The sequence below is a fragment of the Papaver somniferum genome, chromosome 11, assembly GCF_003573695.1.
Source record: "Papaver somniferum cultivar HN1 chromosome 11, ASM357369v1, whole genome shotgun sequence".
Taxonomy (NCBI): domain Eukaryota; kingdom Viridiplantae; phylum Streptophyta; class Magnoliopsida; order Ranunculales; family Papaveraceae; genus Papaver; species Papaver somniferum.
In genome coordinates, this window is record NC_039368.1 from 138207026 (window position 1) to 138279114 (window position 72089).

Below are 72089 nucleotides of genomic sequence, written 5' to 3' on the forward strand. Positions count from 1 at the left end.
CCATTTTCCCAAAACATCCAGGAGATGGAAAGTATATTTCTGGATAGAGTCGTCAGTTTTTATAATGAAATCAATGACGACCCTTGGTTAACAAAATATATCCAGGAGGTTTAAATTTATTTGGCTAGAGTCGTTAAATTTTTCATGTCAATGACGACTGTTTGTTGGATTTAAGAGTCGTTACTCTGCTATGGATACCTGTGACGACTCTCATTTTGAAACTAGAAAGGATTTTGATTTCATTAGGAAAATAACATTACATCTATCTCGTATTGCATAAGAGTTAACATGGGTATTCTTGAAGTTGATGCATCAAATGGTCGTCACTGAGGTATATTCTTTATGGTGAATGAAACTTAGTTTCCCCATTACCTATTGTCCATATCCCATCGAAACGTTCCAGCTGAAATTAAACGAGGAATGTTATAACTTTGAAGCATGACAGAAGTATAAATATTAACGGAATACTCACTTTTTCCTTAAGAGGAGCTCTTGGATGGCGAAGTAGATCCCAACGGTCTGTTATTTTGAAATTCAAAATAAGGGTCGTTAGTTTTGTTTTTACACAAGATGACGACTCTGGAGATAAACAGAGTCGTCACTGTTTACTAAAACTGATAACGATTCTTTATGAAAACATTACATGTTATTGTTCTTTCCGGTGCGAGATTTAACTACCATTGCGGTTTCGATGTGATGAAACTGCTCTCCTTTCCATTTGGTATATTCTTTTTGGGACGCACGTCTATCGCCTTTATGCCTCACGAGAAACTCGTTGTACTTGTTGCACAATCTCATAACGTGAATTGTCCTATCACGAATGTGGGACGGTTCATAATCATAGCGTAGATGCGCGTGGGAATTAAGGAAAGGACCGCAACCAACGTTTATCCAAAATTTCCATTCATCTTTTGCATCTTCGTCAAGATCTTTGACACTGTAATAGTTTTTAACCCATTCGGTATCTTCCTCGACTTGCTTGAATACTTCCCGGAGATGCGTTTGTTCTTTTCCCCGTTTTTCAGCCTCGTGCATCTCTAATTCTTCCTTTGTAGGATATGGCGTAACGACTCTTGGTTTTTTGTATCTTTTAAGTATGCTTTCAATTGATGAGGGAGTTGCCATTAAAAAAAAGCTTTCATGAGGTTGTTTTCAATTGATTTTGCACCTTGATATGTTACTCTACTTATAAAATAATTTGTAACGGCTATTTTTTATGGGAAAACGTGTATAGAAAAAGAGTTATTGGGGTTTTTTGCAAACAGTCGTCATTGTATACACTATCAATATGACGACTGTTGTATAATACACTACAGTCGTTTAGGTATCTGAAAATACCAATGACGACCCTATGTTGGGAAAACATCCAGGAGACAACCTAATTTAGGCCATTAGAGTCGTTAGGGTATCTGCAAATACCAATGATGACCCTATGTTAGGAAAACATCCAGGAGACAACCTAATTTGGGCCATTAGGGTATCTGAAAATACCAATGACGACCCTATGTTGGGAAAACATCCATAAGTTTAACTAATTCTTATGCCGCAAGATAAAACGCATTGTATTCATTAGGCATTCTTCAAAATACAAATATTAGGGTTTAGGATACAACTATTATCAAAAAGTATGCTTAAAAATGCAATGCATAGTTTTGAATGTACATCTTGTCTCACGATTCATCGCCCATGTCTACGTAAACCGGGGTTGGGTCCATAACATTCCAAAGGTTCATTCCATACTCGTACTGATTTGTCCACTCCTTGGTGTAGTCTCCCCAATCACCATAGGCCACCCGTGGTAAAGGACATTCTTCAGAAATCTTCAAACCTATGTAATGGTTATTGTTGACATGTGCCATTACAATTCTTCTTTTCTTTATCGCCGCGTCACACCGAGTTCTTGAGAGTACGTACATACAAGACGCTCCGGGGAATCCTTTGCTGAATACAATTACCATACAAGTGAATGTGTCCTCTAAGAGTTGACCATCAAAAGGCATTTGCATCCAAAACTTATAACCGGCTTTTTCGACCCCGTCCTCCATTTCACGTTACAAACCAACTTCCTAAACTTCATTTCCCTCTCTTTTGGATCTCTTTCCATGAGCATTGTCAAATACAGTTGTTTGTCCTGAACAAGCTTTTCTGCCATTTTTTCCTTGCATATTGGATTTGGTTGAAATGCCCTAATTGTTCTGTTGCAACATGCTAACCACAATTTTCATCGCCGTCAACGTCGTCGGTGGATATAAGGTGATCCAAGATGACGTGAGGAAGTTGATCGGTGTACTCTTTATACAAAGTATAAGTAAAACGATGTGGTCTTCCTTGAGAATCTCTAGGGGTGTGCGGATTTACCTTAATTCCGCTTATGGTCACCATTCCGCTAGTTTGGCTTTTCTGGGTACTGACCAAATGCTCTGCAACATCCATGTCTTCCATTCGTTTCACTTATGTTTCACTTTGGGTCAAATCATCCTTTTTTGGTCGACCCTTTGCCTTGGGGAGGAGAGACTTCTCATACTTTGTGACGGGTCACTTTTGCCACTCTTGGCCGCCTTCACGGTTTCTCTAAATGATTTTTTTGTTGTTGGTCTGCCCGGTGGTTTTTGTTTGATTGGCTCTTCTTCTACTCCCAAGCTCTTACGGGCAGCCGGCCACAATTTAGAAACCAATATCTGTCTTCCTGCACAATGCGCTTTTTGATATTTCTCACTGATATACTTTCCAATCTCAAGGTCTCCAAATTTTTCATCAGCGGCTCCTGTGGGATTAGGGGTGAATGAAAGTTGCTTCCAAAAAGGATCGATATCTTCAATAGGAATGAGCGACTTGTAACCACCAAGCTTATGTCTACACGGGAGGCCAAGCCACGTCTCAGTTGTACAATTACATTTTATCACTTTTCCACTTGAATCTTTTGCTCGAAATATGTGAAGTTCAGCCATCATATGCTTTATTTCCCACCATGACACTTGGTGCGAAACCCCGCGTAGTATTTGTTTGTCTTCCAGGTATTGCTTCAGAAAACGGTCCTTACTATACTCCATCTGAGTCACTATCTTGCTAAGATCATCCTGGGCGTGCTCATGAATAACTTCCTGTACAGTAACTACCCCACCAGTGTTTTCTCGAAGAATTTTCTTCAAACGTCCATGGGACTGCTCTGCGATACTGGTGGACTCATTTTGGTAGTGTTTGTACTTATTGGTCCATGCATGAACAAACTTCTCCTTCCAAGGATTCAACCAGGTATCTTGGCAATAGTCGACCACCTTCTTATAATCCGTACTCCAAACATCGATGAAGTTTTGAAAATTTGCATATTACTTTACTTCGGTCTTCGAATGGGCCAAAAGGTCCCAAAATTTGCAGAAATCCTCCCATACATCCCCCTCTTCATCAAATTTTTCCTTGGCTTTCTTTTTCTCTTCCGCTATCTCTTTTTTTGAAAGTTTACTAAGACGCTTGTCTTCCTCCTTGGAACGTTGATTACCCTTTGCAGGTTTGATCTTTTGGATTTGATTCTTGAAATTACTAAAAGATTCTTTTGGATGTGCCACGTACAGAGAAAATGTTGAGCAAGGGAAAAACTTGACGAATGGCACTCATGACTGCAAAATCCCTATCCGTAAATATAACCTGCGGTGTCTCTTCGCCACGGTAAATCAACCTAACTTGTTCCAAAGCCCAAACATAGTCTTCTATTTCTTCCTTTTCCATAAAGCACCATGCCACGGTGAATGATTGCTTATCCGAAGTATGACTAGCCACGTTCAACAACAAAATGTTATACTTGTTGGTTTTATAGGTGCAATCTATGAACAAGACCTGGTAAAAGCACTGTGCAAAATCCATCATCCTAGGATGGGCAAGAAAAATATGAGTCACTTTGTCGCCCGGACCGACCCTTGTTTGCATGGCATAGTTATGTTTTTCTGCCAACCACTCTGATTGTTGCATAATTAATCTACCATCCCATTCAGTTCTCTTGATCGTTGCTTTGGCAGCGTAGATTGTGGAAAGAATAGACAAGTTTGACTTATCTTCCGCCTTTATTGCATTTAGAATCTTAAGGGGCCTACATCGCTTCATCTGCCGAACCTTTTCCATTTGATGTGGTTTCAATCGGGCATATGCTGGGTGCCCTAAAAGAGTACTATGTGGAGGATGGTTGTGACGACCATACGGAATACTATACATCCACCATAGTAGAGTTTCGGGATGCCTTTTGAAAACAATCCTGAAGGGGCATTTTATCTTCTTCGACGAAGTTTTGTAGACCCTCGTCGTCTTCTTCACATACTTGTAGTTCTTCCCTTTGTGACTTTCTTCCTTATCCCCCGCTCTCTCGCATACCATCTCCATTTGCTTACAATCAACGTGTTTGCTTTGAACAATTACGCACATATTCTCTTTTGCCTTGGAAACAATCCATTCCTTGACCTCAGCCTTTGTTTTCCACGTCTACATTAAACAAATAACACGTTCATTATAAAACACTAATTAAACAATTTTCGTATGGATACACATTGACTCAAACAATAAAAACGTACCAAATCGGTCATATATGCTTGGGAGGTATCCGGGCCGACAGTGTCGAGGGGTTCAGGTTGAGAGCTCACCCGTTCAACCAACTACAAAAAAAAGAAAAACAAAATCAGTATAGGGTCGTCACTCTGTAAGATGTTAATATGACGACCAGACAGTCGTCAGCATAATTTACAGGTGAACAACTCTTTAAGTCGTCACCCAGATTTTCTGTAGACCAACAACCCTTTTCTCGATGTATGACGACTCTTTTTTATAAAGTGACGACTCTACATTGATAGATATAACCAACTATGCCCAGTTTTCACCTTGAATCGTCACCTTGTATACATATAAAATAACGACTCTACGAGTCGTTCTCTGGTACATGTGAAGAGTCGTTTTGTTTTAATCTTTACGGATTAACGATTCATGTTAGTGGTTGCATTTATTTTTGAATTTAACTCAACCAAATGTGGTTGAGGCAATTTGGTCGCTCCATTCTATATATAGAGGCCCATATCTCACCTATTCCATATCAAAACCCTAATTATCAACCTCCTCTTCTCTTTCTCATTTAATTACCATTTAAGAGCAAAAAAAGAGAAACATCATGACTCCATTCACTAATGAAGAGAATTGTGCCATTACAAGAGCTTAGAAAACAGTCACTAACCACTTTGAAAGTCTAGATAAATACATTGATGAAACATCGGATGCTCGGTGGAACCGCGTATTCATCGTTTTTGTGGCGTTGGACGGAAATTGCAACTCAAGGTCTTTGAAACAAGTCAAGGAACGCTTCCAGAAGATACAATTCGAGTGTGATGTTTTGAAAAGAGAACTTAAGGCTGTTAGGGAAGCCTTTCCGGATATGTTGAGTGTTGTAAGAGTAAGTATTTGAATAAGAGGTAAAACTTATAAAAAGCTTTGATCGATACTAACTAAGTATATTTGCATTTTCAGTTGGGGAAGGCGTATCGCTATTATGAGGAGCTTCGTGGGGAAAAGTTTGAGCTCCACGATTGCTACTTTATCTTGGAAGGCACTAGATATAACTACGCCATATATGATTAAGTGTATAAGTGCACCTTTATTATCTATTGTATTTCATTTCCTTCAATGCAACGCTATGCGAGATGTATGCCTTTTACGATTCAATGAAATGATTCTATGAAATCAAAAATTATGAGAATCTAGTGCAAGGTTCGTTATTTTATATAACTAATCAAACTAATGACTCTAAAAGAAATTAGTAATTGATAGCTAGGATCGTCATTTCATATGACTACATGTATAACGACCCTAAGTGTTACTTTTTACAGAGAGTTTTGGTTTTAGAGTCGTCAATGTGTAAACAAAACAACAAAACGACTCTAAGTGACCTAGTTAAAAAGGGTCGTCAATGTTTAGCACACTATCCTAACGATTTTTCATAACCTGGAAAAGTTGCAGGTTTGAGTCGTTATTGGTAGTGTCAATATACTGACGACCTTAGAGAGTCGTTTGAGTATACACCCCCCGACTATGACGACCCTTTCTCTGAGTTGTTCCATAGTGTGGATGATTCGACCACTTGGAGCACCATTCCGACAATTTGAAGAGTATAGGAAGTTTACCTGATTGTTTTGGCCTTGGGGTTCCTCATTTTGAGTGTTGGTTCCTTCATCTTGAGCAATGAGATCTTCATTCCAACCATTGTTCATGCCTTCCTCTATCAACATCTCCTCATCAAACATCCAACCCATATCATTAGTTGAGACAATCTTACCATCAACACAATCATTGTTATTATCTGAAGCTTCACCAATCTCATTCTCTCCACTTGAATCACCCATTTGTAAAAACCCTAGGTTTTCCTCTCAAAACTCCTCCTCTTCTTCTCAACACATAAAACACATAAAACACATTTTCCATAATTTTTTTCCTAAAATCAGATTTTAATCTAAATACACTTACCACACTAATCAAACTAATTAATTCCTAATACTAATCATATAAGGACAGTTTTACCATTTAGAAAATATTTTTTTAAGAAGTGATCCAAATTAGGATTGGATGACCTTTTTTGTCACGTAATGCATGGCCCCCAATTGGAAGTTATGGCCCCCAATTAAGCTAGGTAAATTTACATCATCAGTTTGGCAACGTAACCAATATGTGGCCAGTGACCTGAATCTGCACTTATGTTCGATATATCCAGATCTTTTATTTTTTTTTATCAGTAAAGATAATTTATATATTGTATACATGCCACGTACAATGTACACAGCCCTTATATAAGAAAAGCCCACACAAAGACACCCTGATACAAGCTTAGGAAATCCATCAGCTAGTCGATATATCCAGATTTGTGTTACCCAAAAGTTACACGTTTACCCAACGGTTAGGATAATTGCCTTCCAAGTAATGTACAATCACGGCACGGCACATGGATGTGACTGTTTAAGTAGATATGAAAAACGTACAAGTATAAAACAGACGAGTTACGACAGTGATTTTATTCGGCTCCGTACCTTTGGCCAATACAAGTAATGTGTACCGTGATGGAAATAAAATAAATGCCAGAACAACAATTTGCGAAGTTATGGCGAAAGACTTGAGCTTTTTACCGATATTTTCTGAAACAATACTCTGGGTATTTTGGAAGGTAGGACTAGTAACCATTTACTAGCCTTCGAAGCTAATTTATGATCTGTTGTGGCCTTTCAGTCGTTTATTTGGCATTTGTTTTCATAGCTTACCTGTTTAATGTTCGGCCGTGACTGAAAATCAGTTCTTGGTACCTAAATCTTGGTGTATGTAAAAAGCCCGATTATTTATGAGTTTAAAGCTTCCAAATGCCCATGACGGCAGTGAAAAACAGAATAAACTTCTGCAAAATACGCTTGAGTCTTTGATCAAGTATTATTGGTTGAGAAATATATAAAATCTGACAAGACATTTCTACTTTACTACAGGTATGCACTTCAATAAGTCTCATGTACAAATGAGTTTACACTTGATTTAAAGTACACTACTTTAATAACATCCAACTGAAAAAAAACTTACAGCTGATTTAATTTTATTTCCATATGTTTTACCCAATATTTAGTTCCCTTCAATGTCTTATTACGCATTGGTCTTAGGTCTGGAGAAAAACAAAACACAATTCCTTCAACGTGGTGATCTTGTTAGAAGAAAATGAAAATGAATTGGATTGAAAGAAACAAATTAATTTATATCAAAAATGAAAGAGCAAATAATTAAGCATCATGTTTATGGGGTTTACGAACTTATTTAACATGAATGTTAAAACCATTGGGAGGGGTTTTCATGTGATGTTTGAAACATTTTTTTTACTCCCTAGCCAGCCCTTGTCTGTGACCTTTTAACACAGAAAAACGACCATGAACACGAACATCAAATAGAACGTGAAATAGTACTTAATTGGAACATAGAAAGAGGCACTTTAATTTCTTGCACCTAGAACTTGTCATTGGAGTAATTGTTGAAGTATCACACGTGTATGTTATGGTGCAACTGAAACGAAGACTGTGGACTCGAATCAAGATAAGTGAAGTGAAATACAGTCAAGTCAAGTCACGTACTAGAAAATAGGATCAAGTCAGTTGTAAATTTTATATTCTAGATATCCTAGTTTTACCTAGGTTTAGTATCCTATCATCTATAAATAGGATTAACTAAGTCACGTACTAGAAAATAGGATCAAGTCAGTTATAAATTTTGTATTCTAGATATCCTAGTTTTACCTAGGTTTAGTATCCTATCATCTATAAATAGGATTAACTAAAGCAAATGTAATTATCCCAATATGATCAAACATCTGGAGATCAATAATAGTTCACTCCACGGGGTTTGTCAGTGGATGTAAGCGTTAGTGCCGAACCACTTTAATTTTGTGTTCTTTGATTTTATTTCCTTCTAATCGATGATCCGACTCAATGATACCCATGATTTATTAGTAATAGCAGCAATAGGGGACATGAAAGATCAACCAGCAGCAGCACCCACTGCCAGCGTGACCCCGGAGTATGCTAGCGTAGTTGAGTGAGATCAAGGGAGGCCGGAGGAGCCTAGATCCATTTGAGGTTCATAGTAGAAACGATGAGGATGAGCGTAGGATCTCTGTAGGTCAGGGAGTCTAGCTTCGGTTGGAGGTGGTTTCTTGATACCACGGCAATTGTGAAAATTGAGTAGATAGTATGCAGCTTTATTACACAAGTTAATCCTACTAGCCACTGCGTATTTGTAAGCAACTACAGCAGGGTCCATATCGATTTCCAACTCCGGCGCAGGGATTTGATTAGGATCAGACAGCGTCTTGTCTATAACGTCTAGAGTGAGCTCAGTCCCAGTTTGGGCAACAGCTACAAGTTTCAGTGCATTGAAGAAATCTTCCTTCTTAGAAATACAAGATAATTCATGCAAGATCCTGTGCTTCACCCACGGATCAATATCAAACCTACGAAAGAATATCAGAATCTCTGTATTTCCTAGTTTTCCATCTTGATCAATGTCGGCTAGCTTAAAGTACTCTTCATAACGAGGATCTGCTGAGTTCTCCATCGCCATTACCACCTGTAATATAGATCGATCGTCAAACCATTAATAATCATGGAGTAAAGTAATTACAACTTACAAGAAGATGAAGAGAAACAAAGAAAACCCTAAAATTACTCTTCTTTGACACCCTAGAAAACTTCATAAACAATAAGACACAACCTAGTTTCAAAATCCTAAAAATCCTTGCCAAGTAACAAAACCAAGTAATAGAGTAAAATAGTTACCGGCTCAGACTCGAGCTTTGTAGAAGGACCAACAGCTCCATCACCACCAGATATGAGTTGCCGCAGCCACGCTGGGAAAATTGACCTCAAGGAAGCCATTAGTAGATCCCAGTAGCACATACGACTCCGCGAGTATTAAGATGAATAAAGTGAAGCAGAAAAATTAGACGAAGAGAAAAATTTGTCTGTTTTATCGATGGAGAATCTTCACTCCTTTAAAACACTAAGTCATATAAGCTCCCACGTGACACGGTGAGTATGATCTCCTTCTTTAATTAAATTAGATAAAAGCTTTCACATAGAGCAATTCTGGAGGGAACAAGTGGCGGAATTCTATTGGTCGAGACATTAAAAACTAGATTACATTCTGTTTACACCATGTATTTAACTGACCGTTTATAACACCGTTAGTGAAAACGTGGTTATACAACACTTATGTGAATAATTGCAGTTAACTAATAACTTACACTTGGTATTAACATGGACGTTACTAACGCCCGTTAGGTGGACAAAACATCCGTGAGTTCTGTCCCAGCTATTTTCTGGCTCTCCTTATTCTCCCAAAATCTCTTTCTTTCTCATAAACCTTATGCCGCCGAGAAAAGTACTTCAATCTTTCTCATATTTTGTAGATTGATGGAGACGAAGCTAATCTTCTTACTGGATTTTGATTTCACGGGTAACATATTCACTGCTGAGAATTTTAAAGAAACTTTTGATTTTTCTCTTTTTATTTTCCAGTCGATTATAGGGTTTCAATCCAGATCTCTGTCTGTTGTTATTTTTTTTCCTTCTCCGTCATACTTAATGATTACTGTTCCATATTTTTTATCGCAGGTGATAATATATAAATCTGCAAGATATGGATATGCTACTAGAGAAGATGTAGGTCTGAAAGAGGATTAAACGGTAAGCTAAATTAGGGTTTTAAATGGATTGATAATTTTATGTGAAATTGATGACGATGTTGATCAATAAAAGATGGGTTTTCTGTTGTGATGACAATATAAAAGTATTAGCATTTGATTTACAAATTCCAGTAAAGATTTGGGATAGCTAGGGTTTCTGTTTTTTTCCTAATCTTAAGATTTTTTTCAAATTTTAGTTGAATCTGAAAGTAGATAAGAGCTATTCTTTGTTTTTAATAGCAGGTATTCAGTGCATCCGTTTAGAGGTTCTCATCTACAATTCTAATATGTTGGCGTTCTTAAGCTTCTGATTTAAGCTTATTAGCTTTATCTATTTAACAGGTATATTGAACAGAAGTTGCAAGACATTTATAAAATATTATGAATCCAGTGCACTTTAAAAGGGCTGTTGGACATAAGAATTTGTTCTACATTGACGACAAGGATGTTGAGTTCAGAAATATAAGAAGTTACTCATGATCTTCATGCACTATCTAAGTTACGTTTTCGAACCTTTTGTTTTATACAGTCTCTTTTGGTGATTGGTGCTCCTTTACCAAAAGCTCCACTTATTAGAAGTATATTAAGGTGGGTACCGATAAAGGGGAATAGAACAATACAGTCTCTTTTTGCTTTTGACTTATTCATAGTTACCTTTATAATGCAGCAGGATCATAGTGTGTAGGATTCTAATTTATGTGAATTAAACAAGGCATTGGCAAGCATTTATTTTAAATAATATTAGGGCCTGGAAGAGTACATGATCTCTTCCTCTGGAAGAATTTTGTAAGCAAGGTTTTAAATTTTGTACCGAGTATTGCATCGGAAATAGGATTTAAAAATAAAATGTGCAAGATATTGACAGGGGCAACGTTGAGTACCACGTTGTCTCACATCCTTTTTATTTTATGTTTTAAGTGAATTTCATCTTAACTTTGTGATGAAATGTTTATTTTCTTTCCATTTCCGGGACAGGTTAGCATATATTTTGATCCGCAAGAAGTGGTGAAAGTCACAGTACCTTCAATGTTTATTCGATGTTTCTATATTTGCAGTAGTGTTGTAGTAGCAACTGATTTGTCTTTTCATTCTAACTATATATATAGCTTTGCATTCGTTATTGACGTTATTCCATGAATCATGTTGCATCACAGGACCCTACTTCGTAGTTTTTAAGCATTTGGATCACAATTTTTGTGTTTTTCTTTATGGATGGGTTTCTAGAGTCAACCGTTGCAAGTTAATGTTTTGCTTAATATGGTCATGGTCGCCAACCGTGTGAACTTAGTTTGCAATTCATTTATTTGAGAAATCTACGTCCCTCTTTTAAACTATTTATGATTGTAGATTACTACTGACTAATGACTATCGAGGTTAGCTTCAGGGTAAAGGGCAATACTAAGATGAAAAAATTATGATTTCTTATGGCGACCATAAATGAAAGATACGGACGTACGGTATTCAGACAAATGCCGAGTAAGACCTCAGATCCAGTAAGTACACTTTTCCTCTTTGGAATTTGTGCATTTCTTCATTTCTCATTTTTGAGATTTTGATTCGGGTGAATGATGCATGCAGCTAGAAATGGTAGATGGGATGGAATTGGAAAACAACTTGGAGAGTTTTTCATTTCATTAAAATTTATAAACTACTGGGATGAGTTTATGTATTCTCTGTTCACATCAAGTCATGCAACCAGCTTGGAGAGTACCTCATATGTAAAATCTCTTCTCTTAGATAACAACCAATAATAGTTTTTCATTTCATTAGATTTTAAGTTTCCATGTATGGCTTTTGTTGATATGTGAACCTTCTCATTTAATTTCAAGACTTTACTTTGTGCCAGTAAATCCGTAAAGCATCCACACCTTATGCCATCAACTCGATCCAAGATGGGCAAGTTGCTAACAGTATCGGTGTTATACTAAGTGTATGCGATGGTGAAGTTGGGCACTACAAAACCGCTACATTGACAACAGTTGTTGTTCCTGCACTGCTGTTTCCTCCTCGGATTACCATGAGTATGTAACATGTGCTATTCTTGGTTCTGAAGTATGCAAGACCCGCAGATCAATATTGTTGGGTGTTCTATTTTTGTTTGGTTTCTTTCTTGCATGGTCTATGACTTCTGAAATAATGGAGATCTGTTTAGTACTCCAGTAAATTAATCTTGGAGGGCTGCAGATCCGAAGTTGTTTAATGGTGTAATGGGGCAAATAGCGAGAAAATGAATTGAAGCATTCCTGCCCCCCTACGCCGAGTAAGATTCTCTCAGGTCAAGCTATGCTGCATATTATGCGTTAAGCATACAACTATTCCTAGAAACAACCCCTGATTTATGTATAGAAACCATTCACCCTCAAATATTCCAATTTTTATTGTGTAATTTTCCCAGAAACAGCAAGGGAGACTACTGTAATTTCATTTTTGTTACCTATGTTCCCAGGTGATAAATATGGGAATTAATTAGGTGCCTGCACTTCTGTTTTTAAACCAGTAGCATGAAGTTCGGCCCATCTCAAAACAAATGGATAATGCGTTTATATAATATAGTGCTTTTAGCATTAATGCTAAACCGTTTTTATTTCTTTTTATGGTTGGAATAGTTGTCTTGATTATATCCTCAACTCCTTGAGGAGTTATTTATTGAAATTACGAGATTCAAACCTCTATCTCTGCAAGTCTGATGGTTGGCAATGCTAATCCAGTTCAAATTAGGGAAACTAATACTATTATAGTGAGTGAGTGATAGGAGCAATCAAGGTTTAATGCGACCGGTCGAGCCAAATCGAAAATTCTCATCATAGGGGTTATATGCCAGTTTTGTCAAAAGAAAGAAATTGTCAAAAGAAAGAAAAAAAAATGATTTAATACATGGCAACGGAGCAAGGAAACCCACATGAAATCAAATTCTCGTCAAACCTTATGCGTAGCACAGGCTATATGTCAGTTTTGTTAAAGGAAGGTAATTGTCATGAAAAGTTAATATGCCCGGTGCGTAGCATGTATCGTGATGGGCGAAGCCGCACCAAATCAAAGACTGGATGAGGCGAAATCGAGTGATAACAAATCAAAAAATCCTAAATGACGGGGCAGGGCGAAGCCCCGCAACACCAAATCAAAAGATACACGACAGGGAGAGAAACAAAAAATGATGGTGGATGGTTTGCGGAACCGCCCGATGCATAGCACGGGCACAAAATCTAGTCGATAGAAAGTAAATACTGGGAGACTACTTTCCTGATCTATATAACCCCTTCTTGGGGCGCCAATCCCATTAACCCACACGTGGCAGCATCTGCGAAGGCCCTACCTACAGATTTTCTGACCGAGAAATATTCCATAGGAATCCAGTGAAAATATGGAAGTTGAAAGCTGGATTGGATTTAGGTTGTCACGCTCCATAAGAGACACTCTCCCCAATCTAGGGATGGTCATGGGGGCGGGTATGGGGCGGGATCTTGTATTTCAGTCACTGTCCCGTTCAAAAAAAAACCCACATCCTCCCCATTACCCGCTTGATCTGGGACGGGACGGATATGGGAAATATCCGTACGGGGCGGGTTTTTTACGGGTTACCCATAACATTAAGCTCAAATATGATGAGTTAATTTAATAATCAATACCTAAGTTCAACCAATAATAATTTAAAATTTCAAACTCATAAATTCATCGTAAAACAAGCAAAGAAACACAAATTGGTCTATAAACGAGTATCACTCATTTTAGTTCTTAATTATTTCTTATCAAGTATCTTCCTCCATGTTGATCACCTCATCGTCTGCTTCAGTTTCTTCCCAAAATGTTTCACCATCGAATTTTGATCCACCTAGCCAAAATAAGAAAGTGTATCATATAACCATAATGATGTATTAAATGTAAAAAAAAAAACATTTCAATAAAAGGAGAATTTCATTACCATTCAGCATATCCCATAGCCAGTCTTGAGCGCACATCAAAGCTTCCAACGTTTTTGGATGAAGTCTATTTCTTAGTTTAAATATAATATAAATAATTAATAAATTCTTATACTTTTACCTTTTCTTTTATAATATAATATAATACCTTAGTTTAAATATAATATAAATAAGTAATAAAAATATAAAATCCTAAAATGGGAACGTTCGGGGAGGGGACCTAGAATCCCATCCCCGCCCCATCTCCGCTTCACTAATTTCGGGTATTACCCATACCCAATCCCAATCCCGTTTGTACGGTTAAAACCCTATCCAATAGGGGCGGGTACCCAAGGAGATGGGTTTGGGTGGGGCAAATGGCCATCCCTATCCCAATCCCTATGTTTTATGCCACCAGAGATGGTAAAATCTTGAAAATTGGAATTTGAAAACAAAATATCCGTAGATAAAAACTTGCTGATTAATAGACTCAATTTTGAGTATTGTTGGAATCTCGGCTGTTGGGGAATTTGTTGGAAAGTGATAATTTTAATGTCAACCATCTTCTTATGTGTTAAGTTAATTATCAAACAATTGAAATGTGTTAGAGTGATGTGAGTTTTATTGTTTTACTTGTTTCACTGTGTTGAGTCATCTATGAGTCATGTGACTTATTTTTACTTTCTTTTGTGATAAAGTTGTCCGTTCTTTCTTGTCCTTCAAACAAACTTCTCTATATAAAGGATTACTGGCTTGTATTGTCTATTCATGACTACAACTTATCTGTGAAATCATTTTCATTAAAAATTTTCATGGTATCAGTTTTTGCTAGGTATGCGATCTGCTAGGGTTTCTTAAATCTAAGGGCTCTCATTCATCCTTATCTTGCTTCCGCCGATTATAACAACTAAACTTTATCAAACTTTACCACACTTTACCAGACTTTCATCAAACTTCAGTTCTCTTCAATGACACCGCCACCGAAGTCTCTGCACTATGAAGTTACTACGGCCTTACCATTTACTTCAATTCTTCACTTCATATCACTTAAACTTGATGATACCAACTTCTTGGTGTGGAAATCACAGATGACTTCCTTCCTGATCAGTACAGATCTTTTTGGTTATCTAGATGGTTCATTAGCTGCACCAGCAGTCACTATTGGTGTTGGAGATGCAGCTACTCCAAATCCTTTGTATCCAAAGTGGCTGAAATGGGATAAATTTGTCACTAGCTGCTTAAATACAACGTTCTCTCTATCTATTACTTCCTCTGTTCTTGGATATACCACAGCTACAGAGGTTTGGTCTTATCTTGACACTAAATTTCAAAATCAGTTCTCTGCTCGTAAATCTTTGCTTAGAAATCAACTATATAATATGTGTACAAGGTCTAAATATGTTAATGATTGTCTTCAAGAGATTAAGACTATCATTGACTCGTTGGCTGCCATTAATGAACATGTTTCTGAGAGTGATATTACTATGCATTTTTTACAAGGTTTGGGCAAGGACTACAATGATTTTATTGTATCTATTCAGAATCGTGATACTGAGCTTACTTTTGCTTCTCTTACATATAGACTCATAAACCATGAACCATGGTTGAAAATTCAAGAGCTTGAATCTACAACAACCTTAGATCTTACTTCATCTGCTTTCTTTGCAAAGAAAACTTTCAATTCTGGCTCTAGTTCTAGTTCAGGTGCTAGATCTGATAAACATTCTTATGCATATGTTGATTATGACTCCATGGAGTGTGACATCTGTAAACAAATTGGTCATTCAGCTAGTGTGTGTAAATAAAAATACACTCCATCTAGATATTCAAAACCCAAAAACCTTCCTTCTAAAAATTTTAAACCTCAAGCTAATACATGTGTACAAGCGAATGCTGCATCTTTCTCTGAGATGTCTGTTTATCCAGCTGCGACTGATTGGTTACCTGATTCTGGAGCTCCTCATCACATCACAAATGACTCTACCCTGCTCACTAACACCTCAAATTACAATGGGTCAGCTTAGGTGATGGTTGGTAATGGATTTATTTTTCATATAACTCTAATTGGTGATTCAGTGCTTCACACTTCAACTGCATCCTTTCACTTATCTAATGTGTGTTTTGCGCCTGCTATTCAAAGAGATCTCATTTCTCTGGGACAATTCACTGATCAACATCACTGTACTATCTCTTTTTCACCATGGGGTTATGAAATTAAGGACGTTGCCACAGAACAGGTGCTAGCTGAAGGACTCAAAACCAACAATATATATCCCATCAACAGCTCTGCCTCTCAGTCATCCACAACACTTGTATCAGTCACACTGCTACTTCTCCAATTTGGCATAAACGTTTGGGTCATCCAGCACACAAGATAGTTCATAAACTGGTTGACACTGATCAAATAAAATTGTTTCATTCTGATTTTGATTCCATCTGTCATCCATATCAGCTGGGCAAGAGCAAATGCTTACCTTTTAAAGCCTCAGATAAAAGTGATGATTCTTCACTTGGCTTGATTCACTGTGACGTAGGGGCCTGCACCAGAATTGTCTACACTTGGCTACATATATTACATTTTGTTTATTGATGATTTCAGTCGTTTCCATTGGATTTATCCTATGAAAGAAAGAACTAAAAGTGTAGCTTGCTTCAAACACTTCAAGACTATCAATGAAAACCTTCTTTCCTCAAAGATTAAGGTGTTTCAAACATATGGAGCTTTTGAACTTGTGTTTGAGGGTGAAAATAATTTCTGCTGAGTTTGGTAATTTCGGGTGTGTGGGTGAGAAACGAGTTTAAACCCTAAACAATGTACTGCAAGGGAGTACTTTAGATTCGAGAGATCAATCTGTACAAATCCGGCCTAAACCAAGAAATGGTCGTTCCAGACTTGCTTCGGTCACAAAGTGAAGGAGAAGGGTTGTTTTTGGGGAGGGAACCGAAGAGAGTGTTGAGACCAGAATAGTTGATTATGGAAGAGTAGTTGTTTCAGGACTTGTATCAGAAAGTAGGAAGCTAACATATGGAAAGCTAGCAAATATTTTCTGAGTGTTGTATGCTCCTGACCTGAACTTGTTGTTCGGTGGAAATAGGTAAGACCTATTTACACAAGTCGAAGTGAAACGTACTCTGGTCTCGTAAGGAATAGAAACAGATGAGTAAATGGGAGGAGGTGGTAACTAGTAACGCCTGGAATTGATGTTCCATAATGAAGGAAAGCGTTTCACCATTAATCCCTGTATTTACTAACCGCCTCATCCTTATGACACTGTCCTGTAACGGGCGTAGTGTACGCAGCACGTTGTAAACCGCCAAACCAATATTCAGTGAGCATCCCCCAGTTTGTAACATGTGTTGATGTCTCGAGTGTTTTCGTGGAAGACATATAACATGTTGTTGTTGTTTGGAAAGTTGTGCTTGGGAGACTTGCCGTCTCGGTGGTGACCTTCGACGGTCGAGAATTTGCATCTTGAGAGGAAAGGTAGCCGTCGATTATTGCAACCCTACGTTTGGTAGCCAGTGGCATGAAAGCATGGCCTGCATGGCTTTCATATGGCATAGTTTAGGCGCGGCCAAAAGTTAGGGTTTTAGCATTGTTTGGGAGCGACTAAAACTATGGCTTGGTGTCGGGCCAAAAGTTGCCATGCGTTGGTTGGTAACCTTGGACGGCTAAGATATGCATATTTGGTGGAAAGGTGGCCGTTGATCGTCGCAATCGTTCGTTTTGGAAGCTGTAAAGGGAAGGCCGACATGGTATGGTTTAGGCGCGACAAGGTGGCTGGCATGCCATTGGCACATGTGGCATAGCCGACATGCCTTGGCGCGGCTTAGGCGTGGCTAAAACTAGAGTTTTGGCGTTGGGACAAAGGTTACCATGTGTTGGTTGGTGACCTTGGACGGCTAAGATTTGCATATTAGATGGAAAGGTGGTCGTTGATCGTCGCAAGCCTTTTTTTTTGAAAGACGCACAGGGAAGGCCGGCATGGTATGGCGTGGCATGTCCAGAATGGCTTGCCGCGGCTTAGGCGTGGACAAAACTAGAGTTTTGGCGTTGGGCCAAAGGTTACCATGTGTTGGTTGGTGACCTTGGACGGCTAAGATTTTCATCTAAGATGGAAGGGTTGTCGTTGATTGTCGCACGCCTTCGTTTTAGCAGCCGTGAAGGGAAGGCCGACATGGCATGGCTTAGGCGCAGCAAGGTGGCGGCATGCCATTGGCACATCTGGCATGGTCGGCATTCCTTGGAGTGGTTTAGGGCCGACCAAACTAGGGTTTTGGGCCAAGGGTTACCATGCCTTGGTTGGTGACCTTGGACGGCTAAGATTTGCATCTAAGATGGAAGGGTGGCCGTTGATTGTCGCACGCCTCCGTTTTAGCAGCCGTGAAGGGAAGTCCGGCATGGCATGGCTTAGGCGCGGCAAGGTGACTGGCGCGACATTCCATTAACACATGTGGCATGGTCGGCATGCCTTGGCGCGGTTTAGGCGCGACCAAACTAGGGTTTTGGGCCAAAGGTTACCATGCGTTGGTTGGTGACCTTGGACGGCTAAGATTTGCATCTAAGATGGAATGGTGGCCGTTAATTGTCGCACGCCTTCGTTTTAGCAGCTGTGAAGGGAAGGCCGGCACGGAATGGCTTAGGCGAGGCATGCCATTGATACATGTGGCATGGTCGGCATGCCTTTGGCACAGTGGTGCGGATGGCATGGTTGGCGTGCCTTGGCGCGGAGACGTGGCTGGCATGGCATGTCATTGGCACAATGGTGCGGCTGGCATGGTTGGCATGCCTTGGCGCGGAGACGTGGCTGGCATGGCATGCCATTGGCACAGTGGTTCGGATGGCATGGTTGGTGAAAAATCGGGGGTCTAACAACACCACCCTATATTTCGCTTAACAATCTGTATGGACTAACTCCGAAATACTTTGCTAGAGAATCAACTAGACAGTCAGACTTAATCTAGATAAAAGTATCTCAAGGAGTTAATATCTCTCTCTTGATTTGATTTTTACTCAAGCTAAAAACAATAGCGAGTCTTTATCAAATACAAGGAATAACTTGGACGATACCAAAGACCAATGTCCAAGGATCAATCAACAACCAAAGGTTGGATTTCCAATTGGTGATCACGAACGGACAACCTGTATTATTTCAATTATATAAAATATAATGCGGAAAGGAAATAACACAGACACCAGAAATTTTGTTAACGAGGAAACCGCAAATGCAGAAAAACCCCGGGACCTAGTCCATATTGAATATACACTGTATTAAGCCGCTACAGACACTAGCCTACTCCAAGCTAACTTCGGACTGGATCATAGTTGAACCCAATCAGTCTCCCACCGATCCAAGGTACAGTTGTAATCCTACGCCTCTGATCCCAGCAGGATACCGCGCACTTGATTCCCTTAGCTGATCTCACCCACAACCAAGAGTTGCTGCAACCCAAAATCGCAGACTTGATAATAAACAAATCTGTCTCACACAGAAAAGTCTATCAAAGGATAAATCTTTCTCCCACAGATAAACCCAAGGTTTTGTTGTCTTCAGATATGAAATCAAGGTGAACATGAACCAATTGATAATCCGGTCTTATATTCCCGAAGAACAGCCTAGATTAATCAATCACCTCTCTACAATCCTTCCTGACTACACAGGCAGTTTTTCGAGGAATCACAAACAGTGAGACGAAGATGTTTGTGACTTATTTATCTTGCCTATCGGAGAACTCTCACGATCTCAAGCCAATCAATCGATTGTACTCGTACGATAGAAGATGCAAGATTAGATCACACAACTACGATAAAAGTAGTATCGGTCTGGCTTCACAATCCCAATGAAGTCTTTAAGTCGTTAACCTGGTTTTAGAGAAGAAAACCAAAGATTAAAGGAGAATCGACTCTAGCGAGCGCACTAGTATCACACAGACGTGTGGGGATTAGTTTTGCTCAAAGATAGATGTCTCCTTTATATATCCTTCAAATCAGGTTTTTCCTTAGTTACAAAGCAATCCATATTCACCGTTAGATGAAAATATGATTTAGATTCAAGCTAATATTTCTCAACCGTTAGATCGAAAACTTAGCTTGTCACACACACTTGGGTAGACGTTTACTGGGTTTGTGAAAACCGTGCCCAAACGTGTACGTGTATGCTGGTTCAACACAGTAACCCAAAAGGTTAACCATATGAGCATTTCATATTAACCTAGTTCTTCTTCACCATAACTAGTTCAAGTGACTCAAATGAACTAGTTAAAGAGTTTTTCACTTGCTATGATATCTTATGTAACTACACAAGACACAATTGAAACAAAGAAGATTCGATTCGATTGAATCGGCTCATGAACTTTATAGCCACAGTTTGCATAAAGCATTCCTTAGTAATTTAAGTTTCATGTTCAGAGCACATCTTTAGATCATAACCTCTTAAGTTCACAAACAAGTTCGCGGACTTAAGTAAACCGGTTGAGTTTTCCAAACTCAACAGAAATTCTCGGAAAGAAACTTCCGCCAGTTCGCGGACTTAGCACACAAACGAGTTTTGGAAAATCCAGCAGAAATTCTAGGTCGAGAACTTCCGATAATTCGCGGACTGAGTCTGCCGACTTGGGAAGCCAATTCCACAATCCTTCCGATTTCTCTTGATCAACAAAGTTCGAAAACTTCGGTTCAAGGAATACATGGTTATGTAATCTAAACTCTCATTTCAATCATTGTTACATTCTCAGAGGACGCTATGTAGTCGTTATTCACAGACCGATTCACGTCAGAGCAATTCTTAAAGTGTTTGAAACTTTTCATGACTTTCGTCACTAGGTGAAGATAAACTTGATCAAAGCGAAACACTTTACCAACACACGATTTCGAGAAAAAGATAAGCAATGAATGCTCATCTCGAAATATCAAATGTGTATGATCTAGTCTATATAGCATACGACTTTTGTATCATAAGAAGTAGGAGATAAAAGACATAGACTTTTGAGTGTTAGATAAGTTCAAGTCTCCACATACCTTTTTGTTGATGAAGTTCCACGGTTCCTTTTATAGATCTTCGTCGTTGTATGATGAATCGCCATGAAGTCCTTGAGCTCAACTACACTTTTCTATCGTAGCCCGGGACTTAGTTATGTAGGCTAGAAATCAAGACTCATAGTTTTGATCACTAACATTGACAAACATGCTTGAGATAGCAACGCATGAGAGGTTGACCGAGCTATGCTCTAACAATCTCCCTCTTTGTCAATTTTAGTGACAAAACTATTAATACATATGGAATACAAAAAGGATAAACTTTAGTGGTTCCTATTCCATAGTCTAATCTTTAACGTTCCCTGAAATCTTCGTCCTTCCAAGTACTCCAATGATCCCAAAGGTTGTAAGTTTAGCATCACCGTTGTTGAAGATCCATAGCTATAATAATGAGAGAAATCGAGATTCTCGATCATCATTATACAGTGTCATAGTATTATTATGTAACATTAAAGTCCAATTGTATCACGACTTTAACAATAATACTACGGTGATATGTATCACTCCCCCTTAGTCAATACTCCATCTCGATCATGGAAACCACTCTCCCTTACACAATGATCCGAAAACCATATGTATTTGTAGTGTGAACTACATTATATCTCCCCTTTTTGTCAATAAAATTGGCAAAGGTACAAGAACGGGATCATAATGAAATTTCCACAAGAAACATTTCATAGACTAAAAGAAAAATACATACCAACTTAATTTAGATGCAATCATAAAGCCGAAGCTAAATACATTAATCAAGGAGTTTTAAGATACAAGTTAACCTCTATAAAATTCCACAGCCGCACACCCCGCAAGATATTACCATTAAGCACAAGTTTAAAAGAACTCTCCCCATTTGATGTCATTCCCGAAAGAACAACAAGAGCGACCTTAATTTCGAAAGAAAAGAAGGATTTTTAAATTGGACACCAAAAACCATAGAAATGATTTTCTATATCCAAAGCTCAACCAAATTAATCACAAGTAAACCCATGATTAACTCAATTGGAATACGCAACTAAATCAAACCACAAAAGTGATCAATTTAATTGAAGGTGTTCAACATAAGTAAACTTACGGAGCAACAACTAAGGTAATCATACGGAGATGACTAGCTTAATCGTTCACATACTCAACATAAGGAAAACCTTACGGAATATACGACTACATCAACCAATAGAACATGATTAGTATAGTTGTTCATATACTCAACACAAGAATTTGTGGAATATATGAAAACTCAACTAGACTAATTACAAAAGAACTTATAATTAATCTAATTGGAATACAAACAACCAAACTAATTACAAAAGTAATCAATTTAATTGTCCAAAGATTTTGCTCGACAAAAGAAGACTTTCGGAGTAAATAACTAAATAACCAACCACGATGATTAATTTAGTTCATAATGCTCGACATATAACATCTTATGGAAAAACCAACAAGCCAATAAGAATAATCGACTTAGTTGTACCGTGCTCAAGATAAGTCACACAATGGAGCCTTCACGGTAATTCATAACAAAATGGATCAATGAAGATCAATACCGTGGATAACATACAAGGATCTATTCTATTTTCCATCATAACGACATAATAGACTGTATCCTTGTCAAACAAAAGATTTTATCATATTTTCCATCAAATACATGACTGCATAGGCATAACTTTTGTATTTGTCAAAAGTCCATTCGTCTTTTCATCAATACGAATACCAATTCATGAACGACTTTACTTTTGAACGCATACGGGACCTTCAAATTCACTGACGCAAACAATACATATCCCATAAACATATTGCAATATCACAAAATCATAAAGATCAATACTGCAATAACATCATCCTCCTAATATTTTTAGAATTTAAAAACCGTTAATCCTAAAAAATAACATAAGAAGATGAAAACAAAAATAGCTATGTGTAGTCACAATCATCGCTATTCAAAGCACTAGTTATTCTTCCAACTAATCAAAAAGAAGACATACTAGGCATAAAAAATATGCATTACTCATCACCTTCATCATCGGACAATTTCCAAGTAGCTTGAATTGAATCCAACTCTTCCTTGAGCTCGGGACACTTGGTTCCAATTAACGACACTTGATCTTTTAAGAACTTTACTCTTGCATTTACCTTGCATACACCCTTATAAACTTTTTGAATAAGCCTCAAGGTGGTAGGGTCTTCAGCATCATGAGGAGTACCTCTTTGTCGCTTGCAAACATTTTCCCTTATACGCCAAAAGGTACATGGACGAACAAGTTTGGGAACTCCAAGAGAATTTCCAATAAAAACAAGTCCACGATCACAACAAATTTGGCTAATCAAACAAGGATAGCCTAACATCTTTATGTGAGAAGTCATCGTCATCATTTGAAAGATGATAAAACCACAAATATCAAGATTTGTATTGCCGGATGCAAGGAAGAAGACCAATTCCGCAAACTCATAACTCCACCAAGAATTCTCAATTGTGGAGGGACAAAGGTTAGAGATACCGAGTTTTCCAAAAGCCATTGAAGCAATACTAAGATCATTAGTAGGAAACTTTCCACGATTAGTTGATTAGTTCATCGGCAAAATAACTTAGTTACAGCGTTAGACATTGTCACACTATTGGCATTTAACTCTTAAGAAAGAAAAGAAAAGAGACTGATCCAGTTAGTGTAACTGTTTATTTGTTATTGTTTGGTGTTAGTGTAACTGTTAGTTACAACAGTTAGTTACAGCCCTATATTTTGTAACTGTTAGTTACAAAATATCACCTGGTAGTTATGGTCAGTTGTAGCTGCTACAGCCCTATATTCTACTTGTGGTGGGGAGTTCTCCATATCCACAGTTAATATGGCCGGTCGATTAACAGAGAACGGTCCTTTAAGAAATGAGTGCGACTCTTAATTAAAGAGGGGCATTGACGGTTGTTTGGACCATTTTTATTGGTCGACGCCTAGCTTTTTGGCTTGTAGAAGTACTGAATTTGTTCAGCACATTATCGAAGTGTCTAAAAAAATTAAACCAAAAAGGCAGTACATGGGGTGATAGATTGGGCACAAGAATTGATATTAGGGAGATTAAGAACAGGAGGTTCAGGCTGTTCAGCAAGTGACGGAGCCAAACCCATTTCTTCATGGGGTCAAATTCAAGAAATTCTATACCTCTTATGCCCGTACAAAACACTAAAGTTTTACGAAAATCCTACTAAATTTACAGTAAAGTAAGAAAACAAGAGGGTGTAGTACAGCTTTGGAGGTAATTTTAGGTGTAAAGACCTTTTTTATGCTGGAAACATCCTATATGATGACCTCAATAGGTAAAGGCGTTATTCCTTTAGTACAATTCTTATGCTTAACTTTAAGCTTGGAGAACAGAAACCGGCTATTCCATGCTGTAATGGGGGTTAATGTTCGTGTTTTGAGCTACAATATTCTTCACTTTGTAGGTTCGGTAATGGAGTTTTATTTGAGTAGGAAAACCAACTCATGGCACTCAAGGAAAAAGGTAATGGTGGAGAGTACTTTTCCTTGCCCAAAATAAGGTTTTTCATTTTTCTTATTGTGGTCTAGGGATATTATTAGGAGGGTTTTCACTAAAAATACGATGTTTCGGATCACTATACTATTTTGACCAAGGCATAACCAACAGGCGTCTGTAGTCCAACGGTTAGGATAATTGCCTTCCAAGCAATAGACCCGGGTTCGACTCCCGGCAGACGCATTTTTTTTTCATTTTCAATGACGGCACCTGAGTTATTTTTTTAAATGAAGTAGATGAAGACATACACTAGCTTTCTTAATGTCTGCAGCGAAAGACTGCAACTGAAATCAGCTGAACCTGTATTTTAGCAGGATAGCATACTCCAAAGGCTTACTGAATCTAGTTTTCATAGATGAGGTATGACTGTATGACCTTCCAGGCTCCAGCTGCTTCATTAATGGTACTGTACATCATGTTTAAGCATATTGCATTTCTCCTTGGAGCCAGGTATAAACAAGACTTTCTGCTGGTAACCATTAGGTAATACGCGACAATGGTGCAAGAAAGATATTCCACTGACAGCAGCACAAAGAACTTATACTCTTGGTTTTGCTTAACTGCATTAAACATGACGCAATTAACTATCATACCCACAGACTCCATCCCCCAACTTTTATTTCCTGTCTTTCTTCAGGCCAGCTATAGCATACTTTCTTGTCTACAGAATCACCTTCCTGGGGTACCAATGGTCAGTACAGTTTTTTTCATTTACGGGAAAGCGAATATACTGCTAAATAAAAGATTGTCGATGTACTACTAAAATGTGTGATTTTAGTTCCACGAAGTTGGTGTTCTGTGAGTTTTATAGATAACGCTTTTTCCATGGAAAAATTTCAGCACACACATTCCTATTCTAGACCAGGCTTCATATCTAGGGGATCTGATCCTACTGGTTAACCACACTAAAGAACTATCATTCCAATCTACTACATAAATTACCAAAAGAAGATATTGAAAAGTTGCATCAACCACAGATACTAGCCTTCACGCAAGAGCAAGATTGTACCTTCATAATGTACATCCAGAAGATTAAATGATGATCTGAGGACTAACAGGTGTTGCGAGCATAAAGAATTCATCACATCCTTCTGAATCCTGCAGTATCAAGATAATCAGATAGCAAAAACTTTAACGTACGTTATCTGAAAATTCTGTATCCTGAAATAAAGTTGCATAAACGAATTAGCTTAGCTAACAGAAAGACCTTTATTACATAAAAAACATCTTTGTTTTAGAGAAACAAATGTCGTGAATACAGAACATGTTATAGCACGACATTTTTTTCTGGAGAGAAAGTTGAAGATCTAAGTTTCTACTTGTCAGCACTGATCACTATTTTCGGACGTAGTAGTTATTATACCATTGAGAATGCTGCTAAACACCGATCTTGCTGAAAAGTTGACGGAGTACTCAAGAAAGTAATCTGTTAATGACAAAACAGCTCAGCTCCCAAACCTGGCACTTATCTTCAGTGGATTAGTATATACTCTGCTCCGGGAATCATATCAGCCGCAGTTGGTGGTAAGCTATTCCTGGGGAACTTCTGCCTAACTTGTGCATGAGTTTCTGCCTCATGTTGGAATGATTTAACAAGTCGTTGAAGCTCCAACATCCTTATTTGGACCTGTCCTTCAGTTATGGGTTTTTTCAACCCTAGATACAATATTCCAACGGCAATTAACAGGATACCCAACAGGATGAGGAGACCAGAAAAAAGAGCAAATGCATATGGAGTATTTTGAGCCCCGGGCATTCCATCTACATTAATCCCAAATAATCCCGTGACTATTGAAAGAACAAGACCGCAACCTCCAAATACGGTCAAATTGTGAGTAACACGAAGGCTCTTATCCTGCAACCATGAACGGACAGTACTTTGCATAACATCTTGAATAGTAAAGAGTCGACCACGAACTGCTTCTTGCTCCTCAATCATTTCCCTTGTATTCTTTCGAATTCCTTCCAACAATTTATTTGCTGCATTACCCCTTAAGTGGTGGAGAAGCTCAAATACGATTTCTTCTCTAGCATGTAGTGACCATTTAACCCTGATAACCTGTCTTGACAGTTTCCTGAGTTCCTGGTTCAGGATCACACTGAATAGATTCATATCCTCATGGTTTCTCCTATCCATAAATTTCAATTCAATTTCATCTGCTGCGCCAAATATGGATTTGCGAAACAGCCTATCATCCCAACGAGAAAGGCGGCAAGCTAGTTGCGCTATTACTTCGTGAATTGTTCTTGGTGAACTGCTACCACCAGTGGCAAGAAGCTCCTGAACTTCGGTTATACCTAACACATTTATGTTTGAAGCAGTTCCTTTGACATGCAATACAGATATTAAAAAGTTTTGCGCTTTAAAGGACCGAAGTACAATAGGAATGTCATCCTCGTCAACCAAAGGATCACCAGCTGATTGCCCTAACAACTCGAATAATATACCACCTGCAACCCTAACTGGAACTTCGTACAAAAGGTGTTTCATGCGATCACTGATCAACCGACTTTCATCTCTCAAGGCAAGACTAATGGCCGGGTGTAGCCACTGAGCATTGGTTAGCCATGAATCTATAAACTTATGACCCGCAACCACATGACACCACCATGTAGGCCCTGCTGCCCGTTCCCAGTAAGGAGCTGCTACATCTGCAACTGTAAAATCATCTTCATCGTCCATGAACTCAGTAGATTGTGAGGTCCACCCTCCATCAACTTGAACTGTTTGGGCAAGTTCAGAAATTCTATCCCAACCAATTGGTACCCAGTGACTTCCTCTAGGTTTATCCATGGAGGCAGTTTGATAGTTACCGGGGCCGTTTTGCTCATCTGAAAGAGAAATTTCATCTGTCCCAACCTTTATGAGTGATTCAAAGTCTATAAGATCGATATTTTGGACACTATGAGCAGAAGAATTGGTTGTACCGTTAGACACTGGCTTCGAGTGTTTACCATTGATATGTCGATCAACATTTGTCCTAGAACCAGGTTTTAAGATAGTTGTCTGCTTCCTGGCCCCTCGAATAAACTCAAAAGCACAAATAAGCCCATCTGTCCAAAGTTCACTCCCTGGCATGCTCTCTTTAGCGCCACTTTTTGTACTGTTCTCTTGTTGCTGCATTTTACTGCTCACAGAAGCGATATTTGATTAATTTCCACCGACTAGTGAAAGCTTTCAGTTTTCAGCAAAGTATCAACTCATACATATAAAACATAACGCAACTCGGATTATAACAAAATAAAGAATAGGATTATAATCATCATACCTTTCTTAGTTTTACACCCTGGATCTCTTGCAAAATGAATAATAGCAGCCAAACTTATAAACTCCGAAAAGTGTATAGCCAACACCTGAAACATTTTAAATCAATGTTATGCATCACCAAACAAAACAGTAAAACAATCCTTACCAAGGCCGGTGATATCAATTTGAACTAGATTCAGTTTAAATGTCTGTGAGCATACAACGGTTTCAGTTTCAATTGGCAACACAGAATCATGAACCTCTCTTGTACACATGAAACAGCACTGGCCATTCTATGTATCACATCAACTTAATGAGAACACAGAAAAAGCTAACGCAAATAATGAAACCTGGTATTTCAATTTCATCCAATTTCTCCAAATTTCGTCAAATTTCTTAAAATTTATTACAATTGATACAACTACACGTTGAAACTTATCCACAAAATTTTGATACATACAAAATAAATCTTATTCAAGAAATTAAACAAAAACACAAAGAAATTAAAAAGAAGAATCAAGAAATTAAACTGCAAGGAAAACAGATTATGGTATCTAATTTTGAGGTAGTTAATCATTACTTACTGGATAAAGACTTGGATGTAACTTCAGGGGTAAACGAAGAATCAATCCGAAGGAGTGTTACAGAGAATCTACTAATTTTGGGGACAATGAGAAGGGGGGCTGAGAGTTTAGGGCAAAAGACCTGAAGAAGGAACTGGAAATGTTTTTTTTTTTAAAAAGGTTTTTTTTTTTTTTTTTTTTGCTTTTCGAGGAAGCTCAGACTCAGAGTAGAGCTGACCCTAGCGAGTATGGTGCTCTGAGTCAGTCGGTGAGTGAAGCACGAGTTGACGAGTTGTTGGCTGCTTGCTTGTGTTTTTTTTACCAAGTCTTTTTTATTTGCCATCTCCCTCGAAATATTAAAAATAATTCTATTTTTTCCTATATACCAATTACAAAAATCATGTCAAAATTGATTGTTTTTTTTTTATACGCGAAAGCTGGATCCGGATCCATAATCAAACCCAACCATTTGGACCGACTACACAGCCCGACTAAATTTGAGAGTCTTATATGTCACGGTAAGTACGGCAGGACTAATGTAAATTATTTCAAGGGTAAAGAAGAGAATCGAAGGAAGCTTCAAGGTAAGGCAACGTACTGTTTTTTTTTTTCTTTTCTTATTTACGTATCTTTTACTATATCAAAACAGCTTTCAAAAATAGTTTTGAAAAACAGCTTTCAAAAATAGTTTTCCACTGTTTTAAAAACATACCCTTTTTTCCTTGTTTTCATTTTCTAAAAATTGTTTGGTAAATTGTTTTTGAAAACAAGGAAAACCAACTAAATCGGATCAAATGTAAAGATTCGTCTAAGAGATAGTGATATTAGCCATGACTCACTTGCAGTCATTCCCCATCTCTTACTTTGTTCTGAAAAGAAGAAAAGAATAAAGAAAAGAAAAAAAGAGAAAACACAGAAAACAATAATTTGTTGTTTTCATTTTTTTGTTTTTAAAAACAGAAAACAGATAGAAAACATTTTCTGAAAATGTTCTTACCAAACGCGTTTTCTCCTGTTTTCTGTTTTCTCTGTTTTTAAAAACAGAAAACTGTTTTTGAAAACTATACCAAACAGGACCTTAAACTTGATAGACTTTATCTCCAATGTTTGTTTCTTAGTTTTCTTTTTTCATCTTTCAAGTGCTCGAAAGTTAACCCTAGCAGCCAATGAGGAGAATTTTATGAATATCCCAATCCTCACCATCGCATTCCTTCGCAGCATTATATAGGCTGGCTGATCATATGAACTTGCAACTTAGACGACGTTCCTCATTATGACTGTAGTAGGCCACAATCTAGTCTGCCGCCTTGTATTATTTGTGCTTTGAAATTTATCACTAAGATCCAGAATTATTTTTGGGAAAAATGCGGTTTAGTCCAAAATCCCATCCAAATATACTAGTTAGTCATAACTCATTCAACTAGGTATAAATTAATCATTTTTTATGGAAAGTACACAAATAACCTTCCTGGTTCAATTTAGTCCAAATATTTGCAGTTTAATCCATAGTGACTCATGATGATGCCATCAGTTTTAAATAATATAAAAAAAAAATTAAAATCAATTTATCTTTCGAACCGTTTGTCCAAAATTCACAAACTTTATATATTCGGAAAGCTCTTTCTGAGAACTACAAAAAGAGTATCCATATGACTATATAATTCTCATTTTAAAAAATAAAAAACTTAGTTTACATTGGTGTACAAACATGTACGCATCTACAAAAGTACAACATGATTACAACTCAAACTCATTACCAACACCAACTCCAACGCTTAACCACTTAACCCTGCTGCTGCAAACAACTAGAGCACCACAACCATTCAACTCAAATTTTTTATCCGTTTATGTAGCTTCTCTGCAGCAACACTACCCATCCAACATCAACATAAATTCCTGCTCCTCAGTACCACCAACATCACACATTTCAGATTTCATCTTTTCAATTCCATCGACATTTCATATTTATTCACCAGATCACCACTTCATAGTTCTACCATCTCAATAGCACCAATTACTCAGCTGCACCATTCCTTGTATTGCAACATAGAAGCAAACTCATTCTTCCAAATTTCCCATAGCATCACCTGCAATTGCTTCATAGCCAGCTACATCTCATCCATACCCTGTAATTGCTCAGCCAACAAAAATACACGCGCTTCTTCATTTCGTTATCAGCTTACTCACTGCATACTCTAAATCACACAAAGTAACAGTACTGTCTCCATCTCATATTCATCAAATCAACAGTTCTAACAACCTTGAAATCTCAGTAACACCATCTTCTTTCAGACTTGCGCAGGCATAAACTCTAATCAAACCAAACGCATCTTTCCTTCACTGCAAAAAATCGCATCTTCTAATTCATATACAATCATAAACTGCATTCTGTTTATAACCACAGATTCAAACCCAGGACAACCAATAACAAGCATGAGACCTGCCATCAAATCGCCTGTATTAGATCCATCAGACATAATGCCAGCGTTTTCAGTCATAGTTGTATCATGTGAACTTGAAGCTTGTACACCTTCTTTTTCTTCTGCAACCCTTGCAGCAGTGTCCTTTCTTGCTTTCTCTTCCTCCATTGAAGCTCTAAGAGCAAGGTGTACGAGCAAACACACCTGTAACAAGCACAAAAAAAGGTGCACTTTTATATGCACCCATATAACTGGTGTACAAGAAAATACACCAGTTAATTCTTATGTATTTTTGATAATATGTGCTTACGAATACTTTTGTTGAATGATCTTTTTTGTTATATATCTGACCGAGATTCGAGAGGTTGTTGCCAATTTGGGTTGCATCTGTTGATGTAAGTTCCTGTGGTCAAATAGAAGCAACATTTATAAAGCTACAGTAGATGTGATTATTTGGCTGGATTAAGGGTGCACACGGTACGGTTCGGCTCGGTTCTTGCCGAGACCGAGTACCTGTACCTTACACCCTTCGGTACCAAAAAATGGACCGGTCCCGGTACCGAGCACCTCGGTTCCGGTTCCATTCTGGACCGGCCGGTTCCGGTCGGTACCGGTACCGGTTCCGGTTCCATTTCAGGGGGGAAAAAAACAGAAACCTACTGCCCTGTTTTTCACTTTTTTACCTGTTTTTTTTACCTATTTTTCAATATCTCAAAGCAACAACTAATAAGTAGCAATATTAATAGCAAACCAAACAAACAATGTCTTGAAAATCTTAAAAAAGAAGTAGCAGTAGTCACAAACACACACACTAAGTCTTGAAAATGAGAAAATCTGATAAAAGAACAACTAGCAGTCTAGCAGTGCTGCAGTAGCCTTGAATATTGATCTTCTAATCCATGTCAGCAACACTTGTGGTGTCATCATTGTTGATAGGACCAAGTAACGCTGCAAAAAAATAATAATAGCAGTTAGTAACCATTAGACTATATCTATTACTGCCAAACACAAGTAATAATGTAATATGTTACCTTCTTCAATTTCAACATCATCATCTGGTATGTAATCAGATAGAAGATCAAGTTGTATTGGCTTCCTTAGCCAGCTTTGTGTGCAAAGCAATGCCTCAACTGTCCTTGTAGATAAAGAGCTTCTACAAGGACTTAAGACTCGCTTTCCTGTGCTAAAAGCAGACTCAGAGGCAACAAAAGACACATGAATGGCTAATATGTCCTTAGCCATATGTCCAAGTATCTTATACTTTGTACTGTTGGTCTTCCACCAACCCAATAAGTCAAACTCCTCCTCATCATCTTCTCCTTCACCTTGTTCATACTCGTCAATGTAATATTTATCCAACTCTGTTTTTCCCTCATCATCATTTGGGCCTTTCTTGAACCTCTTACTCCTTGACATCAACTCTTTCATACGACTTGGCCCTGTCACTGGTTTACTTACCACTGCTTTGGCTTGTCCCTGGATAGAACTACTTGACTCCTCATGAACTGAATAAACATCCTTATATTCTTCAAATAGAATCTTAAAATCCAACTTAACAAGCTTCATAACAGATTCAACCTTAGAAGAATTCTTCCCATACAAGAGATCAAGAGCAAATTGTAGCCCTTTTTCTTTCTCTCTAGGATCTAACAACATGGCAAAAAAGATTGTAGGGTTCATCTTTGCATAATCACCCCAATATTTGTTATACTTCTTAAACATTTTTCCAGCCATAGTAGCAATAAAAGGATCTTCATCTACATTATCTCTAAACTCAACTAGTTGCTCATATATGATAACTAATTGCCATAAGAAAGTGTTTGTTGTTACCTTAGTCGAGGCTGAAAATGCAACAGTGGCATCAAAGAATACTTTCAAACATTTGACAAGGCCTCTGGCAAAGATCCAGTCCTCTTCACATGGAGCAGGTTTCCTCACTACTACCTTCTTCTTCTTCTTTTGTGCCTTCTTCTTCCCTGTCACCTCAACTTTTTCTTGTTATTCTTCACTAAATTCTTCTTCGTCTTCACCAACATTAACATCAATATCAAAATCATTAGCATCAGGTAGATCTTTCTCACTCTGTTTTGGGTAATAAAACAACTGCCGATATTCCTTGTCATACCTTTCTAACCTAATAAATGCTTTTTCAAACACTTCTGCAGCCTGTAGCATCAAGAATGTGCTGTTCCACCTAGTCTTAACATCTAATATCAATGTTACCTTAGACTCTATTCCAACTAATTTTGCACAACGCTTAAGCTTAGCCAACCTAGATGGAGAACCTTTTATATACTTGACAACTGACAGGATTCTTGCAACTGATTTGTTGTAGACCCTCACAGCATCTTTTACCACAAGTGCAAGTACATGAGCTGCACACCTTACCTGAAAAGGTGAATTCAAACAAGTATTAGATATTTTAATAAATAAGTAGAAAGTAAAATAAATAAATAAGTCATATGACTCATATTCATATACATATACTTACATGCAAGTACTTAGCTCTCTCTTCTTCCCCTGTCTTTGAAACAATACTAGTCTTCAAATAATCCATTGCTAACTTGTTGGCACTCACATTATCCAAAGTGACAGTAAACACATCTTTAAGCTCCCAATCTGACAAACACTTCTCTAACATCTCACCAATGTCAATTCCTTTGTGACCACTAACCTCACAAAACATAATAATTCTCTTTTGATACTTCCACTGCTGATCAATAAAGTGAACTATTACACAGATGTAGTTGAAATTGTTTGGTGAAGTTCATGTGTGTGTTGTCAAACTAACCCTCTGCTTGGTTGACTTGAAGTAATTTTTCAACTTTTCTTTCTCTAATACATACATGTCTAATAAACATCTATAAATAGTCATTCTACTTGGCACAACAAATCTAGGCTCTAAGACATGCATCATTCTCCTAAAACCTTCACCCTCAACTGCTCTAAATGACATCTCATCAATTATAATAAATTCAACAACTGCCATTTTACATTTATCCTGACTGAAATTAGTACAAACTAACTGACCTTCATCCTCACCCAGTGCTGCAGGATTTAATGTCAGAGTTTGTTGTCCTTTTGGCTTTGGCTTGTTAGGATTCTGCTTGCATCTGTTGAAGTGCTTCCACATTCCACTTGTACCATTCCTTCCAGTATGAGCCTTTATCACCTTCTTGCAGTAATTGCATGCAGCATCTTGAACATTTAACCTCTTGAAATAATTCCAAACGTTAGAAGTTATCTTACTACCACCCGTTTGAGTAGAAGTAGCTTCTACATCTACTGCTGCTGTCTCTGGCTGTGCTGCTTCATTTGTTGGTTGCATTGAGGATCCAACAACTGTATCTGTGGCAGTGGTAGGTGTAGCAGTTGTAGGTGTAGGAGTAGCTGTTTCATGAGCTTTACTTGATGCATCCATGCCAGCTTATGACTGAAATGAAACAAGAAATGAAACAAGAAATGAAATGAAATCAAACAAGAAATGAAATAAGAACTCAACTGAAGCATAAATGCATAAAGCATAACTGCACAAAATGAAGACCTTAAAGGAAATAAAGACATTGTATCATACATATAAAAGTTCATGAATATTAAAAACATTGTTCTAAGCATAAGTGCATAAGCATAAGTGCATAACTGCATAAGTTCTAAGCATAATTTCATTAAGCATAAGCATAACTGCATAACTGCATAAGTTACAACTTCTAAGCATTCCACAAGGCAGAAGTTCCATTTCTGGACATGTTAGCCCTATAAGTCCTTCCACAGTAATTGCAAGAAATGAAATGAAATGAAACAAGAAATGAAATAAGAACTCAACTGAAGCATAACTGCATAAAGCATAACTGCATAAAATGAAGACCTCAAAGGACATAAAGACATTGTATCATACTTCATACATATAAAAGTTCATAAATATTAAAAACATTGTTCTAAGCATAACTGCATAAGCATAAGTGCATAACTGTATAAGTTCTAACTTCTAAGCATAATTTCATTAAGCATAAGCATAACTGCATAAGTTACAACTTCTAAGCATTATTGCAACTTCTAAGCATTCCACAAGGCAGAAGTTCCATTTCTGGACATGTTAGCCCTATAAGTCCTTCCACAGTAATTGCAAGAGGGTTCTTCAACATTTCTCTGAGTGAAATGACGCCATATTTCCATCACTGACAAAGTTGGCACTTCCTGTATTTGAGCTCAGTGAATAAGACATAATACATGTGAACAGTGAACTAGTACATGAAATTTAACTATCTTCAATCCTTAAAGTGGACTAGTACATGAATAAGAAGAAGAAAACATGTAATCTAGTAAACAGTGGACAATCATTTATAGTGCTTCAATCATTTACTGTGAACTAGTACATGTGAACATTTAAAGTTTAGTAATTTGTGAAATCTGTTTAACATGTGCTTCTAGTACTTGTGTGACATGCAGTTAAGAAAGAACATAAAGTTCAGTAATCAGAAAGAGGCTATGTACAATGCGTTCCATAAAATTCTTTATACAATGATTCCCATTCTATAGAAGAAGATAAAAATGTTCTACTGTTATGAAATTGTAAAGTTCAGGATTTTTCTACCTTGTGCAATTGATGCAGTCCTGCGGCTCATGCCTTTGATAATATACCTTGATTTTACTTCTCAGGCAATTGCTCTCAATTGGTCTCAATCTTTGGCCTGTAGAGTGGGGTAATGTAGCTTATGATCAGCAAAATCTGGCAGCTCATTGCTTATAAATTGCCACTCTTAACAATGACTGACCCAATCTTATACAGTCATTTAAAAACTCGTATAAGAACACTAAATTTGGTGGTTAAGCTCAAAATTATAAAAAGATGCATTGAAATTGTATGATAAAATGCCTGTTCTACTTCGATTTCCCAGAATTAAAATTAAAAGCTAATGAAACACAATTAGCAAGGAATTCAACAAATCCAAAATAGAGACACGGAAACAAAAGGCAAGAATACTTACAGAGGTAAGAGTGGGCTACACAAGGTTCTGTGAACTGGTTATCTAATTACTTGTGAAAATCCATACAAATACCTCTGGAAGTGAACAATTTAGCTTTCTATTTCAAGTATGATTCATAATAACTGTTCAAAAACATTCATCAATAGCCTTTAAACTAACTCAATCAAAAGAATGGTAAACTAAATACTCAGAGTCAAATTCAACACCCATGTTAACATTTTATCAGCATTCACAAAACTAAAAAACAACTATTAGTCTATTACAGAAATTTTTAGGTAACCCTAGCTTTAGAATAGCATTTCCATCTTCACGGCTAAACTACTGCTCATGAATCAAAGATCTAAAAGCAAAAAAAATCATCCAAAAATGTGACAGAACACTAAAAGCCTAGATTTAGTTTCAGAAGTGTAAAAGAAACAACACCATATGAAGAAGAAAAAGATCTTACGGTGATTGCAGTGAATCCTTTAAGCCGCTACTCGCTATAAAGGTTTGGTGGGAGATGAAGAAAATCCTTTAAGCCGCTACTCGCTAGAGAAAACAAAAATCCGTTAATCTCAATCACAGATTCACAGACATGCATACAAAAATTAAAATCAAAAAATTAAAAATTACTTACCACCGGAATTGTTCTTCTAATTTTCTTCACACCGGAATTAAAAACGAAGAGACAGACGAAGTAATACGGTTTGAACTTTTAATCGTTTGATTGAAGGTTAACAGAGAAGATGAAGATCAGAAGAAGGGGAGAATTTCTTCTCCTTCTCAGAGAGAAGTACTGAGAAGAGGCAAGAAAAAATTAAGGGAACTGAAACCCTAAGAATTTCTTCTCCTTCTCACAGTGAGCTTATATACCCCCTATTAATCCAATGGCTGAGACAGATCCCTTATCCCCTAAATCTAACGGTCAGAATTATTCGGGACTTCAGTCCTGTACGGGACGGTTCATGTGTTGTACCGTGTACCTGTACCCCTCCAGAGCTCGGTTCCTATTTTTGGGACCGGTACTTGTACCTTGTACCTCGGTTCGGTCCAAAATCAGGTACGGTTCCATCGGTTCCGGTTCGGTCCGTCGGTCCGGCTCGGTTCCTGTGCACTCTTAGGCTGGATTGATACATTAGCGAGCATGTGTTTATATTATGTGAATCATATCTAGTTCCTCAACGACTTTGGATTTTAATTTAACTTACTGCTGCACTTGTCCTTGATTTTACAATCTTTACGTTGTTATAGTGGAAGGATGTTTGAATTGCTGCTTGCTGGAGAAGTATTCATACAGTTGACAGTATTGGAGCAATCGGACATCACTAACATTTTTATCGTAACCAACATCTAGTGAATCATAGCATCACTGATTCGATATCGAAAAAAAAAGAGATTGTTCACTAAAACTTGATTAAGAGTCCTCAAATGGGATACTATGTACACATGTAATTTCTGTCACATGTGTACGACAACGTACACTTATATTATAGGTGTACAAATATGTACAACCACCATGTACACATCTATAAAAAATCATGAAAATCTAGCCTCCATACCCATAAAACATGTCATATATCAATGAGAAAGGACAGTAGTGTACACCATGTACACATGTACAAAATCTAGAAAATCTAACATCCGCGTACACAAAACATGTTGTATATTCATGAGACGAAACAAAATGCAGAAGTTTATACACATATACAACTTAAATCGTCTACACATAAAAAGTCTACAATAAAAAGAAAGAAAAAAAAACACAAAATTGGGCATATCCTAAACAAGTAGTTAATCTAAGTAATTTCACATGAAACTTCTCAACGGGAGCTGCAAGTAGAGAGTTTAGTGGAAAAATATTTCTTTGCACCATATGTTTATAAAAAGTTCTCGAGTTCAGTTATCCAGAGTTAAGACAAAGTAAATGATTAAAAATAACAAAAGCCAAGATGGTACTGACCTCATAACAAATCTTGAATTGCGATCCAATGATAGTGTTTCGCCTGTTGATATAAATTCCAGTCTACCATTATCAAATTTGCATGCCGAATTGAAATTTGAAAATCAAAACAAAAGTATACTAGAAATAATTACAAGTAGAAGGATTAAACATTAACCAAAGCTTATTCCCGAATTGCCGATCAACACCTAGAAATCGCACCCAATAAACAGGTGTATCATTATGTACACATTAATCTTCAGCATGTGTACAACTATGTACACATCGCAACACACATTAAGAGCTTCTAGTTTGAGTTAAATAGGAACGCGATAATACTAAAGGTGCAGGAATCTTGATTGCTTTTATATAATTATGTACTTATCAACAAACAAATAGAATAACCAGGATGCAAAATAAAAGAAAAAAAAATAAAAGGGTGGAAATTCTTAAGTAATACCTTTTAAATATTTTTTTTTGTGTCTCGGCTTCGAATTGTGGAACCAAAAAAAGAATTCTCACCATCCAGATGAGTAGTCATTACCTTTGTTCTCGACCATTTCTGGAAAAAGAAAAAGAGAAATGAATAAATGAATCTACCCTTATTTATCCCAATTAATATATACAAGCATACAATAACATGAGGTAATATCTCTGCAAGAAGTCATAAAGATTGTTACGATACCCATTTCATCACGAGGAAGGCCAAGTTTTTCATATGTAAAACTAAAAATAGTCCATGTGGAATATACAAGAAGTCATATAAGTGGTGTACAAGCATATACACCTCTTATAACAAGGACAAAAAGAAAAGTGCACTTCTATGTACACCGCGTATAGATGGGTACATAGAAGTGCTAACTTGGTTGACAAGAACAAGGATGAGTTTTTTGCTGTAGTGTCTGAAGTTAATTTGGCGACCAATGTGATGGACTGGTGGGTAGACTCTGGAGATACCAAGCATGTTTCTGGGAACAGAGACCTGTTCATCTCCTATCAGAGGGTAGGGGAAGGTGAGAAACTCTATATGGGTAACTCATCTGCATCAGAGGTTGCAGGAAAAGGAAAGGTCGGTCTGAAGCTCACATCTGGCAAGACTCTCACATTGAATGAAGTTCTTCATGTTCTAGACATCTGCAAAAATCTTGTTTCTTGTTCTGTTTTAGATGATAAGGGTTTTAAAGTTTCAATTGAGTCTGGAAAACTTATAGTAACTAAGGGCAATGATTATGTGGGTAAAGGTTATAATATTGGGGGTCTTTACAAACTTAATGTAACCTGTCCTGAAGTGAAATTGAATGATTCTTCTGCTTACATGTGTGTGTCATCGAATGTTTGGCATGGTAGATTTGGTCATGTAAATTACAAATCATTGCATAAACTGGCTAGCGTAGGATGCATACCCAAATTCACTTTAGATAAAAGTCATAAGTGTGAGTTTTGCGTAGAATCTAAGCATGCTAAGAAATCATTCAGGAAGAATGTCCAGAGAAACACTAAACCCTTAGAATTGATTCATTCAGACGTAGTTGACATGAAGTCAGTTCAAACTAGAGGTGGTAAGAAATGGTTTGTCACTTTTATAGATGATTGTACGAGGTACTGTCAGGTTTATTTGCTTAGAGGGAAGGACGATGCCTTAGAATCCTTTAAGATATATAAACGTGAAGTTGAAAACCAATTGAATGCTACCATTAAAACTTTTAGGTCTGTCCGTGGTGGTGAGTATCTAATTGCTATTGGAGATTTCTGTGAAGAACATGGCTTAATACATGAAACTATAGCCCCTTATTCACCTCAATCCAATGGTGTAGTTGAACGTAAGAACCGCACCCTTAAGGATATGATGAATGCCATGTTGATTAGTTCAGGATTACCTTCGAATTTGTGGGGGGAGGCTATCCTCTCAGCCAATTACATCCTGAACAGAGTACCCTTTAAAGGATCAGATAAAACTCCATATGAGTTATGGAAAGGTAAACAACCATCTTATGATTACTTCAAAGTGTGGGGGTGCTTGGCAAAGGTGGCCATCCCTCCTCCTAAGACAAATAAGATAGGACCCAAAACCGTTGATTGTGTTTTTATAGGGTATCCTGAGCATTCTAGTGCTCATAGGTTTATGGTTGTGAGTTCTGAAATTTCTGACATAGGGTTGAATACTATCATGGAGTCTAGGGATGCTGAGTTCTTTGAGAATGTTTTTCCTATGAAACGTGATTCTCGAAAGAGATGTTTAGATGATCCCCTAGAATTTCATCATCCAGTCAGTCATTACCTTTAGAGGAAGATGAACCAGAAATAGAACCTAGAAGAGGTAAAAGGGTTAAAACTAAGAAAACCTATCCTGGTTGCATTACATACCTAGCCGAGTCTGATCCTCAGACTTATAAAGAAGCCATGACTTGTCCTGAAGCTCCGTGGTGGAAAGAAGCTTCAATTAGTGAAATGGATTCCATTCGAGAAAACGGTACTTTTGAACTTGTAGATTTACCTCCAGGGTCTAAGGCCATAGGTTGTAAATGGATTTTCAAGAGAAAACGTAATATAAATGGAACTATTGAAAAATACAAGGCTAGGTTGGTAGCGAAAGGCTATAAACAGATAGAAGGTATAGACTTCTTTGATACATATTCACCAGTAAGTAGAATTAGCTCCATTAGGATGTTAATTGCTATAGCTTCTGTCCATAACCTACAGATACATCAAATGGATGTAAAGACAGCGTTTTTGAATGGTGAATTAGATGAAGAAATTTATATGGAACAACCCGAAGGATTTGTAGTTAAAGGTTGTGAGAAGAAGGTTTGTAAACTGAAGAAATCTTTGTATGGATTGAAACAAGCACCTAAACAGTGGCATGAGAAATTTGATCATGTGATGATTTCTAGTGGTTTTAGAATTAATGAATCTGATAAGTGTGTTTATACTAAACTTGTCAAGGATGCCTGTGTGATTGTATGCTTGTATGTTGATGATATGCTTATACTAGGTACAAACATGGATGTTATTAATACCACTAAGAAAATGTTGAATGAGAACTTTGACATGAAAGACTTAGGCCCCGCTGATGTCATATTAGGGATGAAGATTAGAAAAACTTCTAATGGCTATAGTCTGAGTCAGTCTCATTATGTTGAATCCATACTTAAGAAATATAATCAGTTTGACTGTAAACCTGTTTGCACTCCATATGATTCTTCTTGCAAACTCATGAAGAATAAGGGTGTAGGTGTTAACCAACTTGAATACTCGAGAGTCATAGGAAGTCTGATGTATTTGATGAATTGTACGAGACCAGACATTGCTTATGCTGTGAGTAGGTTAAGCAGGTATACTTGTAATCCAGGGCAGAAACATTGGGATGCACTTAATAGAGTGCTAAAGTACTTGAAGTACACAATGACCTTTTGTTTGAATTACGAAGGGTATCCGGCCGTCCTTGAGGGATTTTGCGATGCGAACTGGATAGCAGACTCAGAGGAGTCTAAGTCTACGAGTGGATATGTATTCACTCTAGCAGGTGCGTCTGTATCTTGGAAGAGTTCCAAACAGACATGTATAGCTCGCTCAACTATGGAGTCGGAGTTTATTGCGTTAGATAAAGCAGGAGAGGAGGCCGAATGGCTAAGAAACTTTTTAGAAGATATTCCTCTCTGGCATAGGCCTGTGCCAGCTATATCTATACATTGTGACAGCAGCAAATCTGCAATAGGTAGAGCTAAAATAGCTTCTACAATGGAAAGTCTACATATGCGTAGAAGACATGATTCTTTGAAATTACTAATCTCAACAGGCGTTATTTCCATAGATTGGACAAGGTCCAAGGAGAATATCGCGGACCCTTTGACGAAAGGTTTCCAAGGAGATAGTTAGTAAAGCATCGAAGGGGATGGGGCTTAGGCTCAAATAATTAAACTTGCCATGAAGGATACTCAACCTTGCTGACTGGAGATTCCAATAACAAGGTTTCGAATGAGACAACTAATTTATGGTGGGTAAAGGTAAACACTATCAGAGAATTTCATTCTCTGTCCCTTCTCTATGGTGTTGATGTGATAGTGTGACTGCATGTGGAGGATGACTTTTAATTAAGTCTTAATGAGTTATATAGTTTCAATTTAAGAATGAAGTGGGGTGTAGCAGTAAACACTCTTGATGGAACTCACCTATCTGAATGAGGAAGTGGGTCGCTTCCAATGAGAATGAAGCCGATTCTCTAAAGCATTTTGAGAAACATGATATGTCCAGGGCCAAAATGGACAAAACGGCACGAACTTAGCAACACTTGAAGGATATCATGCGTGGATGTTATTAGAATTACACCAAACGCTAGCAGTTCAAGACATTGTTCACTGTCTAGCTAGTAGTTCCAGTAACTTCTCACTAAGAAAGGTTCAAGACCTCATGGACACCTTTGCCTAAATGGTATTTTCCGTACTCTGATTTTTCGTTTTTTACCGAGATTTCATTCATGTGGGGGATTGTTGGAGAAAATGAGTTATTTAATAAATGATTTTTTGGTCTTGGTATGGTTTGATCTCATGACCTAAGGGTCTAAGGATACTCACTCATGTTTGAGTGAATGAAATGGAACCTTTAGTCCCACATTGTGGAAAACTAAAGAGGTGCTCCACTATATTACCATGTTCTCATGGATATGTTGTAAAACAATGTGGGTGGAGCGGGTGGGCCGAAAAATACATGTTTCGACCCATGCCCATGCGCGTGTACCAAGCACCAAGCCCGTGTCTACTTGAAATTATTTTTTGCAAGTTTTTTTAACTTGATAAATAATTTATTTAAAAGTTTTATTTATGGAAAAAATTCCTTTTTTGTGTTTAACTGTTTTACAAGAAACAAAACTCGTTTTATAAGAAAAAACCTAAACCTAACTTGATTTGCAAGTTAATTTTCCTACAAATACAACTCGAAAATCTTTTTCAACTTGATTCTGCCCTCATCAATTTGTTCGTGGTAGAGTTGTTAGATACGGTTCTTTATATTTATTGTTTTATACATCTGACGTTTCTTCTATTGTTGCAAGACTCCAACAAGAACAAAATTGATATCTTGCAGTATCACCATCCACAATGTCTTGTATAGGACACTAGTGAATTGGAATGATTGCTATTGCAATGAATGTGGAATGACTGTTGTTGAAGTATCAGACAACTTTATGCTGTTTTCATTAGTCCGGGCCGTCCGGCGTTGGACAGTACGCATGGACGTATATTATGGTCGTTAGATATACAAGTAATAAATCATTCCGATATCAAGCAGGCCTTTTATAATTTTGATTGGGTCTCTTCCAAGCAACAGACCGGGGTTTGATCACTCCGGGCATACTCATCGGTACTATCAAGCTAACAATGTTCAAACATAAAACACTATGTACGCGCATATCAAACGCAACTTTCCAAAGATTTAGCTCTTGTGGGCAACCACCTGGTTTAATCTCATCATCACCGGGGGCAAACCCTTGTGTCCATTCTTTTTTTACCATTTTTGCCAGATGATATGCAGCTTCATTCGGACCCAATCCTGTATATTTTTTTTTGTCTGCTTTAAGTTTACGAGCTTTAAGTTTCCCCACATGAGGCTTTAACTGACCAACTCTACATCTTGGCATCTTGCCAGCATATCTTAACTGCAAAAACGAAAAAGACATGACCTCATTGAGGTTTAACATCTTACCTTTCACGTCTTTATCATCATTGATGATCGACATGTTAGCTAGCTTGTCATCTTAACTAGGTGAAAATAAGTATGTTTAACAAGAATAAATAAAAAAAGATTATGAATTCATTAAAAATTTCAAACATGATATGCAAAATCAACCGGGCACATAATGCTCAAAACGGTTTTATAAACAATAGGGACGACTATGGAAGCAGAACAGTAAAATGAACGAGTATTCCAACACTAATAAGTACCGAAACCAAAGAGAATAAATTGTTGGCATGCTCCCTCCCGCTGCGGGAGGTAGGGGTTCGAACCCTGTACTTGCTGAAATCAATTCCAATTTAAGGAGTTTGGATGTAGTCTAAGGCATCAAAAAGAAAAGAAAATAAATTGTTGTAAGACTGAGTAATCCTAAATCTACAAATCAATAACCACAACTGATGTGAGTTAGCTTCAGGCTTCAGTTGCTGCCTACCATTTGTGATTCTTGACCACTAATACCATGCTGTGGGTGGTTTTTTTTTTTTTTTTTGTTCTAACATCATCATTGAGTTGATAACGAAGTGTTTTGCCTTGCCAATAATGCATATGTCGAAGTAGTCGTAATTGCCCTGCATAAATCAGACTCCCTTGGTTTAACTGTACGTCATACGACTAAACATACGAATCTTCATCTTTATAGTCCATATAGGTAAACATGATTTTGCATTTTAGATCCATGACAAATAAACCAAGGCTCCTCCAATTCCAATAATATTTCTTCATTAATACAGGGGATGATCGTGATTTAGCTGTAATACTCGTACTTCTTCGATTTACCGATTTTTTTTAAATGACCACGGTATCCTATTAGCTAGGATCGCGACACGTGGAATATCCTAGCTAATCAATGGCTAGATTTTCCGACCGTTGTGAGATTCCGACCGTTGTAATAACGGTCATTTTTTTTGTCTCCCCTGACTTATAAATTGTGAAGATGATCCAACCTCTACCCTGACTCCTCCTAACCTCTACCCTTTTACTAACAGTTTTCTTCCTCACTGGGCTGATATAATTAGTCACACCTCTTACCCCACTAACACTGGAGGCATCATAAACATAACCCCATTCTCTCACTGAAGGAGTAGGAATAATTGGACTGAACCACAGTCTGACCAAATTATCTTTATTTACTTTACCTTTGTTCCAAAATGAAATAAACATTTCTTCTCATTCACACTTATCACATGCATTCCCTTCTTCATCATTAAATAAAAACAGTTCAAGTGTAGAATTCATACCTTGTTCATTCACCAACCTAGTCTTTACCATAGCCATAAAAGCATCTCCATTGGTACCAGCTTTACAACCAAGAATATGCAAGTCTCTAAACCGGCCACCTATATCAGTTAACCAGAAATTCCTATCCTTGCTACCCATTCTGTAACAGATCCCCAACAAAAAAACAATAATTATTACAGTAGTGAAACAAATTTTACAGTAATGATTCCAAAAATTATTACCAAAAATAGAAATGTTTACAGTAATCATACTAATGTTTACACTAATTTCATTTTCCCTAAATCAAATTACAACACAATTTTCATTTGTATTGGCTACACAAACAAACCCTAATTTGTACTTTCTGAAATCTACCCACTAGGTTTGCATATCCACAATTTATCAACAACCCTTTCACCCTGCAGCCATCACCAACTCGGTTTAAATCTCAAATCGTCACAAACCCTAACTTCAGATTATAACAACATCATCTCAAAACAATTTCATAATCACATTCCCTGAATCGAAAAATCAAAAATCATAATCACATATCCTAAATCGCAAACCAATTTCACAAACCCTAACCCCAAATTGTAAAGCATATACCAAATCAAACAGATCAAATGTAGAAAGATACTCATCACATGGTTAATCACAAAACCTAAAACGTCAAATTTCTGAACAAAAAATTTACCTGTTCGTCACCGGGAAGAGAAAACCTGCCTCTTATCTACTCCGTCTCATTTATCTTATCGATCTGCAGTTCCCTTTGTCCTTCCGGTCTATCAATCTCTCAATCTCTCGATCTCTCGATCTCTCTCGCCTGTAACCTATCGCTCTCTGAACTATCTGGGAAAATTTTCGATTCCTTTCTGTGGCTGAAAATCGACACAGATGAAGATAATACCTATAGAACACGTACGAAACACACGTTTGCTACAGATGTCAGTCCTTGACCACGTGTCCTTGAAATATATGCCCACGTGTTAAGAGAACCATATCAGTACGTGTCGGGTATTTTTTCTTGCGAAGGGCAAAAATGAAAAATCACACTATAGTTGACTGGTCAAAGGTAGTGAAAATGCCCCAATTTTGACCAAAATTTGAAAACTAACTGAATGAGGCATTTTGATTTCTTACCTAACGTCCGGGGCATTTTCAAACCTGGGGGGTCGATTTTGCGGCATTTTATCCTTTAACCCTTGATTTTGAGATCCTCTAAATAATTGGGCATTGAAACATAACTCCGTCTCATATCACTAAGGAAATGAAACTTATTATCAGAATATACAACCATTTTATATTCTGATATGATTGGGTCATAAGCCAAAGAAACATTACACCCGAAGCTTTTGTCACTTGCACCCATATACAACCAGCCATCAGTAGCCAAGTTATAGACAAAATATTAATAAATATCAACACTAACATGGTGGAACGATATAAGCAACATACCATCCAAAGAGTGCTCAATTTTAATATACCCAGAACCACCTAAATTTTTATGTTCTAGTAGGTAAAAGGGAATTAGCATTTCTCTTTTCTATCAAAATCAAAGAAAACCAAATTATATGCCGTTGTTTTCATGTGGTTCTCAATATACCATCTTTCTTGAAGGGTGATGAAACCTCTTGGAGTACTGGTCTTAGTTGTATATTGTGAAGACAACGATATGAACAAAGAATCATTGGATAAATTAGACCATAGTACGCACCTAAACCGACACAAATCTTTACCTGGAATCCTCGTGAGTATATTGTAGATAATGATATCATTATAGAGATGAACATTATAGCAGCAATTATCATCCTTGGTTCTCGTTGGAGAATCGTTCCTCCCATTCAAAACCATCGGCATACTCATATCATTCTATCAAGAAAAGAATAAAATACCCCGTGAAGCAGAAAAGTAGGGCAATTCTCTAAACATGGTTTATAAACTTTATATGGGAGAAGCGCATATGCAGTTTTCTTTTGGGACTTTTCATCTAGGATCTACTAATAACCTAGATATACACCGTAAGGGGTGAGCTGCTGGTAGGATCCATTGGATTTGGCCTCATCCGCATCTCGTCCAATATATGGGGGATTTTAAGTTTAGTAATGTCTCTGCTTCCAATCTAATGTTCATTACAACTTTAAATATAACATGAATGGAGGATTGTATGGATGATACAGAAAGGCCACTCCAAAAGCTTTTACAACCATTATGTAAAGGAGAATAACATCAAGACAAACACCCACTTATGGAGAAAATTTGAACCTTAAAAATTTGACCTACTCTTAGCAATAAAAATACCCACAAATGCACGGTATGCACCTATAAGTTAATTAGCCACAATCAACTAACTTAAATTTGTGAATCTTGCACTTTGACATATTGATGCGAGCTTCAATCACCAATATGCATTTACTTGGCAATAGAAAAGAACCGCCCATTGATAATTTTACATGTGTGTCATCGTAATAATCTTTTTCCGACTGGAATCTGTCAAGAGGCACCTAAAAAGCTTCAGAAACTCATAATTTGATCAGCTACACCAAAAACACTGGAGAGAAACTCATAATAGGTTTAGTGTAGAGTGCAATGCCAGAAACTAATATCATTAGCTTGTAAATTAGCAAAATGTCATGGTTTTCTATAAATTTGATCTTACTGAAACGTACTTGTATATGATATATAGTTATTTAAATAACATATTCCCAGTTGGCTTCTGATTTTTGATCTTGTCAAGTTTTAGGCGGATGGCCTAGATACTGTCAAAGCAACTTAGCTATTACCATGAAATCTATCACTATAATGTGGCTCCTAAAGCTATCGAGGATGAATCTCTAGAGCTAACCTACCTTGTGCTATCTTAAAGTACTTTTAAAGGATCGAGTGGATAAGCAAATATAACAGTCAGTCCCAGTTTACCAAATGCACGAATAAGTATTGCCACACGGTCAATGTGACAATAAAATGCGAATGGTCCAGAAAACCCAATCCTAATTCAGGTCTCGCTCATCATTACCAATACTATGTTACTGAAACACAAACACCAAAAAGGTCAGACATAAGAGAGCTATTCTACATCACAACCATCATCATCGGTGTAGTCAACACCAAAGGAACCCATAAGCCGCTTAATATATGTGGAAGAAGCAAACTCAATACGCCAATCCAATAGATCAGAACTACGAAAATTTTGAACGCCAGTACACCCAAGAAAAAATTAGACTACACAATAAAAGCAATTGACCCGAAACAAAAACCAAGCCTGAAGCTGTTTAAGGACTAACAATAGCCAACCCTATAGCAACCATAGCCTGGTTTAAGTTTGCCTCATGTAATGATTACCTGAAACAAATATTTACCAGCACCTGTATGGCCCTGCATGCGGATACATTGAAGTAATGAAATGGGCATTACTGTCTAACTGTAACAAATAAATTTTCACCGAAAAATCCAAACATGATCATTACCATGATAAAAAAATAAGAAACAATCACCGTTCACGCTACACTCCATTAAATCAGGTCCGTTTTTTCGTTTTTCTAACTAGGTAAATAAATTTTCATAAATATTTTGAGTTTAGGTATTCAAGCCATCACAGAACCCAAGCCATCACAAAATGAAAGGCTAAGAACAAAATGTCAAAGTAATAATAAAATTGAAGACGGAAACTTGATATCCGTAAAAAAGAACTGGACGGATATATACATCTTGGATTCTTGGATACTTTACGAAAACTGAACTTCTGGTTTCGGCAAACCAAGCCTTGACTACCTAGTGCAACACATCTGCAGCACCTTGTAACCAAGGATTGACTTTGCACTGCATTCCAGAGAAATTCCAAATTATACTTATAGTACTTGCTCTTGTCTAAAATCGCCAAACCCAAGGGGAACACCCTCCCATAATGGTTGCATTTACGTGATGAGAAATTTGCAACCACCTAACATTGCAACTCTTCTAAAAAAAATCTTCTTGAAAAGGATTGGGACTAAGCACAGATAATTGATCTTAAAATTACTGCAGTCATATAGAGTAGAAGATCCTACACCAAATAAACGAAGAAAATAATAATCAAACTAAGAAATCTGTAGACTATGAAAAAAACTGGCCTAATATCCACTCCGAACTGTTGTCCTGGCTTGTTATCGAACTAGCTAAGAGGGAAAAAAACACTCTACTCACTATCAGAACCAACAATTGATGCTGGCACATCACCTTTATATGCAGCCATGGCTTTCTGGTAACGTTCCCGATCAGCCGCAGCCATTGCTTCATACGGTTCTTTCTCCTCAGCCGTCATTTTCTTCCAATGCTCTCCAAGTGTTCTTGCGATATCAGTAAATGATATCCCAGGGTTACTTTTCTTTATGTTTTCTCTCTCAGCATTCGAGAAAAACATGAAACTGGACGTAGCCTTCTTTGGTGCATTTGGATCCCTTTTTTTCTTTGCTTTCTTCTTTCTCCCACCATCTTCAACTCCATCTTTTGTAGATTTCCTCTTATTTGCTGACGCTGGCTTGGAAGTCGAAGCTTGTTTTCTGGATTCCTTCTTTGCAGGCTTCGCTTTCACTTCTGCACTTAAACTTGCATCAGAGTCCTCCCCTCCAGAATGATCAGTAGGAGGCCTCTTACTTGAGGCTGGTTTGGAAGTCGAAGCTTCTTTTCTGGATTCTTTCTTTGCAGGCTTCTGTTTCACATCTCCACTTAAACTTGCATCAGATTCCTCTCCTCCAGAATCATCAGTTGGAGAGCCTCCATCACTCTCTCTATCGATTTTGAAATCATCATCAGTTTCATCGTCACTCTCATCAATTTCATTCTTAAACCGCTCAGCATCTTTCATAGCTCGGCTATTCCCCTGTTTCATGATTTTCAAACCCTTGCTAGTAATGTACTCAGAGAGGTTATGATATTCATTCCTTTGAATGTTGCAAAAGAGATGCTCCTGCTCGTTTTTCAATTTGACAAGAAGATCAAAATATTGCATACTTGTGCCTGCAGCAGCATGCATCTCAAACTCCACAAATTCAATCTCGTCGTGGAGAATGAGGGTAGGAGGTTTAGGTAAAAAGAAGAAACCCTTTTCAAGAGGATACAACACACCATCTTCAGCTTTCAAGGATGACTTGACAGCATATCCATCTTGACAACTGCGGAAACTCCCCGGCCTAGTAATTTTGATGCTGCCGCCAGATAAACCACGTAAAATTTTAGTGAAAACTTCATGAATGAGACCCTTATACGATGGTTCCAACTTGCCCTGGTACTTAGTCTTCAAAGCATCCTCGCCCAGTGACAATGTACTTTCAACCACAGATTCTGTTTCCAACTGCAACACAACATGCGGATACAAGGTTTGCCCTTTTCGGATCGGTGTGTCAAGCGTAACAACAACAAAAGTATGTGGTTGATTGGACTTGGGTAGAAGAAACAAACGCCAAATACTGCTATACTGAATCTTAAAATCGTTGGCCTGTGCCTGGAGCCGTAAAAACGAAGCATGCAGTTCAACATTGTACCGACCCCTAGGAGTAAGAATAGAAATCCCCTCAAACGTGACAACAGGTTCTTCGCCAGGTCCAAGATCCCCCATTGACATGATTCTGTCACGGAAAACTTGCGCTGGAGGACGATTTTCATCACCAACATATTGCACATTGGAATCGGGTATATGAAAACTCATGTCAACCAGTGAATCTTTCTCATTAGCAACAACATTATCATCCTCATGAAATTGCAACATAACATCATTCTTTCCTTGCATCTGGATCAGCGAAACATCTGCTAATGAAACTTCAAACCCTTGCTTCGAACCTACTTTGAAAGTTAGCATACTCCCATCTAACTCGATATCTCCCCAATTCTTTCCGCTGACAGAAAGCTGCTTCTCCACCGGAGTTAATCCAATACTGGTTTGAATATATGTGGTTAAGTTACTTACATCCTGATCCCGGAAACCTGTGAACTTGTAGAACGCACCATCCTTTGATCGAATACCTAGCTGATATGTTCTAGGTATTTTCATCCATGTCAGACCTACAATGTCAGATTTGTGGAATTCAATCAATTTACCTCCACCTTGCTTCTTCCATGCAATACCTCCTGGATTAACCCTAAGTTGCCCAGATTTCGTGCCGCCGCGACCACCAAGAAGAATGTTATTGTATTCTTTCCCATCCGTCATGGCTGCGGAAAACTATATCAATATCGGTGTTTCTGATCTCTCTCTCTGATGAAACAAAAAATCAAATAATGTGTGAATTGATGAATTACGAGCTTGGGAGATTATATATAGTGAATCGAACTATTAATTATTCTGCAAGAATACTTTCACCAAAAAAAAAAAAACTAAACCCTACATCGAACATAGAGAAAAGTTATGCCTCAAAAGAAGAAAACCCTAGGAGCCGATTGGCATGAATAACAAGGATGGGTCTTACGCTAACTGAACTCTTTTTCTAAAAATAGAATACCAGTTTATAGAAATTCATTACACGCCACGGTTTGTTAAGAGTTACACTTTGTTTTGTACGTTTGGATCTCACACTGCGATCTAATCTGACTCGGTCCAAAGTCCAATGACGGATGAGTTGTTTTTTCGTATTTTTTTTTTAAAGTCAGTCGTGTTCATTATTTGAGTCAGGTCAGATTCAAAGACTATCTAATGCTGTAATTTTTATTCAGGTCGCTAAACGAGTTCATTATGGGCTCTGGTTGTTGGCGGTTCAACAATTCTTGTTTAGGCAGTTCATACCATTCATTCATATTGTTTTGATTTTGATCTAAGGTAAAATTATATGGTAGGCTTTTCAATTTTGTTGCATGTGCCACGCAACACAAACTTAGGTTGTTGAGTTAAATGTAAAACTCACGGTGTTGGCTTGTGTTAGGACCCAGTCTCCTTCTAATACTATGGAATTGCATCTAACTATTGAAGCATGTCAAATGTCTCTCTAATTTCTTGATAGCTATGTGGATTTTCCATTGGTGAGGGTGTATAACTGCATGCTGCACGCAATCTTTTTATGAAATACATGCATCGCTACTACTACTACACCAATGTAATGTATATTGCAATCTTCTTATGAAATACATGCATCCTTGCATAGTGTTGCTATAAAACTAGATTATTTTTGTGCAAGTTTGTGTGCGCTTCACATTTGTTGTGTAATTTTCAGCCAAGCAAAGCTTTTTCCGTTATGTTAAAAATCAATAAAACTTGAGATGTATTAGACAATAATTTTTCTTCATTATACGTCTACCATGGAAATTGAAGCAAAGATAATGTTAATTTATGGCCTGCTCAGCTCTTTGACGCCACAATTGTGCAGCATATGCTAGAAAAAATTTAACAACTTAGCATACCTCAGGTATAATACCTGATTTACTTGTTGACAAGAAAGACCATTAACACAAGCTCTCACTGGGAAAGTGAGTGACACAGCAATGCTGTTACTACTACACACAGTATCCCAGTTACTACTAAACAAATCCAAAGGGATAAATACCACGGATGTTGAAGCCCAATTGAACACGGTAATTTTCACGGCGATGATGGGCACAGCATAACTGTGCTTTTCTTGGAAATTTCTCTCTTGGAAAAAAGTCCACCAAAGTGCAAACGGGGAGAAACTCCATCATTTACAGGCTGAAGATTTTCTGTGAATGTATAAAACTTGAACAGACGGGGACACAATGGATCGCCATCAGGAGACACTAAGGAGATTCCGTCTATTTCAACCTTGTTACTGCTATATTTCTTCTTCTTCCAATTGTAATAATAAATGAGAAATCATTTTCGCATGCTGCAGATCTTACGATGAAATAGTCTGTCCCTGGAATGGGGAGAATAGAGCCTAACTTATACGGCTTCCATTCAATTGGCGGCACTAAGAATGCCTCCTCCACCCGATGGGAATTACTGCTCCGAGTAGCTCCTTTCGTCTTCTTATCTTGATTGTCGTTGTTTTCATGTAGTAGATACATCTTCATAGAATTCGAGTATTTCCCACTGCTCGTAGCTGACAGCGCTAAATGGCCATCGACTTCCATTAAACGAGTACAATAAAATCTACATATATCGGTAATGCTATTAGGAATAGATATTTCTCTGAATTTTTCAGTTCCACAATTAAACTCGATTATTGATACTCCTTCGTCCGTGTATGGCTTTCCACGATACCAGTATATGGAACCATTCACATATACAGACTTACCAAGCAAGTCTGGCGACACCAATGGTGCCTGCGCATCATCAACCACTCTAAATGAATTATTCTGTTGCTCTCCGCAAATGGTCAAGACTTCACAAATCGTTTCCTCACTTGTGCGATTTCCATACTTATCCTGTTTACGAACTAACCCTATGGTGGCGGGATTATATCCAAAATAAGACCATCTACAACTAGTGATATATGCACATCTGCAAAACCTAAGAGATTTGATCTTCGTGTCTCCATTGGCTTTTCATCTTCGTGTTGTTGTTTGATGAGGGATTTGATCCAAGGTGTTCATTCTCTAGTGATGGGGTTATATATGAGAACACTGCGCATGTCTTTGTTGGCGAAACAAACTAAACCGTTAACAAACTCGAGCATGTGTGTAAATGGATCCCCTTCTAATAGAGGCATCGGCCTCTGAAAGGTTTCTCCTCCTACCTCCAGTCCATTCTCAGACGGCAATGATAGCTTGGCTGACAAAAAGCACGATCTATTGTCTTCGTACTCACAAGTTTTGTGAAGAATAAATAATGTACTACTTGTTATTGACCGGGTGAAGTGTAAGTCGATGAAACGTCGATCTTTCTCGATTAAGAGTTGCCAACTTTTGCATACACACTTGAACCTCACGAGTGATTTAATTGGAAGTCTGCTTTATATCTCACAAACTATTAGATCATCGCTTAATAGAAGATGACTGGTACTACTATTGTTATCGTTATCCTTCATCATCTTTATTCTTCCTAAAATTCCCACCAAGATCTTAAAGTTGCTAATGAATTGCATCCGTTTATTTATTGTAATTCTCAAAAAAAAAGAAAAAGAAAAGGTACCTGCTGATTTCTGGATGGTTTCGGGAGTACCCTTGCCATGCATGGTTTATTTTCTTTTGGATTTTCCCATCATGTGCGTTTCACATTTGTTGTACGATTTTCAGTAAAGCAAAAAACTTTTGCAACATATACTCGACTATGTGAAGTCGTTTTTCTTTTCTTCTTTTTTTGTTAGAAATCAATAAAATTTGAGGTTTAGATAATAATTTTTCTTCATTGCACAGTATACGGCTACCATTTTATTCTTCAATACATCAAAGCAAAGACAAAATACAATCAAAAAATAACATAGAGAGGTTTATGTTATGTCGTCTGCTCAGCTCTCTTTGACGCTACAACTCCGCAGCATATGCTAGAAATATTTTAACTTACGGGCATAAGATTTTCTGTGAGTGTATAAAAATAGATCCGACACGATGGATCGTCATAAGGCACTAAGGATAAAGAGATGCCGTCTATTTCAACCTTGTTACTGCTTTATTTTTTCTTCTTCCAATTGTAATAATAGAATGATGAAAAACCATCCTCGGTGGTTGCAGATCTTACTATGAAAAAGTCTGTCCCTGGAATTTGGAGAATAGAGTCGAACCCATCCAGTGACCATTGATCAAACGGCGGCACTAAGAAAACCTCCTCCACCCAGTGGGGATTACTGATTTGAGCAGACTCTTTCGTCTTCTTATCTGTATTGTCATTGTTAGCATGCAGTAGATACATCTTCATAGAATTCGAGTGTTCTCCAGTTTTCTTAGCTAACAGAGCTATACAGCCATCGACTTCCATTAAATGAATAGCACGAGACCTACACATATCAATGGCGCTATAACTACATATGTCAGCAATGCTATTCGGAATAGATATTTATCTGAACTTTTCAGTTCCTCAATTAAATTCCATAATAGATAGTCCTCTATCCCTGTCGAGTTTTGCACGATACCAGTAAATGGAACCATTCACATATACAGACTTGCCAAACAAGTATGTCGGCAGCAATCGCACCTCATCCACCATTCTGAATGAATTCTCTTGTTTGCCACCGCCAACAGTCAAGACTTCACAAATTGTTTCTTCACTTAAGCGATTTCCATTCTTATCATGTTTTTCAACTAACCACATGGATAGCACTTTGTGTTCTTTGGTGGCAGGATTATACCCAAAATACCACCATGCAGAAGAAGTGATACATGCACACATATAAATTATACTGCCATCTTTGTCGTCAACAACTTCAAGTTTTTATCTCCTCGTTGTTGTTCGATAAGGGATTTGATCCAAGGTGTTGATTCTCTAGTGCTAGGGTTATATATACGAACACAGCGTGTGCGACTGTTTACGAAACAAACCAAACCGGTGACAACCTCGAGCATGTTTGTATCTGGATCATCAGGTTCTGAATAAGGTATTTTCCTTTGAATGGTTTCTCCTCCTCCCTCCAGTCCATCCTCAGATGGCAATGATAGCTCGGCTGACAAAAAGCACGACCCTGTGGAAGGCAATGCTGGTAAAAAGAACGACTCTGATCTGGTTTCAGAGACAGGAGTACTTTTGAGAAGAATAAATAAACTTGTTTTCGAACGTGTGAAGTGTAAGTCGATGAAATATCGATCTTTCTCGATTAAGAACTGCCAACTTTTGGATACACTCTTGAACCTCATGAGTGATTTCACAGGAAGTCTGCTTAATATCTCACAAACTATTAAATCAAGAAATTTTCCACTTCTTTTTTTTTGATAGAAATAAGAATTTTATTAATGTGGGATAGGCATAATATGCCTTGAAATAACATCTTTAATCCAGGGAGAAAAATCTTTGAACTCCTCTAACATCAACTTATCTAACCTGAATCTCCTAGAAATACTGTCTGCTAAATTATTGTGATCTCTTTTGACATGAGAGACTTTCCAAAAACTGAAACTAGAAAGAATATTTTTAATCTCTTGTAAGAGTTTGTTATTTTCCCATCTGATTTGGACATTATCAGTGGTTATGGAATTAACTACTACTTCTGAATCAGCAATCAGGTGAAAGTTGTCCAGCTTTAAATCTTTGCACCATCTCAAAGCTTCTAGTATGGCCATGCTTTCCCCTGCCTCTGCATCCATTACTCCACTTGCATAGGAGCCCTTGACTCTTTCACAACCACCTGTATTAAAAAAGAGCACCATGCCAGTGCCAGTTTCATTAGTAAGATGATTAAAAGAAGCATCAACAAATAATGTAAACTGAAAGTTTGTTCCCTCAATACAGAGTTAGTAACAGTATAATCCTTAATAACAGGGTTCCCAACAAGAAATTTTCCACTTAAATTATGGTTAACCTTCATCTTGATTCTTCACCAAGATTTTAAAGTAAACTAAAGAATTATCTCTATTTTTTTTATTGTAATTCACAGGAAAGAAAAGAAAAAGTGCCTGATGGTTTGAGGTTTGTGGCTAACAATTAATGCTAGATGGTTCCGAGTGTAACCCTACCGTGCATTGGTATAGATTTTCCTAACTGGAGTATATTCAGAGATGCTTTCCTAACTAGGATTTGATTAAATTTGCAATTAACCTCACTCAAGCTGAATTTGGCAATTCGAGGACCGTAAGCCCTGGCCTAAAAGCCGTTTTTCTTGGGATCTTTTGCATTGGAAATAAGAGCCTTTCATAATTGAGTAATTCTTATTTTTGGAAATACTAAAGCCTATATATATCTATCCTTGGTAGAGATATCTGGTTAGTTATTTTCTTATCATTCTAGTGAGAAGAGATCGACGAGGTTGTCAGTTCTAACAATATTCTACTGCTGCTGGTGGTGTAAAATCTCGATATGAATTAGAGTTAGCCATGTGTGGTAAAGACGCAGGTGCTGTTTATCTGTGCGAAGAAAAAGTTAGTCATGAGTATGTAGCGTGCAAATCTCTTGATAAGAAGAGTCGAGAATATGATGCTGATTCCATCAGCCATGAGATTAATATTATGAAGAAGTTTACACATCCAAACCCTGTGGGTTTGAAACAAGTTTTTGAAGATGACGATCATGTTGATATAGTAATGGAGTATTGTCCCGGTCTCGACCTTTTCGATCGATTAGTGAATGTTGAGAGGTTCTTCTTAGGAATTTGATTGAATCTTCTTCTTGTGATTATCTGCACTGTCGGATAGATAAATCCATATTTTCTTGTTATTGATTCAGCTTTTACTCCAAGTTGTTTCTTGAAATTAAAAAAAAAAAAACATTCATCTTACATGTACAAAAGATAACTTGATCATTGATTGCTGATTGGCATATGTGCAACGGATATGCTTTCAAGTATTCTGCATGTGGAATCAAATTTGTACATTATTCAGCAGAAAAAAAGAAAAAAGAGACGATTTCTAAGGCTTTAGATGAAGAAAATTCATAAGGGTTAAAGGACAAAATGCCCCACAATCGACCCCCTAGGTTTGAAAATGCCCCGGACGTTAGGCAAGAAATCAAAATGCCCCATTCCGTTATTTCCCTATTTTGGTCAAAATGGGGCATTTTCACTTCCTTTGACTAGTCAACTGTTAGGTGAATTTTCTTTTTTGCCCTTTCATAAATGAAGCGTGTACCACACCTGACACGTGTGCCCCAAACTTATTGACACGTGTGCATCTAAGTTTCCGACACGTGGACCTTAACCCGACACCTGTACCACACGTGTGGTTCGTACGTGCGCTTCAATTCTTATCTTCCTGTCTATCGTGTTTCAGCCACACAAACCAGAGATAGAGAGACAGACGAGATCTGCAATCACCCATGAGAGATTAAGAGACAGGAATAAGAAGAGATGTTCTTGCTCGATTAGACGGATTAGATGCAAGGCAAGGTGTTCGTGGACAGGTGAAGAACAGGTAAAAGTTAACCTTACTTTTGTTTTGTGTTTTGATTACGGTTTCAGATCGTACAAATGATGGGTTTCACCATTGTCTAATCCGTGTCAGAGAGAGATTGAGAGACAGGGAGACGATGAACTTCAGGAAGACGATGAGAGATTGAGAGACAGGAAGACGATTTAGGTAACTTCCTTATTTTTTTTTGGGTTTTAAGATTTAGGGTTTGGGTTCTGTAGGATGGGTTTCACGATTTACGATTTTTGTTTGGGTTTTACGATTTAGGGTTTTTGTAGTACAAAAAAATTAGGGTTTGACGAATTTGGGGATTATAATTTGGGGGTTTTCCATTTTTAGGGGATAATTGAATTTTTGATATGATTACTGTAAAAGCATGAGTTGTAATTTGTTTCAGGGAACAAATATAAAGCTATTATTGCAGAGCTATTAGTACTGTAAAAGCATGAGGTAAACTGATAAGTATGGAGGATTGTTAGAGTTAAATGACAAAATGCTTATTGTGATGGTGTTATTGCAGAGCTATTATTACTGTAAAAGCATGAGCTATTTGAGCTAAATTGATAAGTATGGAGGATTGTTAGGGTTAAATGACAAAATGCTTATTGTAATGTCCATTGTGCTTATTGTGATGGTGCTTACGATCAAGCTTTAGCTGGTTTTCCTAAGTTGGAAATTCAAGTTCATAATTCATGGTTGTTCTTTCCATTCCATAGATATTATATTTACTTCCATGAGAAAATCTTGGGCAGTTTAATCGGTGATCCAACTTTTGCAGAGAAGAGTTGAGTTGATGGTGAACTGTGTTAAATGTAGATGAAGTTGTAAGTTATGATGATTGTGTATTTGATTGTATTGAAGATAAAAAATGAACTAGAATGGAAATGAATCGCAGGTTGGGTGATGTTTTTGTAGTCAAGGTGGTGCTGAAGTGCATAGAAATATGTTAATGCTGATTGTTATGCTAATGTTGTTTCATCTTTTTGACATGCTGTTTGTTTCATCTTTTTGACATGCTAATTTGTTATACTAAAAAATGAATTTGATTGTTATGCTAATGTTGTGGTGCTGAAGTGCATAGAAATATGTTGATGAAATGCAACTGCATTATGAAGTGGATTTAGGTAAGAAATTGAATAATGCCACGGCTGTCATACCTCCTGTTAAAATGATTAAGTCTTAGGTACATACTGGGGCATTGAAAAATCTTATCTTTTCTGGACTAATATTTGTTATGAACAACGAGTATCATGTGTTCTGCAACTAGTTATATATATATATATATATATACTTCAAAGGCCTTTATTTGTATGCATTGCAGTTCTCACTTTCAAAGCCTAGTTTCTGTTTCGAAAAGGAAATCTGCTCTCTTCACCCGGTGTCATTTGATACTGCTGCTTTCAGTTAAAGAATCACACTTAATACGCACTTAATAGCATTGTCTGAACTCTATGAAATGATCCCAGAGAGACTGTAAATAGCATATTTGATGTGTTACATTGTTGGATAAAAACCAAAAAACAAAAAACCATTCTTGTGTTTTTGGCGTTTGCAGTTTGCCTCTCCTGCAGTTCAATTTTCCAAAATTTTGTCGGTCAACTAATGTACCCAGAGTCGAAGTTTTTGTGGGTCAGTGGTGATCCTGGATAACATCCATGGAAAAAATCAGGAAGAATGATTAAACGACTTGAACAGATATCTCTTTTTTGCTCTAAAGGAAATTCTGAAGGCATTTCTGTAGGGACTTGTAAATTTTATACAACTGCATTGCAATTTGTAATGGACCTGTAAATTTAAGATAATGTATTAGATAATGTATATGCCATTTGTAATGCATATGCCATTTGTATATTAGATAATGTATTAGATAACGGTTTGCAATTAGATATGGACTTGTAAATTTTTTAATTGTTTCATTCTTCTTTACTGTTTCAGAATGGGGAGTGAGGATAGGAATTTCTGGTTAACAGATATCGGTGGCCGGTTTAAAGACTTGTTTTTTCTTGGTTTTAAAGCTGGTACCAGTGGAGATGCTTTTAGAGCTATGGTAAAGAGTATGTTGGTGATGTGATGCTTTCAGCAACAGGTATAGATGCTTAGAATGGGGTATTTCCTTTATGTATGATGATTTGTATGAGTGAAACTGAAGAAAATTGGTTTATGATGTATAAATACCATTACAAGGAACTAATTTACACCTTGTGTAGATCCAATGACAATCAATTGATTGATGATTTATTTCGTTGCACATCTCACATTCCTGGCTTGATGTAGCAGCCATTATGAAGAATTTTTTTTTTTTACTGATTTTTGGTTGGATCATCTTCACAATTTATAAGTCAGGGAGACAAAAAAAATGACTGTTATTACAACGGTCGGAAAATCTAGCCGTTGATTAGCTAGGATGTTCCACGTGTCGCGATCCTAGCAATAGGACACCGTGGTCATTTAAAAAAAAATCGGTAAATGTAAAATCCAAAATCTCTCGCCGTCCATTTTTGTAATCGACACGTGTCGCAATCTTAGTAAATGACAAAAATACGATCCTAGATTTTCATCTTGGTGAACAGAAGGGTATAAATGTCAATCGATTTCCACGTGCGGACCACATGCTTACGCATTTGACCACTTAACGCTCTGAAACGGAAAACATAACAGAACGGGGCATTTTGATACGATTTTGGGGCATTTTGATTTCTTTCCTAACGTCCCGGACATTTTCAAACCTGGGGGTCGATTTTGGGGCATTTTTTGCTTTAACCCAATTCATAATGGTGGTTATTGGGAGAAAATAGACATGCTTCTCATACAGTTTAATGCTGCTTTTTATAGACCCATTAAATGGCCCATAAGATCAGGCACGGCACCAGAGCCCCTCGGGTTCTATTATGGCCGATGTGCTTAAGCACTTACCGGTGCCTCGTACACTTGAATCCCCAATTACATATCATATCTTTTAATATCTTTTTTTTTTCTCGTAAAAGGAGAAGATATAGAAGGAGACACAAAATAGAGGGGAAGACGAGAGAGAGAAATTCTATTAATCAGTAGAATATATAAACATTAGAGCCTCTATATTTATAGGGCTAGACACAAGGGCATCCCAATAATAAACGAGATTTACTCTACATATTCTCAGCTTAATTATTACACGTTTATAACACTCTCCCTGATGACATTGTGTCTAAGCTAATTGCCTCGTTAAAACCTTTTCAGGAAATCCCAAAGGGACAAAACCCGATCAAAGGAAAAGAGTACAATTGTGATTAAACTTATACCGAAGCATATGTTGCCTCATTAAAACCTTGACAAGGAAAACCAAGTGGGAAAAAACCTTGACGAAGGAAAAAGAGTACAACGTCATAGCCCAGTAAATACCTTTTACTATGATGTTGCCCCTTATAAGTACTTTAGTTAAATCTTGGCTTGCAAATCTTCGAGTCGACCCCAATTTCGATGAACAAATTTCTTGAATGCTAGAGATAGTAATGCTTTCGTGAGAAATCTGCCAGTTGATGAAGACTTATTTTGTGTTAGTCTTCTAAAAGTAGTTTTCTCGAGTCTTCATGCTTCTTTCAAATAATTAAGTACTTGTGTCTTGAATTGCTGATTTCTTGGAGATGATTGCAGAAATAGTTGATGTAGTTTCTTCAACAAAGTGCCAATATATGAATACTTTATCATACGTGAACAAAATCATATTTGTTAGAAGGAAATCCAAATTCTTAGGAGATGATTAAGTTGATTTGTTTTTATCAAATGTGGGCAGCCACTAAACAACCAAAATTTATACAACTCTCCCTTGGATTACCATCAGTTGAATTAAATTTTCTCACTAAAACCTTGCCAATAAAACCCAATGGGAAAAAATTTGGACGAAGGAAAAAAGAGCACAAATATCAACATTAAAAGAAATTTAAACGTCAAAGATATTTCCTCATTAAAACCTTGTCAGGAAAACCACATGGGACAAAACCTGAAACGAAGGGAAAAAAGTACAAATTTTGACATTTTTATTGATGCTATAGCCCTACTATATGAGTTTCTAAAAAAAAGCATCAAAAGAATAACTCTAGTCTATCTTAAAGACGAGTTTATGCTAGCATAATTCCAACTGCAGATTTAAGAAAGGAAATAAAATAAAATTTATGATGCTAAGGCGTGGATTTTTGTGTTTTTAAGGTCTTCTCAAGAGACTTGTAACGATGAAATCATCAACTAATTAATCTTTGGTATTGACCAATTTTCTAAAAACACATAAAGGATTGTTAAAACCTAACACAATCGAGTCAGGTGGCTGTCTGAATATAATTTGAATCCTCTAAGGATTACAAATTTGAATATGTTCCCAATCACATTTTTGCGTAAATGCAATATGATTCCTTCAAGGAATACCACGCCAAAAGCATTATTCATAGAGAATAAAAATTTATTAAATCACAATCCTAGGATCTGAGCAAAAATGAAACCCTTAAAGTCGTTTTTACAATGAAAAATTTCCTTAATAATGCATCACGACTACACCAACCTGTAATTTTCAGAATTCAAGCTTGCACGTTTAAGGGGTTAAGTTTTGGATCCATAAATCGCTTTATTTTAGAGATTTCAATCCAACATAATTTGGATTTTGTGCATAGCAATCAAATATGTTGATATTTCTGTGCAGAGGGGTTAACAACCACCATCATTTATTATTTCAGTAGCTACTATAAATGAATATTCGGCAATAATTGGCTTACTATAAGCCCACATAATTATCAAGTTTATGCATATCTTGCAAAATTTAATCAATTACTGGTACCAGCTCCCGCGGGAAATATATTATCCTCATCTTCAAGTGAGAAGATACTGTATATGAGAATGTGAACTTAGTAGACTCGATTGGAGCATTACATGTAGCCTCTTATAGACTTATCTGCTAGATGTAACTGGATTTTTCTCTTAAGAGGTAAAAATGTAAAATGAGGAATTTCACGCCAATCATATATCGACATCCTTAAAATCGATTTGAGTGATGAGAGAGAAATTGATATGGCTTTTAAGTTAATGAACTCCAGCGTTCGGTAGTGTATAGTCTCTCCCTGATTATGGCAGAAATCCTTTTATCTCATATACGAAAAAGAAATCATAAAGTATCATCCGATTAATTCGAGACATATACTTATTAGAAAATATGTCTTTCAACATTTAAAAATAATAGTCTCAGTAGACATACATATTTAACATCAACTATGGATTACATTGGGATCCAAAAATTAATTGGTACCAAACCATATAAATAAGAATAAAGTTATGGACACTTATGTTAGCAAGAGATATTTATAGAAATATCCATTAAGTCACTCAAGGACTAATTTTATAGGCTAACAAGCCGGGTGCGTACCCATTGATCTTTTGTGTCCTAACGTATTGCAACGGTAATAACGATTTTTAAGATTAGCACTAGGAAGAAGAGAGATTGTTCAATACCCCTCAGGAATGCAGCAACTGGTGTTTGTAATTGTGAATACCGAAATAAACAATCTCATTCTTTTAGGATCCATAGAGAAATTTAATACCAATTTGTTTTAAATGATTCTTTTGAGACAAATAAAGAAATCTTTATGGTATTATTTGTTGAGAAAATTATACCTGTTGGTTGACGAAGATTTCTTTGAAGGAATAGAAATCATGAACCAAAACTGGCTAAAAGTTCTTAGAATGCCAATTTTACATCTCATTATAGAGAATTTATGAAGAAAACTAATATCGAGTGGTAAAACAACATACCAAAATCATATAGAAGACTGGGAAAAAAATTGCCGTTTGCTATGAAAAATCCATTGTGTGGTAAAAGAATGGTTTACATAAAGAATATAAACCAAATAAGAATCACATGATAATTGTCCAATGGACAAAGATACCAGTATTAACTGGTCGGAGGTTTTTCAACCATGCACGTGATTGGTTATCGTATAAATGATTAGATTGCGGTAACACCAACAACCAAAAAATATTTAGAGAAGAAAAGATTATCGTACTCCAACAACCAAAGAGGTCATCAAAAACACTATTATGATTTTATTAGACAAATAAAACCATAAACCGTACGTCTTTTAACGGATCTTACTTATTATTTTTCTATGGAAAGAAACAAGATATATATTAAGCTCGTTTGTATAAACATATACATCCATAACTAAATTAAATTCCATTATTAGAATAAATTACTAAAGAAATAAATAAATATATTATGGATAGTGAAGGAAGAACCCTCGAAGCTTGGTGGCGTAGCATGGAAAAGCCTTGCATGTGATTAGATCGCCAGTACCAAGTATTTTATCTCCACCACGTGATGACCTACTACTACAAAGTGATCAATCACCTATGTACACAATGAAAAAAGACAAAATAGATGTTAGTATGTATTGCTCATGGACTTAAAGTTACGATTGATTAAATCAAAATAAAAGTGAAAATAAATATCAACACGGAATATATAACTATATGTTCTCGTAATAATAAACGTGCGAGGCTTTTAAAAAAATAATAACAATAAAGTGAAACTTAAAAGAAAATAAGGTTTTGAAAAGATTCTTTTTTTGCTCAATGGATAGAGCTACCTGCTTGATAACATCTTGTAAAAAGAAGATGGAGAAGAAGACACAAAATAAAGGGAAGAAAAAAGAGAGAGAAATTATATTAAAAAGTAAAATATATAAACATTAGACCCTTCATGGGACTAGACACAAGAGCATTCCAATAATAAATGAAATTTACCTTAGATTTTTTTAACTTAATTACATCTTTATAACATTTATATATATATATATATATATATATATATACACAAGGGCCTTTCATTGCACGGGCAAGGGTCATAAACCTTGCCCTCGTTCTTTTGATTGATGCGTGGTTAACGACGAAAGGACCTCGTTCTTACCCAGTGTAATAAATTGTACCGGTATGCATCATTGCTCCATGTACATTGCTTCCGACTTATTACAGCCGATTACTCACAATTTCTTTAAGGAAAGTAAATCCATAAATAAATCAGGCGACTGCTTAAGATACCACTTCACCGAACTGGTAATGAGATCACTTTGATAAGCAAGCAATTCGAGTATGATATTTGGATATCCGATTTCATCCATGAAAATTCATAAAGAAAGCGAAGGATCATATTCTTAGTTACTTGCTAAAGTTATGGCCGTATCCAAATTATGTACGTATCCTATTGATTCCTCCATTGCCGTTTGCTCATTATGAGATGCCAATAATTGAGAGATGACTAAAGGGTGTTCTCCCGTTCAAGAACCCATTGAAACATACTATCATTCTCTCACACTTGTGTCATAGTCCTGCCGTATCCTAACAGATAAAGAGGTTCGTACCTAATGGTGATGGTGAAAGTATCAAAATCCTTGCAAGCAAGTTGTACTCCAAAAGAAGCACCTCCCAAACTGGTTCAAAATCCTTCGGGCACTCACTGTTAATAATTCCCTTGAGCATATAAGCCACCAACAAAACACCCAGTGACCTGTGCGAACAAAAAACGGCGAATGATGCCATGAAAAATTCAAAAAGTCTTGGAGAACCGTCCAAACGGACCACACCAAAACGGAGTAGAGAGAAACGAAACCTTAAGTGAGACCCCTGTTGTACTTGGTACGGCAGGGCCCACCCTTCATGTCTCTACACGGTTTTAAGTAGTTCTATTTGGGCAGTTTTCCCAGAACTACTATGAAAAATATTGCTCGCATAACACCCAAAAACATATTTTAACAGTGTTTAGCTTAACTAACCAACTATTCAGAGGCCTATAATTTTCGGTAAAAGCATTTTTAAACTAACAGAAACACGTACCTAGAAGTTTTGAGATATGAACATTCTTTGTGAAGGGTTGATGTCTCCATGCTGACTCGTAATGAGGTTCTAGTATGGAGCTCCCAAAATGAAGGTATCTCGGCGGTCGCACAAACTATTTATTAATATGAACATTTTTCTCTCAGGACTTGGATTGGGAATCATACTGGCGTTACACACACTATGTGTGAGTGAGAGATGTTGGAAATATGGGCACCCATGTGTGTGTGCATGCCCAAAGTCCACCTTGGGTGGTTATAGAAAGTCATGTGCTTGACTATGCCAAAAGGAAAAATCCTTCTCCAACTAATCAATCCATGGTGAAACATATGTCTTGTTTCTTGCCACTATGTGTTTGCATGATGATAACAAGTGTTTAATCACTTACTCCATGTGGTTATCTCCATGCTAACAAGTGTTAGTACTTGCTCCAAGTGTTTGGTTCTTCCTTGACACTTTCCAAGAGAGGATGCTTGAAGTTTGAGTATAAATAGGCTTCTAGTTCATTTGTTGAAACAACAATTAGAAGTAGTAGTGAGTTTAGCAAGAGATAAACCAAGTATGGAGATTTATCTAGAGAGTTCTAAGTGAACATTCAAGTTAGCTAGCAAAGTCTTCTAGTATTCAAACATTAGTTGTAGAATCACTAAAATTCCTTTGTGTCCTTTGGAGAAGAAGTAGAAGTTCTATACGATATTTAGTTTGTGGAAATATAGTTTGTGCTCATTTTTGTGGCACCTACTCACTGCCGAGTTTGGAGGTTCAAGAACGTGAAACGCAAGTGATCTGTTGGTTCGACATCATCCTCATTTGGAGCGATTACAAGGTACGAACTAATAACCCGCTTCCTCATTTGATTTGTTCAACTTACATATATATTAGTTATATATGACTTTCATTGGCATCAGAGCCTTTTATGCGTTTTCGTTAATTTTTGAACCATGGACTAAGCGGCCATTCCCTAAAAGGACTATGACCTAAAATTAATTTTGTGGAGCCATTACCTTTGTGGATTAATGTGTTGCAATTTTTGGTCTCACGCCGACCATCCAATGGACCATGGACTAAACGACCTCTGCCCGAAAGGACCACCTAAAATTAATTTTGTGGAATAATGACCTTTGTGGTTGATTTAATTAATTTCATATAAATATAACATGCATGATATTAAATTTTTTTTATATGACTAATTTATTGAATCATGTCGTTTAATTTAATATCATTAATTTAATCATAAGTGTCTTGCTCAACAAAAATACTAAATGTATGTGTTTGCGAAAATATATATTACTTTGTGTATTCTCAGAATGTTAGAAAAATCTAAAAGTGGATTTTTCATTACTTCTGAAACAGGGGATATTTTTATTTTATTTTTCGTTAGTTGAAAAATAATTTACTTTCTTTATTTTCATTAGTTGAAAATAATTTCAATAATAATTGTTCCCGAAACAATGCATATTTTTGCTTTATTTTCGTTAGTTGAAAATAATTCGTGAGCAAGGTACTCCTGATTTCGTGTCTGTTTTCCACATGATGTACTTTGTTTATATGAAGCTTATTTATCTCCGTTGATAGATAACTTATCATCATACGTTGGTTGATTCTAAGTGGTTTTATTGGCTCAAGTTATGTGCTTTACCAATATTTATTTGTCCAAATTAATTGATAGAGGTTATATTAAAATGCATATTTGGGTGATGATTATGAGCCTAGCGAAATTTTCGATCTCGGATTTGTATGTAGATATGATTTTATCAATTAGATTTTGAGACAATATAGTGAGTGTACACATAATAATAATGTCCAACTTTGTGCAACAAACGTGTAGAAATGGCTAGCAACAATGTGATTGCTGATCTCAATAAGGGTGACAAACTTGATGGGAAGAACTCTGATGTGTGGCATAGAAAAATCCGATACTTGTTGGATGAAGGAGGAAAAATAGAACTCCTAACAACTGAAATGGTCCGACCCGCCGAGGGTAATACTGCCCAACACCGTCTTGATCTTGAAGCCTACGAAGCTTGGGTTAAGAAAGATCGTAGTGCACGCCACACTATGTTGAGTAGCATGCACAATGATCTTATTGGAGAATATGAGGTTTTACCTACTGCCAAGCAAATGTGGGACCAGCTAAAATTTGACTTTGGTGGTACGTCCACAACTAGACTTCGCAGCTTAGTGCTGAAATTTTAGGTCTATCGAAAGGATCTCAAGCATTCAATGAAAGAACATCTAAAAAGGATGTCGTCAATGATTCGTGAGTTGAAATCTGCTGGGAATGTTCTAAGTGATGAACAACAAATTTTAGTTGTGATAAGGTCATTGCCTTATTCTTGGGTGCATATGAAGCATATTCTGACTCATAATGAAAGCATCAAGAATTTCTCTGACATCTCTCGACACGTTGAGCTTGAAGCTGAGCGCCAAGAGGCGACACGTGTGGCTACCTTGTATGCTCAAGGTGAACGCAAACCACAAGGGAAGCGCAAGAAAAATAGCCAAAGGGATGCTGAAAAGGCAGAAAAACCAGCTAAGCGCCGTCGTGGAAAGCGTGCTGGAAAAAGAGACAAATCTAAGATGAAATGATATAACCGTGGAAACAAAGGACACTTTGGCCGTGAGTGCACTGAGCCGAAAAAGATACGGGAGAAACAAAACATGTAGCTCAAGATCGAGCGGGTTCTTAGATTATCGACATATTTCACGTGGTACACATAGAGTTTGTATGCGCAATGGCACATGTGAGGATGCTATGGGAATTGGCGCATATCAGCTCACTATGCGCTCTGGACGCATTTTAACACTTCACGATGTGTTATACGTACCAGGAATTCATCATAATCTACTTTCAGTTATTTCTCTTCTTAGTTTAGGGTACTCTTTTAAAATAAAAGAAGGTAGGTTGGACATATTATTTTATGATACTTTGTTTGGACATGGTTATCTATGTAATAATTTCTTTAAATTAGACTTGTTTAATTCTATTTCTTCTGAGACTTTAGTGTCTGATGCTAGTAGTAGTAGTGTTATTGACTGTGTGACTTGGCATGCTAGACTAGGACATATAGGGCAAGATAGGATGACTCGGTTAGCTCGAGAAGGCCATCTTGACTCACCTGCTAAAGTTTCCTTACCCGTATGTGAACCTTGTCTAGAAGGAAAAGCTTGTAGAAAACCTTTTGGTAAGGCCAAACGTGGTGCTCAACCTCTTGAGCTAGTACATTCTGATATTTTTGGACCTATGAATGTTAAAGCTAGAAATGGTTATTCTTATTTTCTCACATTTATTGATGATTATACGCGATTTGGTTATGTATATTTGATTGCTCACCGCTACGAAGCCTTGGATTGTTTCAAGCGCTTTGTTGCAGAAGTTGAGAATCAAACTGGGAAGAGTTTGAAGACTCTCCATACTGACCGTGGACGCGAATATTTATCCGATATGTTCATGGAATTTTGTGAGAGTAAGGGCATAACTAGACAACTTACTATTCCAAACACTCCTTAACAAAATGGTGTTGCAGAGAGAAGGAATAGAACATTATTGGATATGGTTAGATCAATGATGGCGCAATCCAACCTCCCAATATTTTTCTGGGGGGATGTTATTATGACTGCAGCCTACATTTTGAACAGTGTCCCAACTTAGTCGGTTCCTTCTACACCATATAAACTTTGGAAAGGAGAAAAACCTAATTTAGGAAATTTGCGCCCATGGGGTTCAGCTGGTTATGTTCATAACGCTTCTCATGTGTATGGAAAGCTAGGTCCTAGAGCAAGAAATCTTGTCTTCATAAGATATTCTGATTGCCAAAAGGATATGTGATGTATGGTGAACATCCAAGTGGAGGGATGACTGAGATAGAGTCTAGAGATATTGTTTTTATTGAAAATGAATTTCCTCGAATCAGCGACATTAACAAAAACTTGGAACTCTTTGAAATAGAAGAGAGTGAAGATATCTTACCATCTTCGAGCGAAGGTAGAGAATTAGTTTCTCAACCTATAATCGCTGAAGATAGTGGGAGTGGTCTACATCCTAGTGGGAGTGAACCGCTAGAGACACGAGTTTTTGAACCACGCAGAAGTGAGTGTGGAAAAGTACCCCGTCGTCACTTTGAGATTGAAGGGGGAATATTAATGGATGCTGCGAGTATTGAAGATGAGCCTGCTTCTTTTAGAGAAGCCATCTCTTCAGTTGATTGCAATAAATGGATTTTTGCAATGCAAGAGGAAATTAAATCAATGGATAAGAATGACGTTTTGGAGTTGGTTGATCTTTCACCTGGGCGAAAGGCCATTGGAAACAAATGGGTATTTAAAATTAAACGCAAGGAGGATGGTTCAATCTAAAAAATACAAAGATCGACTAGTGGCAAAAAGAAATACTCAACAAGAGGGTCTTGACTATGAGGAAACCTTTTCTCCTATGGTAAGGTTTTCCTCAATTCGCCTCGTGCTTGGTATTGTTGCATATTTGGATTTAGAATTGTTCCAGATGGATGTTAAAACTGCATTCCTTAATGGGGAACTAGACGAAGAGATTTACATGTCTCAACCAACGGGTTTTGAGTTCAAAGGACAAGAGCGCAAAGTTTGCCGTCTCAAACGTTCCATATATGGCCTTAAACAATCGTCCAGACAATGGTATTTGCGTTTCCATCAATCTATCACCTGGTTATGAAATGATTGAGGAAGACCATTGTGTGTACATCAAACGATCCCAGGAAAGTATTCTTATCCTAGCTTTATATGTCGATGACATTCTACTAGAAGGAAATGATCTAGAAGGAATTGTCGCCACTAAGAAGTGGTTGTCCTCTAATTTTGAAATGACGGACATGGGTGAAGCTAATTATGTATTAGGTGTTAAGATCACGCGAGACCGCTCAAGAAAGACTCTTAGTTTGTCTCAAGAGACTTACATAAAAAAGATACTTGAGCGCTTTCGAATGAATGATTGCAAACCAATTGACACTCCTATAGACAAAGCATGTGTCCTAAGTAACGATCAAAGCCCTAAGAATGAACAAGAAAAGAAATACATGTCCAGTGTACCATATGCATCTGCGGTTGGGAGTCTAATGTACGCTATGTTGTGTACTACACCCGACATCAGTTTTGCAGTAGTGATGGTAAGTCGTTACCAAAGTAACCCTGGACCAGATCACTGGAAAGCAGTTAAAAGGATATTTCGTTATCTTTAAAGGACTGCTAATCTCCCTTTTTGTTACCATGGTGAAGACATTAGACTCAGGGGATTTAGCGATGCCGATTGGAGCAACGATAGAGATGAGTTTAAATCCACTTCAGGATACGTTTTTAAACTTGGAGGTGGTGCAATCACTTGGTGTAGTCAGAAATAAAAGTGTATTTCTCTGTCTACAATGGAAGCAGTGTATGTTGCACTTGCGGCAGCTGTCCAAGAAGTTGTCTGGTTGAGGAGATTTCTTAAAAGACTCGGTGTCTCGGAACACACAAAAGAAGCGGTGTTGCTTCACAGTGATAGCACATCATCTCTAGCATATGTGAAAGATCCCAAATACCATGGAAAAACCAAACAAATTCGTAGGAGATTTCACTTTATACGCGATATGGTTGCACGAAGAAAGGTTGTTCTTAGGCATATCTCCACAAATAGAATGTTGGATGACCCTTTGACTAAGCCTATTCCGAGAATTGCTTTTCAATCTCACATAGAGAACATGGGATTAAGCAGGATTTGATATGTAGAACATATGATAATGACATTATTATTATGAGTATTAATGCTTTCTTAAATGAATATGTTTTTATAGAAATCATATACTTTTGATGTGTACACGAATATTAAAGTTGTCATCAGGCAAGAATCGGCCTACTCACACAGGTGATTTGCCTTGGCGCTTAGTATAGCGAGCAAGATGAGACAAAGAAAAGACGTTTTCCGGAATATATGTTTTTCGGAAAACCACGTGCTTTTAATGGAAAACTTTTCTATACAACTAGAAATCGCCTTAATATGTTTAAGATGAGATCGACCATTAAATGTAACCACCATTTGATGAAGCCTCTTATATAGCCAGATGTGATTTTCTGAATAGTTACTATGTGAATGACTGTTGGAACAGAAAGTCAAGTTAGGCGCTTAAATGGCGACTAGACTAAGATCTGTATGGTGTATGTTTTTTATGCAGGACATGCCCATTTGAGTGGGATAAACGCTATAGCATACACTTTGTGATGTATGTGCTAAGTCGACCGATTGTGAGAGCGATGAATGATTCCCTGCTTCATTGCTGTGTGAGCCACTGGATTAGTATCCAATTCATTTACCCCTTTGACTTGAGTTTATGTCATGAAGAGGATACTTAATAATGCTACTTTAGCATGTTTTCTAATACGATGCAACTTCCCGTATGATGATACATGTCTAGGAAAGCTGTTAAGTTGAATTGGAACGATATGAATTTCTTGGAAGAAAATTTGATGATACACCATGAATTGTGACTCATAGCTGGCTAGCATTTTTTGTCTGTCGAAAATCATGAGTACAATTGATAAAATGTACATGGGTGCAATACTGCTTGCTA

General features: G+C 37.2%; 3 protein-coding genes, 1 long non-coding RNA gene and 1 other non-coding gene across 13 annotated transcripts; 2 read left to right on the top strand and 3 right to left on the bottom strand.

Annotated features, from left to right (window-relative positions):
- Nucleotides 1–2208: 2208 nt before the first annotated feature.
- LOC113325314 lies at nucleotides 2209–7197 on the bottom strand. The gene is made up of 7 exons (XM_026573512.1): nucleotides 7143–7197; nucleotides 6910–6971; nucleotides 4557–4637; nucleotides 3595–4467; nucleotides 3390–3512; nucleotides 2525–3275; nucleotides 2209–2420 (listed from the first exon to the last, which is right to left on the bottom strand). The coding sequence occupies exons 1-7, from the start codon at nucleotides 7195–7197 to the stop codon at nucleotides 2209–2211; spliced, it is 2157 nt and encodes a 718-aa protein (XP_026429297.1).
- A 2671-nt stretch (nucleotides 7198–9868) lies between these two features.
- On the top strand, nucleotides 9869–12803 carry LOC113320240. Of its 2 annotated transcripts, none has more exons than XR_003345988.1 (5): nucleotides 9869–9999; nucleotides 10158–10229; nucleotides 10472–11721; nucleotides 11807–11946; nucleotides 12075–12803. It is a non-coding gene; the product is annotated as an uncharacterized LOC113320240 (long non-coding RNA). The 2 variants fall into 2 exon arrangements; XR_003345987.1 differs by having other exon boundaries at nucleotides 10571–11721.
- Nucleotides 12804–24793: 11990 nt separating this feature from the next.
- TRNAG-UCC lies at nucleotides 24794–24865 on the top strand. Its single transcript has one exon. It is a non-coding gene; the product is annotated as a tRNA-Gly (tRNA).
- An 84-nt stretch (nucleotides 24866–24949) lies between these two features.
- Nucleotides 24950–28664, bottom strand: LOC113322870. Of its 8 annotated transcripts, none has more exons than XR_003347314.1 (5): nucleotides 28514–28664; nucleotides 27952–28036; nucleotides 26046–27810; nucleotides 25692–25780; nucleotides 24950–25242 (listed from the first exon to the last, which is right to left on the bottom strand). XR_003347314.1 is itself a non-coding variant. In XM_026571051.1 (4 exons), the coding sequence occupies exons 3-4, from the start codon at nucleotides 27804–27806 to the stop codon at nucleotides 26154–26156; spliced, it is 1530 nt and encodes a 509-aa protein (XP_026426836.1). In that variant the 5' UTR covers nucleotides 27807–27810; nucleotides 27952–28036; nucleotides 28514–28664; the 3' UTR covers nucleotides 25855–26153. The 8 variants fall into 8 exon arrangements, 5 of the variants coding, with proteins under 5 accessions (XP_026426836.1, XP_026426834.1, XP_026426833.1 ...); XR_003347313.1 differs by having other exon boundaries at nucleotides 24950–25359; XR_003347312.1 differs by lacking the exon at nucleotides 24950–25242 and having other exon boundaries at nucleotides 25467–25780.
- A 20206-nt stretch (nucleotides 28665–48870) lies between these two features.
- LOC113320537 (FACT complex subunit SSRP1-like) lies at nucleotides 48871–50944 on the bottom strand. The gene is made up of 2 exons (XM_026568440.1): nucleotides 49386–50944; nucleotides 48871–49256 (listed from the first exon to the last, which is right to left on the bottom strand). Exons 1-2 carry the CDS (start codon nucleotides 50942–50944, stop codon nucleotides 48935–48937), a joined length of 1881 nt encoding a protein of 626 aa, XP_026424225.1. The 3' UTR covers nucleotides 48871–48934.
- Nucleotides 50945–72089: the final 21145 nt, after the last annotated feature.

What these genes read in the sequence shown, in the direction of transcription:
- LOC113325314 (XM_026573512.1), bottom strand. Translation starts at nt 7,197, where the DNA reads ATGGTTACTAGTCCTACCTTCCAAAATACCCAGAGTATTGTTTCAGAA. An exon ending in TCATGAGTGCCATTCGTCAA is followed by an intron (nt 3,513 to 3,594) that starts GTTTTTCCCTTG and finishes CAAATCCAAAAG; the next exon opens with ATCAAACCTGCAAAGGGTAA. An exon ending in CAAAAGTGACCCGTCACAAA is followed by an intron (nt 2,421 to 2,524) that starts GTATGAGAAGTC and finishes TGGATGTTGCAG; the next exon opens with AGCATTTGGTCAGTACCCAG.
- LOC113322870 (XM_026571046.1), bottom strand. Translation starts at nt 27,806, where the DNA reads ATGCAGCAACAAGAGAACAGTACAAAAAGTGGCGCTAAAGAGAGCATG.
- LOC113320537 (XM_026568440.1), bottom strand. Translation starts at nt 50,944, where the DNA reads ATGACGGATGGGAAAGAATACAATAACATTCTTCTTGGTGGTCGCGGC. An exon ending in AAACCAGCCTCAAGTAAGAG is followed by an intron (nt 49,257 to 49,385) that starts GCCTCCTACTGA and finishes AGCAAATAAGAG; the next exon opens with GAAATCTACAAAAGATGGAG.